We start from the raw sequence: 72,089 nt of genomic DNA on the forward strand, positions 1-72,089 counted from the left end.
AAGGGCTTCAGTGTGCATATTTAGGTGTGGTTTTGATCTTGGTGTACAGCAGATCATTATTTTAGCATTGCACTCTGCATTTTTCTGAGGATTTGATTAGCTTTCTGCAAGTGCTGGTCCGAATGGAAATAACAAAAAATTGGAAAGCAGCAGATCATTTAAATGTTGAAAAGTGGCATGATACACTGCGGCACATTACTATGGCAGAAAAATTGATGCACCAGCTCCAACTTGTTACAGGGCAAGCAGTGAACTAGAGATGGACTTCTATGCTATCTGGTATAATGGTACATACACAAAACAGCGTGGCGTAATTCCAAATGCCATTTCTCTGGATTTTGACAGAAGAACGGATGGTCTCACACAAATACATGATTTAAATACAGGTGCGTTCATGGACTTTGCCACAGGAACATTCTTCTTTTGTCATCCTGGACTTACCTGCAAAATGGATGGCAAAGTATAATTAGCTACCACACTATCCAAAAGTTTATGATTGGTGTGCAGGGATACACTCTGAGCTTTTTGGGGGTGAGGGGGTGTCCCTGTTATTAGTGTCATGTCGAAGATAAATCACAAACAAATAATCCGTTTTTTTTTAAAGCCGTGTTTTTCTAATGCTTTATGCCATAACCCATCTGAAGCTTTTTGGGGACAAAGTGGGACACAAATGCAAGTAAACCAACAATTTGTCATTGTCTGTGAGGGTTTCCAAGTTCTAGCAGAGGTCAGAGGGTCCTTTGCCTCCTCTGGGTTACAGGAAAACAATCTGAAGGGGGCATCTAAACTAGCTGCCATCACTTCCCAGAATTAGCTTAAGTGACAGTCGCTTTGTACGCACATGTTTACAATCAAGAGCAGATGGCGCGGCTATTGGATCGATTTCAACAGCACTCCAATGCATTCAGCCGAGCCAGGGATTGGAACAAGACATGACGACAGATAAACACCCTGTATTCTGCTGCTGATCTTCTGAGATATATGTTCACTCTCAGCAAACAGGTAGGATGGGTCTCATGCCAGCTGTCGCCGTCTGTAGCTGGCTTCCTGGGTTTTTAAAAGGAAAACACTTGGGGATTTGCTTATTTGGCAGACAAGGTGGGGAGGAACCCACAGATAATCATCGAGGACATTATTTATGTTGCCAAATTATTTATAAAGAACAGAAGGGGGAAGGAATCACATATACACACTCTACGCCCCAATCTGAGTTCTGATCAAAGCGACCCATGTACTTACCCAAACATGACATAATCTATGAGGATAACTGACAGCAAACATATCAAGTAGCATATATTTTATACATATACTGTATCAAGAAAAATTCATAATAGCTGGGCCAGGTTAGCAGGTTTAAGTGTGTGAAGAATCTGAACTGAGGGACTTCCGGGAAGGGTGACTTCGCTTGTGCCTGCTTTTGGGACGGGCTCCCGCCTCAAAAGAAGCTTATTCAGATATAAATCAGTCAGAACATTTTTTTTTTTTGACTGATGAAATTTCTCCCGGGCAGGGAGAAACGTAGAGATCAACCTCAAAAGCCTGTTTTTGTTGGGAGGACTGGATTTCATTAATTTATGAGATAAGGTCCAGCCAACAATGCCGGACGGACTTTCGAACAAGCTCTATCTGCTTAAGCGATACGTTTATCTTTTCTTTAAAGAGAGAACGGACTAACAGGCAAGCACCCTTCTTTCTATTTTTTTTTTACTTGGTTTAAATTGTTGCAGCAAAAGGAGATTTGTCAGATTGATCGGCTTTGGACAGCTTCTGGGTGAGCTATAACTCTTCTCTGTTATCCACGAAATTAACAGCTTATCTCTGTTTCTGTCGCAAAAAGCTGTCCTGGAAGTGCATTCTAAAGATATACACAGAAGAGGGATTTCTATTCCGAGGAATATTATATTGTCTGGGACTATTCTCTTTTTGGTCTATTTTATTTTGATGAATCTGCTTCTTCACGACGCCACTAACTGTTTTGATGCTGGGAACTAAATTTGTTTTGCATTCTTGAACATAGAGAGATAAGGCAGGTTGCTCTGTTTATACTGTGATGTCATCAAACCTGGAATATTAACCCAATTGTTGCTGAAATAAGAAGTGGTTTTTCTTTATTTTTGTTTTGCTTTGTTTTCGTGGTTTTAAAAATGGCAATCAAGAAAGTGGCTGAGAATCTGGAAGTAATTATGTTTCAGAAAATAATGGATGAGATTGAGATAACGAAACAAACCCTGCGACAGGGCAGTAAGGAGCTGAAAATTGAACTGAGCAAAATGACGCAGGAGTTTAAAGAAATAGGGGATCCTGTGAGAGAGGAGAATGAGATCAGAGATGAGAAAAGAAAAAATAAAGGGAAGATACAAGCCCTGGAGATTGGAACAAATGTGGAATTGGAAAAAGATCTGGAGTTTATGGATTTTAGAAATAAAATCTACTGTTTGGAATTTAACGTTATCTCTGAAGAAATTAATGAAGATATTAGAGATAAAGTTATCAATGGCTTGGATAATCTTCTGGACTGGAATGATGTGATGGAGCTTGATATAGAGAAAATCTATGGAATTAACTGCAGCCATGTGACAATGGAAAAACTCTTAAGAGATGAGCCAGTGTATTTTGTAAAAAAGAAGAACACAGATATGACTTTACAACAGTATTTCAGCAACTTATTCAGAATGGATGGCAAGAAAATATTTGGGATAGAGGAAATTCCCATCAGACTCTTATTATATGACTATGGCTACAACAGCAAGATTATTATGGAATACTGATAATGGAAGATTGGACACTGAAATTACTGGACTTAACAGGACTATTGAAGATGGAAGATGGAACTAATAGGGATAATGGAATAATGGCTATTGAAATTATTGGACCTAACAGATTCTGATGAGATGGATTAATCGAAATGTTTATTTGGACTATGGTTATGACAATAAGATTATTATAATTATTAATGAGATGGATTAATTGACATGTTTATTTGGAGAAAAATTGATAGATACATTTCTTAAAGAATTGAAACCTCTCTGACTTTTTGTGGAAAGAATAAAGTAATGTTTATGAGATCTGATGATTAATTAAGATAACTACTGGAGGAAAGTGATTTTATAATATGATTTAAGAGACAGGATTGTTATATATTGTAGACCTATAACTGATTTGATATGTGACAAATGGGAAGTCAACATTTTATTTTTTTTTGTTTAATCATTTTTGTTTTGTTTTGTTTTTTGTCTTTGAATGTTTTATGATTTTGTTTTCTATGTTTTATGAAAATTTGAATAAAAATTATTGTAAAAAAAAAAAAAAGAATCTGAACTGAGCTGCGAAGAAATGAAACCAGGCGGGCAGAGCTGTGTGTTGGGGAATCAAGACAGCTTGGACTAGACAAAGGGGGACTCTGTCACAACAAGGCTGCACATTTTGACTAATCTTGAAAGGCACAACAGATTTTGTACAGTTAATGTGTTTAAAAGGAAGGCAAAGCTGCTTTGGGGATGGATCCAAAAGTAGCAAATGAAGTCTTCCAGCTGGCAGCTTCTTTCCCCACAAGGGGCTTTTCTGTGGTCCAAGAAGCCCAGCCTAGCATAGCCAAGCAGCTCCATTAAAGGTCGGGTCTGTGTGCACTGTGCTTTAAACAAAACAAACAAACAAAAAAATCAAGATGTAGTGCCAATTCCATGCCAAGAAAAGCTAGATTCTGCAACCTTAAAAATTATGAAAATTCAGAAACTTGGGATAGATTTGTTCTTCTGCATAATTTATTTGACTTCTGGCACTGATGGACAGGGGCACAGAGGCACCTTAGAAGGCAGTGGAACTCTACTCTTGACCCTGGAGACCTTCATTAGCCCTCCTACCTGTCCTGCCACCATCTTCTGAAATTTCATTCTTAAGCACTGCCTGGAACAATTTCCAGACTATCTAAGGAACAGAAACGTGCCTTTGGGGGGGGGAAAAAAGAGGCTCTTAACGGTGCTGAAATTTCCACCTAGATCCTAGCAAGGTCCAGCAAAGCTGTGGTGGAAGGAAGAGGTTCCTCTTTTCCATATGGATGGCAGTGGTGCTGCTGGTAGCCTGATGGGCACAGCAAAGGCTCAGTCACTTTACCTGCTTGCTAATGTGGGTCACCAAAGGGCCATAGCTCTGCACTGGAATAGCACACACACTACATGCTACAGGGCCCAGGTTCAGCGCAGAAAATACAGAGCTAGATAGGCCAGTGGTCTGACTGGTATAGAGCAGCTTCTTGTGTTCCTATGATATCATCCGCTCATGTTGGTGGTGGCAGAGATGTCAGAGAATTCCGACGAAAACAAAAATGGGAGAGGAAATTGCCCGTGTTCACTTATTTGTCTCATGGGAAGGGCTGTAGCTCAGTGGTAGAGCATCTGCTTTGCATGCAGAAAGTCTCAAGTTCTATCCCTAGCATCTCCAGGTAGGGCTGGGATGGAGAGACTGCCTGAAACCCTGGAGGGCTGCTGCCAGTCAGTGTAGACAATACTGAGGTGAATGGACTAATGGTTTGACTTGGTATAAGGCAGCTTCCTATGTTCAGAATGGAAATCAATCCAGTGAATGCAATCTGTTGTTATTGTTTTCGATCTGCAAATGATATGTAATTGATTACCTCCCCCCTCAACCACATATGCATTGTGTTTTATTTATTTATTTATTTATTATTTAATTTATATCCCGCCCTTCCTCCCAGCAGGAGCCCAGGGCGGCAGACAAAGTGCTATGAGTAAAGATGATGGGCAGCGGCTGTCCCACTAACCCCTTGACATCTGCAAAGGGACGGTGACACGTGAGGGCATCTGCTCAAATATAGGCACTCTGGAATCAGGACCCCAGTTGCACAATTGTTCCCATTGCATGGAATGCCTTTTTACATGTGAGCAGCTTGGAGCTCTACTTTTGCAGATATTGAAGGAGAGCAGTGGGAGGCTCATTTATGGGGTGCAGGGAGTTATAGATTCTTTCATAAGTAGATAAAGATGGAAATAGAATCAGTGTAAAAAACCCAAAACAAGCAGGGCTAGAAACTTCATTGCAATATAATCATGTCCTCCCCCCCCCAAAAAAAAAGTTTAAAAGATAAGGGCCACTTTTCCCCTGTTTAAGGTTTACATCTGTTCTTCAGGCAGGGCTTTAAGTGCCTTTAAAAGTCTCATGAGTCATCATGACAGGTAAAAATCAAAAGATAGAGATGCAGTGATGGCAATGCCTGAACCTGTTGATTTCTCTCTCTCTGGCAGGTATTGGATCAATACCCCAAATTTATCAATGTACTGTTGCATCTTTTTAACTTCTTGGGATAGAACAAACAATTATTTCAAGGTACAACTAAAGGTATTCTCTAACCCTGCATTTATTTATTTATTTATTTTTGCAGGTGGAAGATTCTAATATCTGGAAATCCCACTTGAAAACCATTTGAGGCTATCTAGCCCTTTGACTGGCCCTTCTGCAACCACAGAGAAAGTTCTAGAATGTCACCTCCTCTCAGAGCGGTGGGACTAGGGCTGGTGGTGCTTCTCCCCTCACAAGATTCAGCACTTCAGATTGACTTCCAACCCCAAATGGAAAAAGGGGCGGATTTTCTCCCCAGAGAATGATCCTGAATAGAAAGTGAAGATAAATCTGTTGGTATCAGCATCAAGAAATTCCACCAGACCCCCTTCGTAATCCACGGCCACCCGAATTTTCTTGAGCTGTTGCCTCATAGCCAATGTTATTGGCTCAGGGCAGTTCAAAGCCATGAGTTCAAAAGGTGAAGAGTCACCAAACTGCTTCTTCAGAGCCCATATTCCCTCATTAGGATTAAGTCTGAATGGACCCTTCCTCCTGACAGAGTCTTTTGCAGCACCCACAGCCCACATAGCCTTCTCTACCATCTCAATCTCCACATCCCACCAATGTCTTCCTGAAGTGAATCCCTCACGGCCCAGCACAAAGGGCATACTGTCGAATCTCTCTGGGTTGTCAGGCAGGTCCTGCTTCTTTTCTGCCCTTCTCATGCTCTTCAGGTCTTCAGACAGAAAGAGTTTTGGGGATGCTGTGTCTGGATCCAGAGTCACACTCACTCTGCTCAGGGCTTGCTTCAGAGAATCTTTGTTCAGAGCTTGGTCCAGAGATTCTTGATAGTTCTCCAAAGCCTTTTCTAAAGTGGAGTTTTCAACAGATACAATTCTGAATATCTCTTCTTGTTGTATTGAAATGAAATTAAATGGGTGGAATAACATAATGACAACATAATTTACATAATTAATTGTGTAAATTACATAATTTCACTACAGCAGATAGCAAGACAAATAACATAGTTTTTGGCGGAAGGCAAGCTGCAGTGGAATGGAAGCAGTGCTGCATGCAACAAATATAGGGCAGAATAGAAAACAATGCCTTCTTTTATCTCTAATGGTGCATGTGGGGGGGGGGAGGCAGAATGTGTGAGATGTTGCACAGAGGGAGCTTCCCTGCAGAGGGGTCAGAAGCTGAGCAGTTCTTAGTGAAGACAAGATCAAGCAAGTTTCCAAGGGGGATCCAGTTCAAAGGCAGAAATCAAAGGAGACAGTTAGGAAGAGCAGGCAAAAGGGAGTTGGGTCAGGGAGATTACCAACATGAATATTAAAATTGCTAAGGTGCACAGTGAGATGTTGTCAGGGAAGTAGAAGGCAAGCCAACCACTATGGTCTAAGTTGAACATTGATGAGAACAAGAGACCAATACAGAACAGCAACACAGATGTGCAAAGGGAAATAGAATTACATATAGAATGAATTACAAAAGCTGAGAAGGAGTGGAAGGGGGATGAAAGGCTGGAACTGGCAGCAATTGAAAAGAAGACCAGCACAACTACTGATGTCATTCAGGGGAAGGGTGTAGGAGAAGGACGAGGAACATCCAAAGGAGAATGTGGCAATAGTGGCAATATTGGGGGGGTGAGCAATGTTTTGGTGAGGGCAAGTACATGGAGGAAGCAAGAGAGGAAAAGATCATGGGCACAGGGTGATGGCTTTCTGGGTGGGGTGGGGGGTAGATTTTCCAAAAATAGCAAGAGAAGAGAAAAGGAGGGGGAGGCAGTGAAAGTGGATGAGATTTGGAAAGAGAAGGCACATAGATGCTGGGTTGGAAGAAGAAACCACCAGTAGCCTGGGAAGCCCCAAGGAGTAAGAAGAGACTCCATGAAAGGAAAGGAACATAACTTAACAAAGTGGTGGGAGTCCTGGACTTCCCAGGAGGATTCCTCCGCCTGTGCTGCCTCTGAGACGGGCTCCCGTCTTGGATGAAACTTATCCAGTTTTAAATTCAGTCAGAAGGGTTTTTTCTGACTGGGGATGATTTCTTCCGGATAAGGAAGAAGCGTGAGATCTGCCACATAGTTTTGTTTTGATTGTTGGAGCCTGGAATTCGTCAGAATTGCCTGTCTTCCAGCAGTTCAGACAGAGCGAGGATTTTATGCTAGCTCAGCTGGATAAGTGACCCGTTTTTTTTTAACGGACTAGCAGGCAAACCTCCTGTCTACATTTATCATTTTCTTACCTATATAGCTAAAGAGATTTGTCAAAGTAACAGCAATTAAGATAACCTAGATGAGGTAAGACTTTCCTTCTTTATTTACGGAACTAAGGGGGAAGAAAATATAAATAGCTTATCTTTTTTTTTTTTATTGCAAAAAGCTGACATGGAAAATTGCATTTTAAAGATTACAACGGATGAGAGCTTTCTGATTGGGAGAGATAAGAAATCTTTTTGATTTACAAGACTTTTGTGTAATATATATAAGGGACTATTTTTTCTGATCTACTTTTTTGTTGTTGTTGTTGACGAATCTGCTCATTCTCTCTGCTACTAGTTATTTGAACGCTGTGAACTAAAAGCTGTTTTTGCACTTCTGGACATTTAAGAGATAAGGACTGTCTAGTGTGTGACGTTAGTTGGTTGGAAAGATTAACTCCTTTGTAACTGGATAAAGAAATAAACTGCTCTTTGCTTGGGACATTGAAAATTGAAGGAGTTTTGTTCTTTTGGTTTTAAGAATGGCAATTAAGAAGATCATGGATGTACAAGAAGGGACTTTATTTCTAGACATGCTTCAGAAAATAATGGATGGGATTAACTCAATAAAACAAGAACTGAGAAATAATAGACAAGCGTGGAGAACTGAATTTCATGAAATGAGACAGGAGCTGAAAGAAACTCAGGATTCTGTGAGAAAGGAGAATAAAGATAGATCTGGAAAACAAAAAAAGGATGAAAGAGAAATTAAAGGCAAGGTTCAATCTATGGAGATTGGCTTAAATATGGACATGAAAAAAGATTTGGATTTCCTGGTTGTGACGGATCCTGGAGATAAATATTACAGTTTGGAATACAGCGCTGTCTCTGAAGGAATTGAAGAGATTGGAGATAAAGATATTATCGGTTCAAAAAAATTCCTGGACTGGAAGGATTTGATGGAACTTGAAATGGAGAAAGTTAATAGAATTAATCCCTGTTTTGTGTCAATGGAAAAACCTTCAAGAAATGTACTAGTGTATCATGTGGAAAAGAGGAGCAGAGATGCAGCTTTGAAACAATACTTCAGTGTTACGTTTGGATTTGATGGTAAGAAAATATCTGTGATGGAGGAAATTCCTATCAGACTTTTATTATATGACTATGACAGCAAGATTTTTGGGTGCGTAAAGATGGAAGATGGACCCAATATGGATAATGACAGAAGAGCGATTTGAAACTACTGGACTCAGTAGATTTGATGAGTTGGATTAATTGACATGTTTATTTAGAAAAAAATATTGATTGACATATATCTCAAGGATTGGAAACTTCTCTTTGACTTTTTGTGGAAGATTAAAATGATATGATGTTAATGAGATTTGAAACCAACTAAGATAACTGCTGGAGGAAGGTGATTTTATAATCTATTAAGAGATAGGTCTGTTATATATTATAGATTTATAGTTGAATTATAGTGTTTTGAAATTACTGGATTTAGTAGATTTGATGAGCTGGATTAATTGGCATGTTTATTTAGAAAAAAAATTGATTGATATATATCTCAAGGATTGGAAACTTCTCTTTGACTTTTTGTGGAATATTAAAATGATATGATGTTAATGAGATTTGAAACCAACTAAGATAACCGCTGGAGGAAGGTGATTTTATAATCTATTAAGAGATAGGTTTGTTATATATTATAGATTTATAGCTGAACTATGACAAATCGGAAGTCAATATTTTTATATATATGTATTTTTTTTGTATTGTATTAGTTATTGATTTGTGTTGTTTTCTTTTTGTATTATTTTGGTTTTGAAAATTAGAATAAAAATTAATTGAAAAAAAAAAGTGGTGGGAGTCCTAAGGGGCAGTCTTCTTGTCAATCTGCAGATGGTAGATGGAAAGCTAACTCATTCATTGTGGCTATCAGCCTGGCTTGCTGCTGAGTTCTTCAAAGCATCACTCCTTCCCTCCCCCCTCCCTTCCCCTTTATTGCAATAAGGATAAACTCTTGGGTGTTTTTACTGCACACACTTGATTCTATAAGCTCGTGGGTTAAGTGTTATGTAGTTGGTCCCGGCTTTTAGGAATGTGGTATAGAGTTGTAAATACATTTATTTTCTCATTTCAGAGTGACTGAGAGCCAGGCCATTCCAGCCAAAGGAGGCAAAAGAGGAGGATATTACAGCTGCCTGTCACCCTCCTGGAGAATGATAGCCCTTGTCAATCATTCCCTATAATCATGGAAGAGCTGGGCGACTGGCAAAACTCATCTCAATCTAATTCCCTCTAATACTGCTTCTCGGACGAAAAGATTGGAGGGCCTGTTGTTGTGCTGCGTTAAGTGGAAAAACCAGGGCTCAGTCCCTTAAACAAATACGTGATGATGCACAGATAAAGCAGTACCAAACTCAGAACTAACCGATCTATACATTCACACAGCATTTAACATGGAAGGAAAGGGGCATGAGTTAAGGAAGCTGGGCTTTAGGCCAGAGAGGGTGCATGTTGCTGAAATGTTCCTTTGAGCCTCTCTCTCTCTCTCTCTCTCTCTCTCTCTCTATCTATCTTGCTGTCTGTGTCTCATGTGAATGCTGTTCATCTGGGAAAGAAAAAGAGCCGATTTGAAACTGAGTGTAGATCAGCAATTAAAGTTACAGAGTTAAAAAGTACAACATAAACTCTAGCAGCCGACTAAATGTAAATGTACTGCCTTGAAGTCAATTCTGATTTATGGCGACCCTATGAATAGGGTTTTCATGAGGCTGAGAGGCAGTGACTGGCCCAAGGTCACCCAGTGAGCTTCATGGATATGTGGGGATTCGAACCCTGGTCTCCCAGGCCATAGTCCAACACCTTAACCACTACACCACACTGGCTAATATCCCTAAAATGCACAGCCAAATACAGGCCTGAGCTTGGCACCAAAAGGTCAAAAATGTCAGCACCTGGTGTACTGTCAGAGGGAAAGTATTCCATAATCCAGATGCATCTCTGGATTCCAGCTCCCATCATCCCTGACTACTGGACATACTGACCAGGGCTGATGGGAGTTGGAGTCCAACAACATCTGGAGGGCAGCAGGTTGCCTTCCCACTTGACAATACCATCAGCCTTCTACTGCTAAGAAGGGAGCTCTGTTTTCTCCTTCTTCCATCAGCAAGATGGCAATAGAAGTCCTCCCTCACATAGGAAGAATAGGATAAGGTTATCAAGGTGAGGTTTTTGAAGAAGCATCCAACAAGGTAGCAAGAAACTGGTGAACAGGTGAGATCAGGAAAGTAACGCATAATGTATAGAGCCACTACAACTAGCCTTGGTACTTCTAGGATTAGAGGGAGCAGCTTCCAGGTCTCAGGGCAGAGGATTCCAGGCAGGCTGCAGGACCACAGCTTCTCATTTTCAGAAGCAGAGCATTGGAAGAGGACCGTAGTTCAGTGCTTGAACACATGCTTTGCATCCAGGTCCCAGGTTCAATCCCTGGCATCTCCAGTTCAAAGGATCAAGATGGAAGAGATCTCTGCTAGAGAACCACTGCCGGTCAGAGTAGACAATAATTGGCCAGATGGACAAATAGTCTGACCTTGGTAAAAGGCAGCATCCTGTGAATATTTGAACTGCCTTGTGCTGCAATCCTGTGCACTCTTACTTGCGACTGAAACCCATGGAACTTACTCTCTTGGGTAAACATGCCATGGGATTATGGCTGCTCATCCCCCATCCTGTTCTGGACATAGTAGATTCTGGCGTGCCAAAAGTCTTCTTCAGATGTTCCAAGCATGTGAGGAGGGGAGCAGGTTCATAGAATGCCCAACCTGTTTTCACTAGATTATGTGTACAGCTCCCATGTGTATAAGTGTTTTCACGTATGATATATAATGCACCATTGGAAACCCTGAAAAATCAGGGCTGTCATTTGCATGGATGAAGCTGTGTGCATACAGTTTGTAGTCGCAAAGGAACTGTACACACCATCTAGTAAGCATATGTTGGTCTAAAGCCATGAGCCACCCTCTCTCACCCACGCCCGCATGTGCTCGGAACATCTGAAGAACCCTAATAAAGAGGAACAAAGGCAGTTATGTATAGCCTGTGAAATAGCTATAACTTTGGACTGAAGGTTCTGATGCTGAAGGCTTGGGGGGGGGAAGACCACTGAACTCCTCCCCACCATCATCCATCGACTCCCAAGTCCCCCAAAGCCAACGCCAACATAATGTTATTTATTTGTGCTTAGAAATTCTAGATGGCTTTTCATCTAATGGATTGGATTAAAAATACAGTAAAATAAAAGCAACATAAGGATCTTCAAACAATCAGGCTGAGACTTCTTTGATAAGCCAAGGTACCCCCTTACACGCTACACACTTGTACACACACTTTGACCAGCTTGCTGGATAAGTCCATATTTGCATATGTCCTCGTTGCTCTCAAAGAGGGAACTAAAGCTAGCTACAATCTTCCAAAGGAATATGATATTATGCAAAACTGGAACAATCTCAAATGTGATTAGCAGCAAACACACCTCCTTGACTGCATTCCTACACGAATGAGTTCACACAGGCTTTGAGACCCACCATCTGCAGCTTCCATCCACCCAGGGAGTCAATTGTTCTTGGGGAATTTGGTTTGATAATTGAATTCCCCTTTTCTCTTGCCATTTAACAGATCAACTACTATACTTTGAGCTGCTATTTGTGGCATCTCCCAGATCCTTTTTTTTTCCTTGTGTATTTTTGAAGTCTCTGCTAATTTGATTTCTTTGCTTCATCCTGCACTTTGGCTGTCTTTCCAGTCTTTATTAAATGGCAGCAGGGGAAGTGAACGCTGACAGAGGGGCGTGTGTATTTGCATGTGCGCTTATAGCAATCATCTCCCCTGTATGAAATTGGATTCCTTCTGCATTCATGCTTATTAAATTACACCCGGTGGAAGAAAACACATTAGTCTGCAAAAAAGAAAAGAAAAAGATAATACTTGGAGGTTACTTTTAACACCTGCCTCTCGGGACACTTTTAGAAGTCTTCTGTGAAGGCCACATTATACTGACCCGCCCCACCCCCCAAAAAATTAATTCTTTTGGAGGAGTGACTTAGTTACACACTGCTCTTGACAGTGTTATTCCATTCATTTCATGGAAGGTAGAAGCTGCATTTCTTCCTGGTGAGCTCATGTTATGTCTGTACCATCACTAACTAACGCATTGTTTGCTATATCAAGGAAAATGTTTTCTATAAGAAGGAAAAGTGCACAATTGCTCATTCTTCTTGCTTTTTTATTAGGGCTACGTGACATTTCTCCACAGAGATAATCTTTGCATAAGGAAAACTGTACAAAAAACTGTGCATGTACACTGGCAGATGTGAAGAATGTGCACATTCTTATTTTGCCATAGTTACATAGGTTGGGAAGCCTCTGTGAGCAAAATCAAACATGCACATTCTATACAACATGATGGCATAGAACTAGCCCTCAATTTCTTTCCCCCTTCCAAGATCCTGTTGTTGTTTTAGGAAGATTTATATAATCATCATCACATATTTTCATCAGGAGAATAAAAAACTGAGAGACCAAGAAGGGACAAGTGGTCATGAAATAGCAGTGAGGAACTCTGAACTTCTTCAGCCAGGCTGACTACCAGTAAAGTGATGTTACATATAAATAAACGTTTCATATACCAAGCATCCAGATTCAAATGCTGTGCTTCCTTACAATTCTGAGATATAACAAGCTTTGCAGCAACCAACATAAAGATAATTAAGTCCTTCAGGTGAAGGTTCACAGCTTGATCAAGAAAAATAGACAAAAGGCAAAGACCAGGATCATAAGGAACATCAACAAGTAAAATAGCCCCCATTTCTCATAAGACCGACTCCCAGAAACTCTTCACAACAGGGCAAGACTGCCATAAATGGAAATAGGTACCTCTCCCCCTACAATCCGGAGGTTACTGATGCCTAGACTACTGTAGCTATCCCAATCCAGTAACAACCAAAGCAATCACGCCAACCAAATTTGGCAGAAGGCACTCCTAGCCACTGAAGCCACCAGGACCTCTAGTGACAAAGATGGATCTAGGAGCATCCCCAGATTATTCATCTGCTCCTTCATAGAGAGTGCAACCCCTCCAGGACAGGCAACTTACCTATTTCCGAGACCAGCCTTTCCCAACTAGTGGGCCACCAGATGTTGTTGGACCACAATTCCCATCTTTCCTGACCACTGGCAATGCTGGCTGAGGCTGATGGGAGTTGTGGTCCAACAACATCTGGTGGCCCACTAGTTGGGAAAGGCTGTCCTAGACCAACAGAATTTCTATCTTCCCAGGATTTAAGCTCAGTTTATTGGCCCTCGTCCAACCCACCATTGTGCTCAGGCACCAGTCTAGTTCCTGCATGGCCACACCAGATTCAGATATTTTAGAGAAACAGAGTTGGGTGTCATCAGTGTACTTAGGACATTATGCTCCAAATTCCCTAATAACCACTGTCAAAATAATAATAATAATAAAATTTAATTTATGTGTCGCCTATCTGGCAGTGGCCACTCTAGGCGACGTACATACAATAAATTACAACAAAATAGAATACAAAAATACAGTGTAACAGTATAAATTATGCTAACAAACAATATATGGTAGGCAGTATTTAAATCATAAGGACATTAAACCTCCCCAGAAGTCCCAAAAGCCTGTTGGAAAAGCCAGGTCTTTAAGGCCTTGCGGAACATATTCAGGGAAGAGACGTGCCGAAGATCTTGTGGAAGGGAGTTCCAGAGGGTGGGGGCCGCCACTGAGAAGGCCCTCTGTCTAGTTCCCGCCAATCTAGCTGCTTTGGTTGGAGGGATTGAGAGAAGGCCTTGAGTGGCCGATCTTGTCAGGCGCCATAATTAATTGGTGGCGTTGTAGGCGCTCCTTTAGATAAACTGGGCCGAGACCGTATAGGGTCTTCACATAGATGTTAACCAGTCCTGGAGAGGAGACTCAGGAACAACTGTGTCTACAGCCCTTTGCGTCTCGCCATTCCGCAGTGTGACAAGGGCTTTGACAGGATCACCAGCTCTGTCCACAAGAAAATCATCAGAATGATGCTTCTGAGAAAGACTTGCAGAACAACCCTAAGTAGGCTTACTCAGAATTCCCCATTGATTTCAGTGAGGTTTAGTTCCTGACTGGCATGTATAAGATTGCAACCTAGAAGTCTGTGGGAGGAAATACAACCTTTGAATTACATGGTTGAGATGCTTTGTCCCTTTACCGCAAGTGTGGGGAGCCTTTGGCCCTCTAGATGTTGCTGAACTACAGCTCCTATCATCCCTGGCCACTGCCATGTTTGTTGGGACTGATGGGACTTGTAGTTCAGCACCATCTAAAGGGCCAAATGTTCCCCACTCCTCTGTTACTGATTGATTCCTCCAGCATCAGCAGGGAATGGTAAGAGTTAACACAGCAGTTATGGCTGTGTTGCTATGCATTCTTTAAATTTCTGCTTGCTCCTTAACTTGATAGCTGCTTGGCACTGACTCTTACAATTTTGTGCCAAAATCAATCACTTTGCAATGGGGTCCGCTAGTGCTGCCTGCAGCACATCAAATGCCATTGGGAGCTCAGTGTCCTCTCTTTGTGAGCTAAAGTCACAACCACTTGTGTGACTCCTCTGCTTTTCTATTTTACCCAAAGCCACAAGGGAAGGAAGACTCCTTCTTGAAGCTGCCCTTGTGGCTGCCCTTGTGATACAGCTATCCCTTTATGTCCACCAGAGGTCACCATTGTGCTAAGAGTCATTTAGAGGTTTTAAGATTATTGGCACTCTTCCCAACATAATTTGTTGGAAAATTATATCGTGCACCTTATGGAAATTGTGTAATTGGGGAACATTTTGAATGACTCCAAGGCTCCGTGGGCTTCTCTGGCCAATTAGAAATGTTCTTTGAACATCTCTAATCTTTGAAATGTTTTGCAGCCAGGCACAGTATTCACACGGAATCATGGAGATGGCCCTCAGGAGGCTGAAGAGTGTTCACTTTGGGAAATATTGTGGATGGTGTGGATGCAATAGCGGCAGAGAAGAAAGACCCCTTTGTTGCCATCACCAGGTATCCTGCCCCTGTGAAGGCCAGTAGGAACAATAAGCACAGTCTTACTCAGGTAGTGATCCATCCATGACAACAGGAATAAAGCTGGAACACCTACCCACCTGTACTTGCTCAGAATAAAATATCAAATAGAGAGGGTGACTAGCAATATGAGTCAGGCCAGACACACAGTGTGGTTGCCACAAAACCCATGTACTTCTGAGCAGTATCTGTTAAGATGGTGTCAGTGAAGAAATTGAAGTACTCCCAGTATGAAAAGCTGGGAGACATCAGGCACATCCAGACCATCCCTGCCAGCGCAACCAGAGAGTCTGTTAAGCAGCAGGGTGGTCAGTACTCCAACAAAACCCCTGTGCTGGCTGAACCAGATCCACACCTAATATGAACCATATCTGGCATAGGAAGTGATGGGAAAAAATATTGGAATCCATTTTAGTTTTAGATTTGAACTAGAAGCCATTTCCCCAAGGCAGACAAGTCATGCAGACAGTGAGCAGCTGAAAACAGAATGACTGTGAGAAAGCCATATGGGGGAAAGTTGTAATGGTCAAAAGGATATATTTGTCTTCAATGTGGTCAGATAAAGGGAAAGGTTGAAACGGTCAACAAGATACATCTGTTTGGAAAGGAAATAATTGCTGAATTAGCATTGTTTGAAGCTGCTGAGTCTGCCTTGCCATATCCTGTCATGCTTACGTCAAACTTGTTTATTCAACCCTATAAATATAAGAATCCTGTCTGGGAGGAGCAGAGGGCTTCATTTTTGTTGTGCCTTGCACTCTGTAGATTCTCTCTTGTAGCAATAATAAACTCATCAACCACAGTTTTGAAGTGGTCTGTAAGTTTCCACAACAGAAATTGATGTCTCGAACAGGATCTCTTACACAGTTGGGAGTCTTGGGGATCCCTGGTGGGGCCTCAGCAACAAGCCAGACATGCGCCAATAGGAGTAGGATCCCAGTTCAAAATCCATTGCTGGATGACTTATTGAGGTGACTGCTGGCCCTGGGACTTCTGACTGCAGTGAGTAGAATCTTTAGATTTCATGGGGGTTGGTGACTTTTTTAAAAAAAGTGTTTGTTTGCTAGTACTAACTCTGTGTTTGTACCTGTTTCTGAGTTACAAAAGCATATGCATTCAACACCACAGTCAGTCTCAATAGGAGAGCAGTCTTGTCTCAGTGTTGTTGCACTCATGTTCTTTGCCATCTCCTAGGGAGGGGAGCTTGGGGGATCCATTGGGCACCCCAAAGACTAGCCTGCCTGCTCCAGCCAAAGGGACATTGTGTCCTAGGCTGTAAAGTCTCAGATTATAGGGATCTCTTGTCTTCTCTAAAACTATCTGTCCATGTGCCTCCAATCAGGGCCAGGTCTCCTTTGAGGATCACCACCCTAACTGGAGATGACCCCACCCTTGTATTAAACCCATTCCCTTAAGAAGACTTTCCTTGTTCTGCCCCCTTTGACTGTTCTCTGGATCAAGTTTAGACACTACAATAGATAGGAGACAGCCTGTGAGAGAGAATGACTTCTTGTGTGAATGAAGGCGTGCAGGTGCAGATTGCTAGGCCCCCCGGCTGTTGACCAACGGTATCTCAAGAGCAAGGGCACGTCATGTGATTGAGTCTTTCCTATTTGTTATCCATCTTGTTGGGAGTGGGGAGTAGTATCCCCAAGCTCCCTAAGGGCACGCCAGTTGCATTTATGTATGACCACTATGGAAAGCGGTCTTGTAAATGGCTCAAGAAATAGGAAGGGTATACCCGAGGGCCACCCAAAAATCATTTTCCCTTGGAAGGCACATTTGACATTGGTATTCTAACCGCACTGTGTAATGTCTTGGAGGACAAGCACCCTAACCAAATATCCAAATGGTACCTATGGGATGATGAGGCTAACAAAAGGAAGCTAAAATCTTTGGTAGCTAGTCACAAGGACACTCAGGCAATGTTGCAAAAACAGCTTGAGGAATCTAAAGAAAAATTAAAATTGGCAGCACAAAAGTCTGATCTGAGGCCGTCTGTTCCCCCGCCCTACATGAGCTTATATCCCTCATTAAAATCTAAGCCAGCAGAAGATCTCCTGGATCCCTGGTCTCCTATGGCACCCATTGCTCCAGTCCAGCCACAAGATGTTCCAGGAGCAGCGGCACCCCTGACTCTGCCACCTTTCGCTCCAAACCAACTAGAAGTCAGCCAGATTCAACAGTTGTCACACCTGAAGACCCTGATTGGATAAATAGGGATCCCTATCACACCAGCAATCAGACTGATGGAGATGAGTATGAACCCTGTGCTATTCAAATGTCTCCTATGGGAATTATGCCAGAATTAGGAGTCATACCAATGGCCAGTATTTTAAAATGTTTACTCCCGCTCCTGCTGGACAGCCTTTAACCCAGGCTCCTATGAGACAGTATCCAAGCTCAGACCCAAATAATCCTCAGCCTGTGTCTGTCCAGGTTCCTTGGATACCAGGAGACTTAGCCCAAATGAAAGAGGATTTTCCCAAACTAAGAAAGGACCCACTCAAGGTCCAACAGAAGCTAAAGACTATTTTTGATGTGTATCAGCCCACATGGGCTGACATAAATCAACTGACCCATCTTTTTAGAAAGGTACAAGTCCAGCAATTTTTTTTCGAAAGCTGCATGGCCAAGAGGAGCACCCCCAGCAGAAATTAATGCTCCCAGAAATGCTATAATAGAAACAATCACAGAAGTAATCCCAGGAAAAGTAGACAGGACTAAAATTAATTCATGTAAACAATTGGCAAATGAACACCCGGGTGATTGTATGGAATGCTTAGAAGACACATTTGAGATATACTCTGGCATTAGAAATCCCTCTGAAACATCACCAGGAGCTGTGGCAGCAGCCTTTGTAAATGGACTCTTGCCTAAACTTTCAGAAAATTTGAAAAATACTGTGATCGGCTGGGAGAGCCAAAATTTGGGAGTCCTTTTGAATGCTGCTGTTCACTTTTATAATAAAGAGGTGCAACAGAAAACAGCAGCCGAATGCAAACTCATGACCCTTCAGACAAAACATTTTGAAGGCAAAGAGTAAGAAATAACTAAGAAGAGAGATGAATGTATTTTTCACCCTGGTCCCAGGAATCCAACTGGCCCCAGTCTGTCCAAACCTAATTACTCAGAACCAGTGCCAATATTGCAAAGAATTCAGCCACTGGAAGGACCAATGTGCCCAGTGGCCCAAACCCAATGTTATCAGACCCCCAAATTCTAACCCTAGAGCTCCACATTCCCACTAGGACAGCCAAGGAGATACTGCTTCTGCTGTTTGTCCACTTATCCCTGTCAATCCTGAAGGCCCCTGTGTTCAGCTGGTGGTGGAGGGCACATCCCTTCCCTTCCTTGTGAACACTGGAGCCACCTGCTCTTCATTCTAATCTTCTACCATTTCTCTACCTCCTTCCTCTGAGACTGTCTCTGTTGTTGGCATTTCTGGACAACCTGAAGTCCATGTGTGCTCAAAGCCTGTTTCTGTTACTTTAGGGCCTCTCACAGAATCCCATGCTTTCCTCCTGAGTCCCACCTTGCTCTGTAACCTCCTTGGTTATGAACTCCTATGTAAGGTCATCTGTTTTATTTTCTGCACCCCTGATGGTGTCTACTTGGAAGTCCCTGAACCTAAACTTTCTGAAACTATCATACATCTGGCTCTCTCTTCCTCTGACCCTTCCCCTTCAGAGGACTCTAACTCTGATATTCTGAATTCTGTCCCTGAAAGCTTATGGGCCACTCATGTTAATGAGGTTGGCTGTCTTCTAAGTGCCTCTCCTGTCTCAATCAAGGTGAAACAAGGACCACCTCCAGGTGTACCCCAATACCCTGTCTCACAGGAAGCTATTGAAGGTATTCTGCCAGTTATCCAATCTCTTTTGGATCAAGGCATTTGAATTCCAACCAGGTCTCCTTGTAACACTCCAATTCTTCCTGTCAAGAAACCTGGCATGTTCACACCTGAAGGCAAACCTATCTTTCGCTTTGTGCAAGACCTCAGAATTATTAGCCGCTATGTTATACTCCTTACCCCTGTTGATCTTTGTTCTGCCTTCTTTTCCACTCTGCCTTCTTTTCCACTCCTGTCCATCCAGATTCTCAATACCTTTTCACATTCAGTTTCCAGGGCCATCAGCTGACTTGGAATCACTTGCCTCAGGGATTCAGAGACAATCCTACTCTTTTCACCCAGATCCTAAAACAGGATCTGGACTCTTTGTCCTTTCATTCTGCCTCTATCCTTATTCAGTATGTTGATGATCTCCTTTTGTGTTCTGACTCCTTTGAGACTTCTAAAACTGACTCTATCTGTTGACTGCCTTGGCTCACCAGGGCCGCAAAGCCTCAGCTCCAACTCTGTCACACTATTGTCACTTACTTGAGTCACATCCTGTCCCATAATTCACTACTTCTGTCTCCTGAATGTATAATAATAATAATAATAATAAATTTTATTTTTCAGCCGCCTATCTGTCCGGGTTAGGGACACTCTAGGCGACGAACAACAAGAATAAAAACAATACATAGAGATCAACATAATCAAATGTTAAGCTAAAAAACCATTCATTAATTCAGTTGTAACATAAATTAATCTGTCCCAATCTTGTAGGCCTGCCTGAACAGCCAGGTCTTCAAGGCTCGGCGATAGCTGGACAGGGAGGGAGCATGTCTGAGATCGAAAGGGAGAGAGTTCCAGAGGGTGGGGGCCACAACAGAGAATGCCCTCTCTCTGGTCCGTACCAGCCTAGCTGTTCTCACCGGTGGGACTGAGAGAAGGTCTTGCGAGGCTGATCTCGTCAGGCGGCACAATCGGTGATTCTGTAGGCGTTCCTTCAGATATACTGGTATATCTGATACACAGTATCTGTGCTGTCCAACTTATACCCTGGCCCCAAACTAAAAAAGCAACTTTGCTCTTTTCTGGGCGCTGCTGGTTATTGTTACTCTTAGATTCCTGGCTTTGCAGCCCTAACTAAGCCCCTTCTTGCTCTGACTCATGATGCTTCACCTGATCCTATTGCCCTTGCATGGACAGATAACTATGAAAATGCTTTTCTGGCTGTTAAAACTGCATCAGCTTCTGCTTCTGCTCTGGGTCTCCCTAATTATTCTGCTCCTTTTGTTCTCTACTGCCATGAGCAAGATAGAACAGCTTCCAGAGTCTTAACTCAAACTCATGGAGACAGGCAACAGCCAGTTGCCTACTATTCTGCCCAGTTAGATACCGTTGCTCAGGGTTTTCAGCCCTGCCTTTGGGTTGTGGCAGCTGTTGCTCTGCTTGTAGAAAAATCTGCAGATCTAGTTCTCGGCTCACCTTTGTCTGTCTCTGTCCTTCACATGGTCCACTCTCTCCTAATGCAAGGCAAAACCGAACACCTTTCTAATTCTAGACTAACTATGAGAAAGCTTTGATTGCTCCTGCTCACATTGCTATAACCTATTGTAATACTCTTAATCCTGTTTCATTGTTCCCTACTGAGGGGGACCTTAATAAGCATGACTGCGCTTCTCTTGTGGACTGTCTGTTAACCCCGCAACCTGATCTATCTGCTACTCCCTGGCGAAACCCTGACTTGCAGTTCTGTACTGATGGCTCTTGCAAACTGGACTCACAAGGGGTGCTGTGTGCAGGCTATGCTATTGCTGATAATCATGGTGTAATTGAAGCCTTTTCTCTCCCTTCTGTACATTCTGCTCAAGTGGCTGAACTTGTGGCTTTAATATGTGCTTGCACCCTTGTACTGGTCAGTCTGTCAATATCTATACGGATTCAAGCTATGCCTTCAGTGTCTGTCATGATATCAGCATGATCTGGAAGCATAGAGGATTCATTACTTCTTCATGCTCTGCCATTTCTCATGGTCCCTTTATTAATTCTCTTTTGGATGCTATTCTTCTTCCCCACTCTGTGTCTATTATGCATTGTGCTGCCCATATTGGGAAAACTGACCCTATCAGCCTGGAAAATGCCCGAGCTGATCATGCTGTTCAAACTGCTGCACTGTCTGGCCTCTCGGCAACACTGGACATCCTTAATTGCCCTATGCTCCCCCATAATCCTGATTCCTACCTTTTTCACTTGGTCCATCTTCAGGACAAGGCACCAGAATCTGAAAAACAATCATGGCTTTCTAAAGGCTGTTTCCTTCATCCTGATTCCCTTTTGAAACTCCCAAGTGGCCATTTGGTGGCCCCATGAGCTCTCCTCCCTACACTCATGAAACTACCCACTCGGATGCTCATGTGATCAAAGGAGGGATGCATCGTGTTATTTCTGCTACCTGGTTTGCTGCAGGATTCTCTGTAACTGCAGCAGAATGGTGCAAGAAATGCCATATCTGTAGAATGTTTAACAGCATCCGTACACTCCCCCAACCAATCAGAAATATTCCATAAGCTTCCCAACCTTGGGAATGTCTCTAAATCAACTTTATCAGTCTCCTGGCCACCTGTGGAACTTATTCTTACATGCTTGTCATATTAAATGTATTCTCTTCCTAGACTGAAGCCTTCCCCTGCAAACACGCAGATGCCATCACTGTAGAAAAGAAATTGCTAACTTAAATTTTTCCACACTATGGTATCCCCTATCAGAAACTGACAGAGGAACACACTTTTGCAATGAAATCATAGAGCAGCTCTGCAAAGTGCTCAAAATTCACCATCATCTCTACTGCACTTATAGGTCACAGGCCTCAGGCCTTGTGGAGAGGAGGACTGATGAACTAAAAGACAAAAGTGCTAAAATATCTGTTGAAAATGGCCTCAAGTGGCCAGGTGTGCTGCCACTTGCTCTTACCCACATGAGAGCTGCAGCCCAAAGGAAACATGGACTGTCCCTACATGAAATCCTGTTTGGCCATCCCATGACCATGTCTTTCACCCCAAGGGCTGTAACTGAAGGATGACAGACCTCTTCAATATTGCATAAAACTAACCCAAATTTTCAGAACTCTGCATTCTCAAGTTAAACAGGCGCAGCCCCAATCCTCAGAAGCCATGTGCCATGGCCTCGTACCAGGAGACTGGGTCTAGGTAAAAAGCTTCAAGAGAAAGAACTTCCTTTCACCTAGAAAGACCAGTCCATTCCAGGTAATAGTTACCACCCCCTCTGCTGTGAAAGTGGAAGGAAAACCTGCTTAGATTTACACACCACAATGCACCCGCACCACAATGCTGAGACAAGAGGTAGGAGAGTCAACTCACCATTTCCCACTAGACATCAAGGCAGAGCTTGCAGAATGACAACCTGAAGATGCAATGCAATGCTCAGAGTGGGAAGCCTTGCTGCAAGATCCTGACTGCTATCCAGACACCCTTCCTGTTCCTGAAGACTACTTTCCTGAGCCAGAGGATGAGGAGCACAATCAACTGCGTTACCCAGGATTCCTGGAGGACGAGGAGGAAGCCCCTTCGGACCCCGTCCTAGAGGCAGAGGGGCTCAACTACCATACAAACTGCCTCATTTCTTCAAGTCAGAAATGGTATAATCTTAGGGCTCTAAAGCCCCAAACAGCTCCTAACAGACCAGCACCAAGTACAGAGGTAAGGACTGGCGGACTAAAAGGAGGCAGGCCACAATAAGGCCTGATTTACAGACTGGTTGCAAGCCTAGCGCTGACCAGCAATTTATGACTGGAATTCTTTTCCTTGTAAATAAACCTATATCTTTCTATATCTATGTGCCTGTGTAACCCATTTGGGTTACCCAGGACACCAGAGGACCCAGACAACCCCACTGGCCCCATTGATTCCCTGATCCAACTCTTTGGGACAGACCTTGCCAATCCTTGGGACCCAGTCCCATCCTCCTCTTGGCCATATTTTTGGTTCTTACATTAGCAGCCTTCCTTTGGTTTTGGTGCTGGGAGAAGTTCTGACAACAAAACTGAAGAGTTGCCTGCAGAGGCAAGCCAAATAATACTGGAAGATGGGGAAAGGGGGGTACCTTTTAATATGCTTGTTGGTTTCCCTGACCTTAGGGACAGGGACTTGTACATCCAATGCATACATCCAGCTTACAGAGCAAACTGCAGTCATTTATAATGTTATTAGCTGTTGGCTATGCTCCCTACTCCCTGTTCATGCAGATGGAGGTGTCCCCCGAGTGCCAGTCCCTTTGACTGCTGCGAACCTCACCTATTCTACCCCCTCTCTTGGGTTAAACATAAATTATACTTGGAAAAGGCTTGAGTGGCCCAAAAGACTGGGGCATGGTATGTGCTGCCAAAATTGGGTGAATTTTGTTTCTTGAGAAACAAAACAGAAAGGGCAATTGGTACAATGGTTAGCTACAGTAAGTGTAAACATTATTTTACTTCACAAGGAGATTGGAGAAATAATCACACCGGTAACCCAACTTTTAGCCAAACTTACAATAACTTCTTTTCCCACAGGGATATTTCCATTGCTAATACAATCATTGTTTCACCTGGAAAAGTTTCAAGGGTGCATTATGGGACTGTAAGCACTTAGTCAGCTTGGGAGAATGCTTCCGAGATGGAACAAGGAATCCTAAAAGTCAGGATCCCATCATTGCCTGGCTTGAAGAATTGGCAGGCCCTTTACCAGAGGTTCCATAGACTCACCTTCAGCCCCGCTGTACCTTACAATGACCCATGGGAAGCTCTGGCTGGTCAGTATTGGGTTTGTGGAGACAAGGCTTATAAAGCATTGCCTGCCAATTGGATAGGTTCTTGCTACTTTGCATGGCTTGTCCCCACTGTCAGAGTGACTCAAGTACTCCCAAGCAGTAGAATTAGGAACATTAGAGATGTACCAACCCATTTTTCAGCACAATGGGATATAGAAAATTGTACACCTTTCACCATGGGTGCAATAGTAGGATGTTCCTTTTTTTCCCATAGGTGGCACCACTTGTATAGGGTCTGGAGTACTGAGACTTCAATCTGTGGTAGAAATTCTTGCAAGTGAAACAAAAGAGGCACTTCAGGCAACATCTGATGCACTAAAAACCCTTTATGCGAGTCAGAACCAGATGAAAATGGTCCTCCAGAATAGGATGGCTTTAGATTATCTCTTAGTAAAAGAAGGAGGTGCCTCTGCAGTTATTGGAAGTGAATAGCTCACAAGGTGAAATAGAGTCTCTTGCCAGTTCCATAATACAACATGGTAGTAAGATATCTGAGGTGGCATATGTTGATCCAAGCAGAGAATTTGATTGGTGGGGATGGTTGCTGAATCCCAGAGGATGGCTAGGACCTTAAGGTAAAGCATTGCTGAAATATCTTATCAATGGATTATGCTTGCTTGTGCTGATGTATGTAGTGATTCAGTTAGTGTTATACTGTGTTAAACAATGTATGACAAAAACCACTGAAGCAGTGGGAAACGCCCCTTCTGCCAACTAAACATCTTAGCATTCAAGTCACTGAATCTGGCACAGGTTTTGGATGCCTTGTTTTGAGGCATACCTCTGCAAACAAATGGTGACAAGAACACAAGGTACTGAACTGCTGCATTTACTGTTGTCTCCTGGAGAGTATTGTTCAGCTTTTGAATAGATATATTTATTGCATTTGTAATCCATCTCACAACTTTAATACACAATGTGCATGCATGATTTATCCCTCTCATATAAGATGAGATCTTGAAGTCTGAAGAAGATGGCGGCGGTGAAGATGGTAATTCCTGCAGCCTCTCTGCCTCTCCGCTTTTGCAATCCAGCGTTTTCTATGTTCTGAGCTGCTGGGTTGTTCTAGTCGGTCTCTTGCCTGCCCCGTGGAGTGGACTTGTTTTGGACTTTTTTGAGCAGGTGAATCATGTGCCCCTTGTGTGTCTGGCGGTGTGGCGGCAGCAGCACCTGCAGCTGCTTGGGCTTGGCGACGTCAGACTCTCTGGACATCTGTGGGCAAGGGAGCTCTGTCGACTTGGGTGCCTGTGTCGATCTCGGTGCCTACAATGGACAAGTTTCTGGCCGACCCTCTCTGCTTGGTGGGCGACGGGAATGGGCAGCCATGGCCGATGGCTTGGAACACGGTAGTGGCAGTGGGGCGGGGATGTGCAGTGGCGGGTTCTTGCAGGGCGGCGGCAGCGTTGGCCTGCTGCACGGTTCATGGACAAGTTGAATTTCACCGTGACTTACGAGCACCAGGCGGGGGGCCCCTCCACTGCCTGGCCTGTATCCCTTGTCATCATGCAGAAACCTCACATTGCCGACCACCACTAACACCATTACCGGGTCTACTCTGTCGTTGTCGGGCAAGAGTAAGGAGGCTTCGGACAAGAACAGAATTAGGTTCTATTTTATTGTTTAGATTTTCAGTACTTGATGTTATGATGTTTTTGTAGGTTTTTGCTTTGTACGTCACCCAGAGTGGCTGGACAACCAGCCAGATGGGCAACTAATAAATCCAATAAATAAATAAATAAATAAAATTATGACCAAAGAAGGTGCGTGAATGTTGTATATGGAGATGGAGGAAAGAAAGAAAGAGATGGAGGAAAGAAAGAAAGAAATGGGTCAGGTAGTCTATGAAGAAATGTATCAGGTGGTACATGAGACATCATTGATTGAGATATAAGCAGCAGCAATAAAACTGCTGAAGAGGGGAGCTGATGGAGAGAAATATTAGAATCCATTTTAGTTTTAGACTGAGCAAGAAGCCATTTCCCCAAGGCAGACAAGTCACGTAGACAGTGAGCAGCTGAAAATAGAATGACTGTAAGAAAGCCAGATGGAGGGAAAGCTGAAATGGTCAAATGATATATTTATCTGCAATGAAGTCAGATAAAGGGAAAGGTTGAAATGACCAACATGATACATCTGTCTGAAGTCAGATAAAGGAGGAGGTCGAAATGGGCAACAAGATACATCTGTTTGGAAGATGAAATGGTCAACAAGATATATCTGTTTGGAAAGGAAATAATTGCTGAATTAGTGTTTGAAGTTGCTGAGTCTGCCTTGCCATATCCTGTCATTCTTATGTCAGACTTGTTTATTCAACCCCTATAAATATAAGGATCTTGTCGGGAGGGACAGAGGGCTTCATTTTTTGTGTGTGCCTTACACTCTGTAGGTTCTCTCTTGCCGCAGCAATAATAAACTATCAACCCCCATTTTTAAGTGGTCTGTAATTTTCCACAACAGGAGGCTCGTATGGAAGACAGAATCATGATGGACTATACCAGCATTGTTTCTTCACCCACTTTCCCTATATTGTTTCTGAACAAGGTAGCTGCCTGGCAATAGTTGGGCCTATGTAGACCCCTCATTTGCCTCTTTAATACATACCTAAGTCAGCCTCCTAACCCAGACTTAAATCATCAATAACAGACATTTCTTGAGAACCAATCTGGCATTTTAAAGGACCAAGCTAAGACACAGTAGACATTTGCAATGGCTCTGCAGGGGATGAGGTCTAGTAGGTGGTCCAGAAGAAGGCAAAGCTCTCAAGGGTCTAAAAACCTCCTATCCCCGTAATGGCTTCCCACTTTCCTAATGCCTTATCTCTCCCTCCTAAAGAACCAAGTTTCCAGCATCCACATCAGAATTCCAATCACCAATAGCACCTATGTGGTTTTCCTTACCCTCAAAAAGATGTGAAAGCAACATCATAGAGCCACAATAAGTTAGATAGATAGATAGATAGATAGATAGATAGATAGATAGATAGATAGATAGATAGATAGATAGATAGATAGATAGATAGATAGATAGATAGATAGATAGATAGATAGATAGATAGATAGATAGATAGATAGATAGATAGATAGATAGATAGATAGATAGATAGATAGATAGATAGATAGATAGTACTGAACTCCAAGCTTTCAAATCAGTGCATCAGCTGAAGGGCACTTTGCATTGTAATTTCTTACAGGTTCTTAGTGCAAAATCAGAGTAGTCCTTGCCACACATAGTCTGCATGTTTACACAGTACCAATCAAATGCTGCCAGACTAATTAGCAGAATCAGCACAGCTACCATTGTACCAAATCAGTAAGAGTAGCTCTATATTCCACAGCAGGAACAGCTCCTCTTTTGATATTTGGTACTATTACACTATCAAGTTTTATGCCACCATCACTAGTGGGAATAGTGACTGAAAACACACTAGAAGAGTTATTTACTCTTATCCACTGTTCCTTGCAGCCACAGGAGTTCTGCAGTGGACATAATGCTCTTAGGGATTGGAGAGAAATTAGATTCACTTCACATGTAAAGGCAAACCTATCAAATTCACACTTTTAAAAAGAATATGAAAACTGAAACAGCCATCTGTCGAAATTTGCACTTATCCAGATTTTGTGATACAGTTCTCCAGCCAACCAATGTTGACAAAAATACATATATTAGGAGAAAGTGTGCATTAAAATGAATATATTAGTGACACGAAATGCAATATATTAGGGGGAATTGCGTACAAAAATGTGTACATTAGTCAAAATTGCATACAAAAATGTGTTTATTAGGAGAAATTTGAACTAAACTGCAAATTGCTACAGAAAAGTGGAGAACTGAATTTCAGATTGGAAAAATGAGAAACTGAGAACCAAAACTGACAGATCCTTCCAGCCCTACCGGCTGTGAATAGCTTCCCTCATTCCCTGCAATGGAATACCTTTTTATATGCCCTGGACCATTCACAAATTGCTACAAAAATTGGAGAACTGAATTTATGACATGCAAAATGAGAAACTGAGAGAAGTGAAACTGATAGATCTTTCCATCCCTGACACACACACACACACACACAGTCTGTTTTTTAAGATCTTAACTTGTCTATAGGCCAACTCATATTTATCCCATTTAGCTACTTTAACCCATTATCACTGTAACAAGTTATTTATATCATCATGTGCTCTTGGTGCTTGCCACCACCACAATATTTAAATTAAGTTTTAATAACCATTTAAATTTAATTTTTATTACACACCTAGTTTTAACTGCCCGTCCACTCTCAGACTGCTTCTGTACTGCAGCCATTTTCTTTGTAGCATCTGGTACTGCCTATTGCTGGAGACACAGTGCTGGACTTGGCAGCCTATTGGTTTGGCTGACTGTGGCAGCTTATTTGCTCATATGGATGAATTAACCATAAGTTAATCATCAGCATGAAAGCCAGACTCTTTTCTGTCCTATTGCATTATTATCTATTTATTATTTGATTTATATCCCGCCCTTCCTCCTGGCAGGAGCCCAGGGCAGCAATTAGGAATTATAACTCAGGGTTAGAAAGCATGTGCTTTGCATGCAGGGGGTCTCAAATTCAATCCCTGGTATGTTCAGCAAAAAAAAAAGGTACAGGCGACAAATGACCCCTGCCAGGGATCATGAGGAGCCATTGTTCATTGCAGTAGACAATGGGCTGTATCCAGTGCTAAAGCAGACCCACTGAAATGAATGGACATGACTAGCTGGTCCATTAATTTCAATGGGTCTACTCTGAGTAGAACTAGCATTGGAAACAACCCATCTCCAGGCTAGTGAGGTGTAAGACAGCTTCCAGTGTTTTCAAGAAGCAGTCATTTCAGATACAAAAGAGAGTCAGAGTCGAGTCAAAGCTGATGTAGTGCAGGGGCCAAGGGACTGAGATGGACTGTCTTCAAGTTGTTTCCGACTTATGGCGACCCTATTTTATTTATTTATTTATTTATTTAGCTAACTAGCTCTCTGGGTGGTTTATGATAAGTGTTTCATGGTAAGCGGTATTCAGAGGTGGTTTTACCATTGCCTTCCTCTGAGGCTGAGATGCAGTGACTGGCCTAAGGTCACCCAGTGAGCTTCATGGGTGTGTGGGGATTTGAACCCTGGTCTCCCAGGTCGTAGTCCAACACTCAAACCACTACACCACACTGGCTGTGAACCAAAGCTTTCTGGTTCAAATCTCACCTCTCTCATGAGCTCACTAGGCAAGTTGGCGTCTTTCAGCCTTCATCTCCTCATCTGCAATATGGGGATAACAAAACTAGCCAACTTTACAAGTTTATTTTCATGATTTTAGTAGAAGCACAGTGTCTGGCATGTCTACAGATTGAGTCATTTCTTCTTTTCTTTTCTTGTAGCCTTTTATTTCTACACATTGTTTGAATGCAGTACTTGGCATACACTGGGCCAAAACACTGACACAATGAACTTCAAATGAACACTGAGAATAAATGTGAGACATTTATTAATTTCCCAGTCCTGAGTTTTGAGGTTTTCCCCAAACCATAGTTACCTGCATATTTATCGTCCATACACTCATCAACTTTTTAAATTTTGATCTAGAGCTAGCATGGTGCAATGACTCTGAATTGGAACGTCTCCAGTTCGTAATTCATCTCTGCCACAAACTTGTCATCGATAAAACAAGACACCATCTCTCAGTCCTTAATCTTCAATTTGGGAATTATAATAATGATACTGACCTACCCTATAGGGTTGTTGCAAAGTGATATTATATTTAAATAATATAGATGCTCTCAAAAGCATTATATAAATGCAATGTATTGTCAAAAAGGAGTTAAAAGTGCAGAAGATAGGTCTCTCTTTTTTAAAATTATCTTTTAAAAAAAATTACTTTAGCTACTGAAACTAAGATGATGGCAAGAATGGCAATTAAGCCCACCAGCCTGCACGTCAGAGTTTAGAGAAGGTTACAACAAACTGCACAGTGCATTCCAAGTGAGAATGATTTGTTTCTCTTTGTTATGTGGGCAGGGCAGGTAGAAGATGCTGAAGGCCTACAGCTATTCATTTGCTAGCTTTTCAAGTGCTTGGAATTATGAGGAGGAATTGCAGCGTGGTCACCTAGCAACCTTATTTGGTTTTCAAAACAGGTGATCTAAGGGTGCTTGAAATGTAATATAATTGATGAGGGGCAGGGAAGAAACGGTAGCTGGAATAGTCTGTCAGGCATCACCCATTTTCAGCTTAAAGTAAGTAAAGAGTGACTGCTTCAAATGCCACCACTCTCTCATTGCTGGAAAAGATGGAGATAATCCCTCTAGTGGCGAGACCAGACCACAACACAAATGGGAGAAAGAGGAACAGGATCCCACTGCAGGTCCAGCACAAGCTAAGATCAAAGCGAGTGCACATCCCCTGAGGGACAGCCCAGAAAAGACACTCCACTTATGGAGGCTGTGGAATGAGGTGATCCAGTGCTCTCTGACTAGACCCACACTCTTCTCCCACCCACCACCACCACCACCACCACCATTACTTTCAGGGCCCCAGAAGCAAAGATGGCGATAAATTTGCATGGTAAAGCACAGCCCCCGAGATCCAGCACCCAATAGGCAACTCAAGGCTTCCCATCTCTCAATCCTACTCAGGAAGAGGTGGTAAAAATAGTACCCGCTCTGGATTAGGGCCATGCAGATGGTTCAGGAAGGGGGTGGGCAGGGGTGCCAAGTATAAGACTGCCCAATTTCTGGTTGCAGCAGCTCCAATCCCAGTTTCTTTGTTGGATTCCTAGTATGGAAAGCAGCTTTGCTGGTTCAAGACTCCTGGCCTAGAACCGGATCTTAGCTTACCAGATGTTCAGTGTGTAAGCAATAGGAATGAACAAATCTGTCACTTTGGGGTTTTTCTCCATTTCTCCTTTCCCCAAACTTAAATTCAGCTCTACACATTTCCACAGCGATTTGTGATTTATTTTTTCTTAAATCCTCATGAAGATTCATCAGCATTTTAGTGCAAATTTCTCCTCATAAACACATTTTTGTGATCAGATTTGACTAATATACACCTTTTTGCAAGCAATTTCGCCTAGTAGAATGCATGTTGTATGTCATTTTTACCAATATATGCCTTTTGTATACAGACATTCCCCTAACATGTGCATTCCGACACACATTGTTTGGTTGGAGAACTGCATCACAAAGTTTGGAGAGGAGCAAATTTTGAAGGATGACTATGTTTCACTTCATGTATTATTTAAGAAGTTTGGACTAAGTTGTTTCTCATTAAAATGCAAACAAAATTGAATGTCTCCCCCACCCTAAGCTAACAATGTTCCACCTGAGACATTTTGAGGAGGCAACATGCCCCACCAAGTATCCCTGAAGTGGAAAGAGCTACCTCAGGCAAAGAAGGAGGAACTGGCATCATTTGCAGGCTACGGTTGTTGATGTGCTACTTTTGTTTGGCATCAGAATGGGAATCAAGGGTTTTGAATGTCAGGCAAACTGACTCACCGTGCCAATGCCAGTTACCTTCCTCCATTTGAAATACTGCAAGCCAGATACCACTTCTTTATACAATGTTACTTTCTTATAATGTGATCCTATACATGTCTACTCAAAAGTAATAGCTCTACTGAATTCAATCGGACTTACTTCCAGGTAAATCGGTTTACAGATTACAGTCTGTTTGGAGACAAATGACAATGAATTTGTTGTGAATTGTGTTATTTGACAATTGTCAATGGCTGCTAACCCTGATAGCTATGTTCTATTTCCACTATTGGAGTCAATAAGCTTCTGAATACCAATTGCTGCAGACTAGGGCTGTGCACTGGATTTGGCCAAGGCCTGAGCCCTGAGCCAAATTGGGCCAATTTGGAGGCATTTGGGCCTCGGCCAAGTAGGGTTGAGATAGCCCAGATCTCTACAGATCAGGTTAATTGGCCCAGAGTGATGTGGGGCTACTAGAGGGTGGGCAGAAAGGAGAGGCAGTCATGCACAGGAAGAAGGAGGTCAAACAGGAAAGGCACCTCTTTGGGGGAGAAGGTAGGTGCCTTTCTTGGTTGACCTCTTCTTCCCATCAGGTCTCCCCAAACCCTGTATGGTATCTAATTCCCCTGCGCAAGTGGCTTCCCTGCATGGAGCAGGACCGAGCAAGATGGAATCTTCCCACGGATCAGCTGGCACAGGAGGATTCATCCTGGTGCTGCTGCAAAGAAGCAGTGACCAGCACCGTTACCCATCTATTCTCAATGGGGGGGGTGAGGAAAAGAAGGCACCGCACCTTCTTCTTTCCCTGCCCCCCCTACCATATTTTTAAACCCTATTTTAAGTTAGGGTAAGAGTGGATTGATCCTCCTTGGGCCCACAGATTGGGAGGGCTGTGCACAGGAGGGCTGTGCACAGGAGGGGAGAGTGCTGTTGTGCTCAGGTCCTGCTTGCAGACTTCCCATAGGCATCTGGTGAGCCAGTGAGAATAGGATGCTGGGCTAGATGGGCCACTGGAAGGCCCTTTGTGTGTTCTTATGATGTGTACTCTGAATGTAGGTATGCATATTTGGGGTTTTTTATTCTTTGGTTCATATTAATGGGTCAGGACATAGTAACCCACGTTATACTGCACTCTGAGAAACAGCCCTCGCAATAACCCCAAACTTCAGGATCGCCAGAACTGGTTTCCTGACCAGTTATATACCAATTAGTTGGTGAACAATGAGGAAAATTCCAAAACTGAAGATTTACCTAAGGAATAATCCTTTTAACTGAACGATGCCCGCTAACCCAATGTATAGGTCAGGTTAATGTAACACACACAAGATAAGCAAGTTCTTCCGAGAAACAGGAATTTACAGTCATACATAGCACGGAGACAGCAGGTATAATCTTTAACTTCACCTAGCTAAATGCAAATAGTCCAAAGGAAATCCTTTCATGTCCCTACATCATTCACCTGTACCCCCTCCCAGTTTACATGCAACCCACTGAGACCCCAAAACACTTTTAAGGTAAAGGTTTTGCCCAGGGCAAACCAGCACTCGTGGCTCCAATGGTTTCTTCTAGGAACACCAACCCACCGTCCTGAACCTCAGACCAAAGAAGAATGAGATCTTTTGTGTATGGCTGCTGGTTATTTTGGAAGGGAGAGCTTAACATACAATCCAGTGTTATAGCAGGTGAATCAAGCGAGGTATCCAGAGCACAGCCTTGTCCCGATTTCTTAGATGAGTTTCAGTTGGTGCAGCTTGAGGACGTTGACAAGGTGCTTGGACAGGTTTGTGCAACCGCTTCTGTGCTGGATCCTTGCCCTTCTTGGCTAAGAAAAGCTAGCAGGGATGGAACAGCCGGCTGGGCCAGGGAAGTGATTAATGCCTCTCTGAGAGAGGGGGTGGTCCCTGGCTGCCTGAAAGAGGCAGTAGTGAGACCACTCCTGAAGAGACCCTCCCTGGACCCAGAATATCTTAATAATTATAGGCCGGTGGCAAATGTTCCATTCCTGGACAAGGTCCTTGAATGAGTGGTGGTGGGCCAGCTCCAGACACCCTTGGATGAGACTGATTATCTGGATCCATTTCAGTCGGGTTTCAGACCTGGTTTTGGCACGGAAACAGCCTTGGTCACCCTGTATGATGACCTCTGTTGGGAGAGAGACAGGGGGAGTGTGACTCTGTTGATTCTCCTTGATCTCTCAGCGGCTTTCAATACCATCGACCATGGTATCCTTCTAGGATGACTGGCTGAGTTGGGAGTGGGAGGGACTGCATGGCAGTGGTTCTGCTCCTACTTGGCGGGTCGGCTCCAGAAGGGGGTGCTTGGGGAACATTGCTCGGCACCCTGGACTCTCCAGTATGGGGTGCCGCAGAGGTCAGTTCTGCCCCCCATGCTGTTCAACATCTACATGAAACTGTTGGGTGCGGTCATCCGGAGCTTTGGAGTGCGCTGCCATCAGTATGCTGATGACACGCAGCTCTATTTCTCCTTTTCATCTTCTTCAGGTGAGGCTGTCAATGTGCTGAACCAGTGTCTGGCTGCAACAATGGACTCGATGAGGGCTAATAAACTGAGGCTCAATCCAGACAAGACTGAGATGCTGCTAGTGGGTGGTTCTTCTGACCGGATGGTGGATGCTCAGCCTGTCCTGGATGGGGTTGCACTCCCCCTGAAGGAGCAGGTTCATAGCTTAGGGGTTCTCCTAGAACCATCTCTGTCACTTGAGGCTCAGGTAGCCTCAGTGGCACGGAGTGCCTTCTACCAACTTTGGTTGGTGGCCCAGCTATGCCCCTATCTGGACAGGGATAACCTGGCTTCAGTTGTCCATGCTCTGGTAACCTCCAAGTTAGATTACTGCAATGCACTCTACATGGGGCTGCCTTTGAAGATGGTCAGAAACTGCAGCTTGTGCAAAATTCAGCGGCCAAATTGGTAACAGGGACCAGACGGTTCAAACATATAAAACCGATTCTGGCTCGCTTGCACTGGCTGCCTGTATGTTTCTGAGCTTGATTCAAGGTGCTGGTTTTAACCTATAAAGCCTTACATGGCTTGGGACCACAATACCTGATGGAACGCCTCTCCCAACATAAACCCACCCGTACACTACGCTCAACATCTAAGGCCCTCCTCCAGGTGCCTGCTTGGAGGGATGCTGGGAGTCTGGCAACAAGGGAGAGGGCCTTCTCAGTGGTGGCCCCCAAATTATGGAATGATCTGTCTGACAAGGTACGCCTGGCGCCAGCACTGTTATCTTTTCAGTGCCAGGTCAAGACTTTCCTCTTCTCCCAGGCATTTTAGCATGTGTTTTTAAATTGCTTTTTAAAAAATGTGTTTTTAGATTTGTATATTTGTTTTTAATGTTTTTAATTGTTGTAAACCGCCCAGAGAGCTTCAGCTGTGGGGCAGTATACAAATAAATAAATAAATAACTCTCATCAAGCATAAAAGCCTTGTTTCTGACCTTGTGTCTTGACAGCCTTCAGGAAACATATATTCTTCTACTATCCTCTTCTCTCTTTCTCTTGTTTCTTTGGTGTGCGTCTATACACTTACAATCTTGCGTGTGAATAGGGATAGGATATCTCTAAACTCTCATAGCTCTAGTGTGAGATTGTATTAGCTAGACACTTCCTATATGTTAACTGTAAAGTGAATGCTATACTTTCCTTTTCCTCTTTTAATAAATTTAATAAACCGTTCTTTATTATATCTTTGTGTGTGATTTCTTGTCGTTATTAAAGGTAAGATCACATACTTAGAGCAATTCTAGCAAAAGTTTTCACTACACTCTTGGAGGTATGTTTAAGTTTCATGGGGACTGGACACACATTGGGGTTCAGATGTACACATGTAACAACTCATTCCAAATGGCCAATTCCAAAAGGGTAACTGTTTGAGCCTGTTGCACCAAAAACTACACAGTCTTGTAACACCTTGAAGATTAAGAAATGAATAATGGCATAAGATTTCTTTCTAGGCAAAGAATAAATGGAAACACAATCATACATTTAGATATGGTAAAAAAAACACAGAGAAATCTGTGTTTTGTTTTTATTTTTTATTTAGAAAACATTATGAACCACTTAATGAAAAAAACAAACCTTTAAAAAGTGTACTTAAAACAATATTATCTGTAGGGGGGCACTTCAGTCTCCTGGGACATTCCTGCTGTAGACTTTAAATTTGCTACATACTCCAACAAAAGAGTGGATGGGAGACTTTTGAAGCCATCAAACTGAAATCCATTGAGAAATGTGACACTGTAGAATGTGGTCTCAACAAATTTGGAGAAATGTCTAGCTCACTACAGAAAATAATTGTCCCCCTCTTAAGTGCTTACATTGTTGATCTTCTTGCTAGGCCTGCTCTTCACCAGTGGCTGCTCATTAGGATTGGGTTACATCCTTGCTGATCATATTTGATTGGATCTTGCATTCATTTGTGCTCTGCTTAGAACAGTGCTTGAATTTCATGGAGTGAGGCTATTCCCTTGGCTATAAAAGACTTAAATTGTTTTTAGAAGGGGAAACATGATTTGGCAAAAATTGGGAGAGTCAGGGATTGGGATTTAGTGATTTCATAAAGGGATCCCCCATATCCCAAGGCGGAGTAGGTTTCTCCCAGCTCTGCCCACCAGGTTTTGTGGCACTCCAGCAGCCTAGATCCTGTCGGTGCGTGCGTATAGTGATCATACAAGTAAGTAATTCAAGTGTCGCATAGAACAGTAAATAAGCCAGGCCAGGCAAGTTCCTTGTAAGAGTCTTTACTGACAAAAACACAAAACACAGTTCTCTCTCCAAAACGACTTTTCCCCCACACCAGAGCCTCTGCAAGTTCCTCCTTATCTACTTGCCCACCAGCTGCTGACCTTGGCAAACCTGGCGCTCTGTTCTGCTCTGCATAACTCTTTTGCTTCAGGTTTCCTTCTCTCTACTAAAAACCCTGTCTGTGAGTCTCATAGCATGCTTTACTGAACAACAGCCCCCACCTGAGACTCACAGATTACAAAACTACATGATCATTTATACAATATTAACTTTTCATTTCAATACACATCAGTACATGGTTTTGTTTCCTTACAGTATCTATTTACATTCCATTTCAGTTTTTATTCTTTATTCACACAAGTTTTACAGAGTCATTTATATCACTTTTATTTGATAACACTCATTTATATTTCATTCTTCAATACAAAATTTCCACATGAGATCCATTGTTTCTTTGTCTATTGGCCCTTCTTTTTCCCATTCTACAAGATATTCATCTGTCTCATCATCTGTCTCATCATTCTTTTGTGTAACGTTAAATGTGAATCTATGAGGTGGTTTTCCTTTCGTTTTTCTTTCTGACCGTCTAACAGTATCTATTTCCATTTCTTCATCACTCTCTATTTTACTTGGTCCTGCACCTGTGTCTGCACTTGTTCCTGCACTAGTACCTGGCACCTCTTTATCTTGCATTGCTATGTCTTCACTCCTCAGTCTTTTCACAGTACGTTTGCCACTTTGAATTAAGTCAGTCAATGCGGTTCTTAATGGTATTTGATGCCCAAAAGGCACATCTGCTGCTTCCTGCTTGCTTGCACTATCAAGTATTACTGTTTGACTGTCTTTCCAAGGTTTATCTATCACCTTTATGCTTCTACTTAACACTACTTGTTGTTTCTCAGGCAACCAAATTCTATAATATGAATTCTGAAAACCCAAAATACGACCTGCCTGAGCTCTTGAGGCTAATTTACCATGCCTTTTCTGCTTTGCAACATGTACCCAGCATTTAGCTCCAAAACGCTCTATGTGTTTTACCCTGGGTTTTCTTCCAGTCAGTTTCTCATATGGAGACATGCCTATTACTCTGTGCACAAGGCGGTTCTGAATGTATGTAGTGTACAGAATACATTCACCCCAATAGGTGTTATTCATATCTGCATCTGCTAGCATGGCTCTCATTGAATCCTGCAGTGACCGGTTCCTCCTCTCTGCAGTTCCGTTGGAGGATGGGCTGAAGGGAGCAGTGAGACTTTGTATTATTCCCTTCTTTTCCAAATATGTTCTAAATGAATTACTGGTAAATTCCCCACCTTGATCTGATTTGATGTTTTTGATAACAACCCCATATTGTGTCTCTGTCCTCTGTATAAATGCCTTTATCTTCTGCTTCACTTTTCTTTTTCAATAAGAATACATGTGTAAATCTGGAAAAATCATCCACAATCACTAAATAAAACCTTGCCCCACCTTTTGAGCACTGGAAAGGTCCAGCCAAATCCACATGTATGAGCTGATAGGGTTTAGTGGTAGTACTTTCACAGCTCTTATTTACAGGAGTCACAGTCATTTTTGTTTTATAGCATACCTCACATTCATCCACATGCTCACAATGTGTTAGCTCCAAATCTTGACTATGCTTTGGAGTATTTTTCACTTTCTCAAAATGTGCGTGCCCCAATTTTCTGTGCCATTCATGTATACAGTTTTCGTGTTTGTTTTTATTTACTCCTATCCAGGCACACGTGGGTTTATCAAGCTTGCTCTCTACCATAAACATTTGGTTCTGTAATTTCCCTTGCATACAGATTTCACCATCTTTTCTCACAAAACATCTATCCCCTTCAAATGTAATTTTACAACCTATTTGAGCTAGTTTTCGTACCGATAGAATGTTATATTTTAAACCAGAAACTAATAACACATCTGTCAATATAGTTCCCAAATTACTTAACCTGAGCGTGCCTCTTGCAATTGCGTCCTGAGTCGATCCGTCAGCCAGATAAATCTTCTCCTGCACTGGCTTTGATGTGTAAAATAAACTAGAGTCTGTGATCAGGCAATTAGACGCTCCGCTGTCGAGAAGCCACTTAGAGTTAATTAGTTTATTGTCCTCCTTGGTAATAAAGTTCACGCTTGTTCTCTGATGTCCAAAGTCCCTGTTATTTCTCTTCTTACTTAAACAATGTCTCTGTATACGTCCTCGGGACCCACAAAAATAACATATTTTATTCTCTTGCCTGTTTCTTTGATATTGTTGTCATCGTACAGCCTCAGCCTCTTTTAATTCAGTCTTCTTACTCTCTTGTCTTCTATTCCATTCTTGTTGAAGTTTTTGTTCTACAAAGTCCAAATTTAAATTTCCGTCTGGTAAAGTTTCTAAGCTCGAGACCATTACATCCCAGTTTCGATCAAATGAAGATAACAGTATATAGACCATCTGAATGTCATTATGATGCACTCCTCTATCTTGAAGTTCAGCAAACAATCTACGAAATTCAGCCAGATGCTCTGTCATAGTCACTTCATCTGAAAAACGCATCTGATAAAGTTTCCGTGCTAAACACAGCCTGCTCCCTGCAGTTTGCTGCACATGAGCGGCCCTTAGCTTCTCCCACATTTGATTAGCTGTCGGCTCATTACTCACCAGCAACAGTTGAGAATCAGACAGCCCCAGAGTAATAAAAGCCTTCGCTTTCTCATCTTTCTTCGTCCACGCTGCTGAAGGAGCTGCCGGAGGGGGGTTTTCTACGACATCATTCAAATCTTCTTTAATCAGAACTGCTCTCATTCTCCATTTCCAGCTGGAGTAATTTACAGCATTCAGTCTCTCCATCGGCATCCCGGATGACAGGTTTACAGCCATGTTGTCCACTCTTACTTGCCTCTTTCTTGCACTTTCTTTTCTCTGCAGCAACGTCACGTCAACGACTCTCGAACCCCTTACTTTGTATGATAAGCTGGGCCCATAACCCCTGTCGGTGCGTGCGTATAGTGATCATACAAGTAAGTAATTCAAGTGTCGCATAGAACAGTAAATAAGCCAGGCCAGGCAAGTTCCTTGTAAGAGTCTTTACTGACAAAAACACAAAACACAGTTCTCTCTCCAAAACGACTTTTCCCCCACACCAGAGCCTCTGCAAGTTCCTCCTTATCTACTTGCCCACCAGCTGCTGACCTTGGCAACCCTGGCGCTCTGTTCTGCTCTGCTTAACTCTTTTGCTTCAGGTTTCCTTCTCTCTACTAAAAACCCTGTCTGTGAGTCTCATAGCATGCTTTACTGAACAACAGATCCAGGGGACGGGGAGGTGGGGTTGCAATTGTCTGCAGGGAATCTATCTCCCCTGTCAGGTACCCTGTCCCTAACACCTCCAGCTTTGAGTGTGTGCGCCTGGCACTGGGTCAGGGAGACAGAGTGGGGATTATTTTGGTGTAGCGTCCACCCCACTGCCCAACAGTCTCCCTCCCTGAACTGGTGGAGCTGGTCTTGGCGTTGGTGTTGCAGTTCCCCAGGTTGATGGTCCTGGGTGACTTCAACATACATGCTGATGTTAGACTCACAGGTCCAGCTCAGGACTTCATGGCTGCCATGACAACCATGGGGCTGTCTCTAATATCATCTGGACCAAAGCATGTGGCAGGACCCACACTTGATCTTGTGTTCTGTTCGAGACAGGAATAAGGCGATCTGAGGGTGGGGGGTTCTTAGTGAGTCCGTTGTCATGGACAGATCACTACCTGACAAGGTTTAGACTTTGTGCCCCTGGTAAACTTCGCAGGGGTGAAAGGCTGATTAAGATGGTCCGCCCCCAGAGACTCATGGATCCAGAAGGCTTCCTGAATGCTCTGGGGGATATTCCCAGCATGGCTGACGATACTGCCGAAGCCCTGGTCAATCTCTGGAATACGGAGGTGACCTGGGCGGTGGACACTATTGCTCCAAAGAGCCCTCTCCCACCAGGGAAGGCCCATAATACACCTTGGTTTACTCAAACCTTGGGCCTGATGAAATGGCAGGGACGATGGCTAAAGCGACAATGGAGAAAAACTCAGTCGGCTTCCGATCGAACACAGGCTAGAGCCCATTTTCGAGCCTATCATGTGGCAGTGATGGCAGCAAAGAAAGGCACTTCTCTGCCACCATTGCGTCTGCTCAGTGTCGTCCGGCGATGCTTTTCCAGGTGGTCCGGGGTCTTTTGGGCTCTGGCCCTACAGTAGACTGTGAGCCCTCAGTCGCTCGCTGTGACATGTTTGCAAGGCACTTTGCAAATAAAATTGCTCGCATTCGGACTGATTTGAACTCCTCATTAACTATAGTTGTGCCAGATGTCCCCAAAGCTTCCTCTTGTCATTTTTCTATGGATACTTTTCAGCTTGTAAAGCCTGAGGATGTGGACAAGATTTTGGGAGAATTGAGGGCCACTATTTGTTCCCTTGACCCTTGCCCATCTTGGTTAATCAAATCTGCCAGAGGAGGAGTGGCTGACTGGTTGCCATATTTAATTAACACCTCCCTAAGGGAAGGTTCTATGCCAACATTGTTGAAGGAGGCAGTAAGATCTTTGTTAAAAAGCCTTCGTTAGACCCTGCGGATCCTAACAACTTCTGCCGTCTCTAATCTCCCCTTTCTGGGCAAGGTGATTGAGAGGGTAGCGGCTGCTCAGCTCCAAGTTTTCCTGGCTAAATCAGATTATCTAGATGCTTTCCAATCAGGCTTCAGGCCTGGTCATGGGACAGAGACTGCCTTGGTTGCCCTGCTTGATGACCTACGCCGGGCATCAGACAGGGAGTGCATCCCTGTTGGTGCTGCAGGACCTTTCGGTGGCCTTCGATATGATCGACCATGGTATCCTTCTGGGCCGTCTAGCTGGGATGGGATTGGGAGGCACTGTTTTACAGTGGCTCTGGTCCTACCTGACAGACAGGACCCAGAAAGTGGTCCTGGCAGACTACTGCTCGACCCCCTGGCCGTTGGTCTGTGGGGTACTGCAAGGTTCCATTTTGTCTCCCATGCTCTTTAACATTTATATGAAACCGCTGGGAGAGGTCATCAGGAGATTTGGAGTGCAATGTCAGCAATATGCTGATGATACTCAGCTCTATCTCTCCCTACTACCTGATGGCAGGGAGGGAGTGCTCATCCTAAACCGGTGCCTGGAGTCTCTGAAGGGCTGGATGTGGGCTAACAAACTGAAACTTAATCCAGACAAGACGGAAGTGCTGCTGGTCAAGAGAAAAACTGCACCAGGGACGGGGTTGCAACCTGTTCTGGATGGGGTTGCACTCCCCTTGAAGGAGCAGGTTTGCAGTTTGGGAGTCCTCCTGGATCCTGCCCTGCTGCTTGATTATCAGGTGGCTGCGGTAGCCAGGAGTGCTTTTGGCCAACTCAAACTGGTCTACCAGCTGCATCCGTTCCTGGAGGCAGTTGACCTGGCCACAGTGACACATGCATTAATGACATCAAGGCTTGATTACTGTAGCGCACTCTATGTGGGGCTGCCTTTGAAAATGGTTTGAAAATTACAGTTGGTTCAAAATGCAGCAGCCAGAATGTTAACTGGAGCACGGCGCAGGGAGCATATCATCCCTGTGCTTTATCGACTCCACTGGCTCCCAATTTGCTTCCGGGCCCAATTCAAAGTACTGGTTCTGACCTTTAAACCCTAAACGGCCTTGGACCAATATACCTGAGGGACCGCTTACCCCCATATGTACCTGCCCGGGATTTAAGATCATCTGCCTCTGGTCTCCTCTGCATGCCTGGAGTGAAAGATGTTAGATTGACAGGCACGTGGGAGAGAGCTTTTTCAGCTGTGGCCCCAAGCTTTGGAGTGCTCTACCCCAAGAAGTTCGCTCTGCGCCCTCCCTGTTGGTTTTCCAGAGACTTCTGAAAATGATCTTGTTCCAGAGAGCCTTTGGGGGGGATTGAAGGTAGAGCCTGACGCTGATTTTATGCTTTCTGAATTAAATTTTACCTTTGTAGTCCCTTTAGTATATATGTGTGTGTGTGTGTATATATATAGTATTTTATGTATTTTAATTGTATTTTATGTATTTTAAATTTATTTTAATGTTTTTGTGATTTTACTGTTTACAATTTTATTATGTATATGTTTGATTTTATTTTTATAAGCCGCCCTGAGTGCCCTATTATAGGGTGGAAGGGCAGGATAGAAATATTTTAAATAAATAAATAAATAAAATATATTTCCCCCATAATTTGAGCACTTAGTTCTTTGTCACACCTAAGCTATTGTTTACATTGCTTGACTTTTGATCATAATGCACACATTATTCTCCTGATATACTTACCCATTTTTGTGACCACTCCACATGCTGGACAAAATGGGCCTATGAAACCTTATGTCACAACCAATGTGCTAATCTTTAAGGTGACACAAGTCTCTCCCCCCCCCATATGTCCTTTTTATTGTGCATTCATGATTATTTGTGCTCATGAAAGTATCAGGGCAGTTATTTGTGATCCTACTTTTAATACTGTTTGTGCCATTTGGGTGGACATAACTGTTTCATCTCCAATGAGTGTGTGTCCCATAGCTTCCTGCTAAAGTTCTATAACTGTTTATACCACAAATGTCCCGTGTTTTGTTTTTGTCCTGCTTTTGTTGCCCTGTAGTGAAGAGTGTCCCTCCAGATGGCAATAACGTGGTAACATTAGGGAAGCAGCACAGAACTAATAAAAAAGAATGATGTGTGGACAGTCCATTATAAATCCACTACTAATGCACTATTATTGTGTCAATGACATGTTGTAGAATACACTTGCCAAAAAAAAAAAAACCTCAGTCTGGAGGGGCACTTTATTTTTAAATGGGCAGATTTCCTCACAATAAAAATGGAATTTCAAACCTTTTTCAGATCACTTCAATTTATATTGTGGAGAAACCACTCGTTTCAATGTGCATTTGCCATTTACAATTGATCTTGCTGCATGCATATTTTGCTATTTAAACTCCTAAGTTCAAACTGCAAAGTGTGTATTGGGTCTCAATTTATGGTAAAAATGGGTGATTTAAATGCAGACATTCAAGTCCATCAGACTGTGCTCCCTCTCATTCAGGTTCCCTCCTCCTATATGTTTTCAGAACCTTCTTTTAGAGCAGCAGTGGCCTGATCTCTCTCCCCTCACCCACCCACCCATCCACCCAGCATATTTTTCTGGGACGCAAATACTCCACCTATTTTGGCAGAGGTGGCAAAACAACAACAACAACCTCTCTTCCCAGCCCAGCTGCTTGAGTTGATGCAAATTGGTGCTTCCTCATTTGATGAGCAAGCAGGGGTCATAACCTCCATCCTCAGCTGATCTGCATAGCTTAGCTGAGAAGGGTGTATGTGTGTACATACGCCACAGCCAGTTCTGGCCACACCCATCAGAGAGCTTGCCTCAGTCCAGAAAAGATTTCCACCACTACCACACCACTAGTTAGAGTGTAGTATTCTCCCCTCTCCAGTAGTGAGAGAAACCTGAGAATGAAATCTTGTATGCAGCAAAAGAAAATACCACTATCAGACCTATCAGTGGCTATATATTATACCCTGCTGTCCAGTTGTATAGTTGAACATTTAGAAATGCAGGGTCCCTTCCTGATAGTCACAGACCCTCCCCCTCCCTTTTTGCTGCTAGGTTGAGAATGACACCTTTGTTTATGCCTTCTCCCACAACAACAGACATCCCTAGAAGCCAATCAGCATGAAAAGGGAGTGTGTTAGCTACTGAGAAGAGTCTTGTCAGTGGCTGACTCATCTCCTTTCACTCTGATTGGCTCCAATCAGCAGGAAAGGACAAGGAAGCATGTTAGAAGACCCTTCTCAGTGGCTAACACACTCCCCTTTCATGCTGATTGGCTCGTAGGATGCTGGAGACATAGGTACCCTGCTGGGACCTCGTTCCCCAAAAAGTAAGAGGACTAAGACTTCCCCCCCCCAAACCCCGGATGACTACTCACCTGCTGCTGTCTAACAATTAAACGAGTGTTTGGAACCCATTTAGGTATGGGTGGCAAACCATAAGCTTCATGCTCTATATACTGCTGATCTCAGCCTTGCATGTAAGGAAGTGCTTACTTAAAAGTCTGGGAAATTCCCATTTAATTATGGCAAAAATAATGAATGCCTGTCATTCACACACAGACATATACCAATACAGGCTTCTCAGGTGAGGGACACTCATGCAGTACAGTCAACCTGTACTAACGTGAAAGTTTTCAGTATGTGCCCATCTGGACATCAGATAAGACCAACAGTAGGACCAGCATAATCCAGGACTGATGATATCTAATGTTGCTGTGGGCACTAAATTTCATTGCTTTACAAGAAGACAGGTTAATAGCTATGAGAGCTTAAAATGGAACCTTCATGTTCATAGGCAGTGCTGCTCTGATTACCCGATGATAAAGACAAATGACATGGGATGGCTAACTCTACCATGTTTGATTGCTTCCTGGGGGTATTTGGTATCATTGGAGATACCACTGCTGGAGTAGACAGACCCTTGAGTGGACCCAGCAAGGCAATTCTTACTATATCTTTGAAGTAGAACTGCCCTGCTTCTTAATGTTGGTGGACAGACTTCTCCTGAATATCACCTAACACCAAAGTGCTAATCCAGAATTGAAGGAAGTCTCCAGAGAGCTCTTTCTCTATAGGTGTCATGAAACCAAAGACAAACTGTGCAGGTGGAAAAATTATGCTTTCTGGCAGCTCTTAATTAACATAATTCTATTACCATCCTGCCCAGCACTGTGTTCCTTGATTTCTCTTGTTGTTTTTGCTTTTTTGATCATTCCCCCTGCCACTTGGAAATGGAGATAAATCAAGATGGCCCCAGGGTCTCCTTTGAAATGCAACAGCGACGCCACTTGCAATAAGCCATGCTCCTAACACACTGAGACTCTTCAATCAAACTGGTTTGAGGCTTTAAGACAACTTCTTTTCATGGTATGTTTATTTACAAATAATTTTTGAAAGTCTATTGTTGGTAACATCACAAAAGAAACACACTTAAAATGAGATTTTTCTCCTCCCCGCCCCCCTTCCCATTGGGTCTAAATTTACTCTTTTATTTCCTGTGTCCTACCATTTGTTTTGACTGTGAGGAGAGAAAAAAAATCAGACTGCACAAACACAGCAGTTTGCTTTCCATAGAGGAAGCATCAGCCTGTTGGGCAGCTTGTATGGGTGGAGATGGAAGGCAGCAGCATGTGAAACAGAAGCATCCCATTGCGTAGTTTAACTCTTCAACAGAAGGAGGACCATCACCTTGAACTGAAGCAAAATTCAGTTAGACAGAAGAAAGGGAATACTGTAAACAGAAAGAGTTGACACTGAATTGAATTTTAACGGGGTAGTCAAAGTTCCTTCATAACACACAGCCTGACCCTAACTGTGGGCAGAGACACACTTGTGGTTGTGCTGGCTTCAGTGCAGCTCCAACTCTGTTTTCTGTAGCTGGAGACACATGACGCTAGTCAAGCTCCGCCCCTTTTTACTCCAAAACCTGGGAAATGCAGCTCCAGTGCATTTCTCTGTGAAATCGGCCTCACACAAACTGTTTGGTACATCAACTTGTTTCCGCTCCAAGGTGAGTCCAATCAAAACGCTTTGCTGCAGGTTGAGCCGAGATAGTGATTGACCCAACGCTTTGCCGTGGGCTGTCCTAAAAGGTCTGAGATCAGCAGTGGAGAAGGGAGATGTGTCCAGCCATGGGCAAACACAGTTTAAACACATTTTAAACCAAAGCCAGAGAAAACAGTCTGGCTGCTTTTGAAGCAACTAGTATGTCTGCAGCTAGAGTTTACTCAGAATAAACTTCTACCAATTGCAGTGGGATTTCCTTCCATCTACATGCACTTAGAGCTGCTGCCAGTGCCAGCTATATCACAAACAGAAAAAATCTCAGGCTGTTGACAGTCTTCACTCAAGTCATTAATAATGTTGAAGTGGAGTGTTGACATACTCAAACTAACTTGACAGTGTTAGGCAGAAACATGAAAACATCAGAAAACAAACTTGGAATCAATTCATATGTCATTCAAATGTACAGCCGATTCACAATCTAACCAATTAGAACCCATCCAGATTCAAAGACTGTATGCCACGACTGCTGGAAAGCTGTAGTGGGAGAGGGTTAACACCTCCAAACCGTGCTTGTATGCATCCCTGAGACATCTGGGTGAGCACAGTGATAAGCAAAGTGCCAGACTGGATGGACCTTTGGTCTGGCTCGGCAAGGCTCTCCTCATGTTTTGTGTTCATATGTTTAATCATGCACAAGTAAAAGATCTATCCAACATGAGACATAAACAATGGAGGAGGGGACTTGTGTGACATCAAAATCTGTCTCCTATGGGCAGGAAAGATGCAGGATGCTCTTTTTCTAATAAAAGAGCTGTTCTTCATGTGAGTCCTCTCCAATCATTATGTATGAGAAGATTAGACCACTCGCTCACCTTTTACAGGGAAACATTTTATTAAGTGTTTTTTTTTAATTGGCCAAACAATTAAATCCCATTTGAAAAGAAACTGGGCATAATTCAACCAAAGTGAAACACTTTTATAACCTGCTGGTTTCAATGGAAGAGTTAAACATGTGGTTTAGGTCTCTCCTATTGAAATCAATGAGACTTTGAAATGCTTGACTTTGGCTGGGACATCCCCTCTCTGTTTCCTGTAAATTAATATTAAAATCACCCAGCACAATAGCTCCTGGACTTATTTATCCAAGACATGGCAGGTTTCTTACCTTGGGGCATCTCTCTCGTTCCTCCCAGTTTTCAAACTGATTGCCAAAAACCAAACTGGAGAAACAAGAATGATTTCTATTCTTCTACCCTAAAAAAGTCTGCCGTTGCAGGATAACCATGACACCTGTCTTTCTGAACATTTTTAAGCTTCATTCCCCCCAAAAGTGGAAACCAGGCTTGCAATTTGCATCCAATTCTGGAAGAAAATAAACAAGTTAAGGGATTTTTTATTTTTTTTAAATATAAAGGTTCCCCAAACAAAAAAAGACTCTGAATGAATCTGCCTGAAACCACTCTGGAAGGACTCCTTTACCTACAAATTTCATTCACTTATGTGAACAAAAGTTAAAGCTGTTTTTAACTTCCCTATTATAATCAATGGGGGTGAAACAGAGCTTCAATATTTAACAGATCAGTTTTGAATCAAATCAGAATGACACAGAGCAAAGCCAAAACACAATGGGCTGCTTCCAACTACAGATACAAATCTACACTACAGATACAAATCTTGTGGTTGCTACACACCCTTAATATAAGTATATATTAGGGTTGCCAGGTTCTTGGCCTGAGACTGATCCTGTATCTTTAGGAGAAGAGAAAGTCAGCCAAGTGCAGGTGTTCTTGCAACCCTGTAATGAGAAAAACCACAAGGTGGAATTCTCCCTTCTCCCTGCACAACTTTTAAAGATACAGAAGACCTCTTGGTTGCCAGGCCCGGCCTCCAAGAGGGCTTCTGTGTCTTTAAAAGTTGTGGAGGAGGGAGAGAGAATTCCACCTTGTGGTTTTTCCCATTACAGAGTTGCAAGAACACCTGCACTTGGCTGACTTTCTCTTCTCCTAAAGATACAGGATCAGTCTCGGGCCATGGACCTGGCAACCCTACCAGCCAATGTAGCTTTGAGAGAGATGAGATAGAAAGCAAGGCCTCAAATGTTAAGTGCAATGGGCGGATAGGATTCTATGTCATTAATTAACTTTTAGCCATCTATGATCAAATCAGTTGATGTGGATGTAAGAGACCACCAGAGACAGTATTTATTTGATCTGTTATTTCTACAGATGCAGCTGAGATTTTGGTGTTCCCTGGGCTTGAGTTCCCTCCTACCTTTTACAGAAAATCAGATTGTGCTATTTAAGCAACCACCATCACACTTTCCCAATTTCTTTGTCATGGGAAACTTGAATGAGACAGAAAGTGGGTAGACAAAAGGAATTAAGTGTGGCAATGCCGAGTATCAGGCTTGATAACAATAACCTGCCTGGAACACAAACTGTGAGATAAGATCTGGCAAATATCAGGGCAGCATTGCCTAGAAACAATTAGATTGGTGACAGAATGCTATGTATGAACCATTCTCGGAAATGAAATTGGAAACTAGAAGAAAAATCGCGAAGGTCACAGGAACGTATAAGCAAAAAACAGGGGCAAAAGGGCCTGAATGCAATAGCACTCTCCCCTCCTGCAGTTTCTAGCAACTGGTATTCAGGCATATTGCCTCCAGCAGTGAAGGTAAAACAAAGCCATTCAACATCCTACAATTGATTGCAAGATTTGTCCTGCTATAATAAGTTAAATATTCAATTATGTATTGGGGAGGGGGGATGTAAATGACCCTGAGCAACAGCTAGACGTCTTAGCATGGAGTGGCGTGTAGAACTTGCTGCATCAGGAAGACGGGCAGTGCAAGCAGTGGAGGTGCAGTAGCCTCCAAACCCAGGCCCTGACACTGAGCTTATGTCTGTCAACCATGAGCCCTTTGCACCAAAGACTCCTCAACTGGCAGTCACCAGAAGCAGTGCCCCAGAGCCAGATCCCCCTAAGGCAAGAGTGGGAAACCTTTGCCTCTCCAGATGTTGCAGAACAACAACTTCCAACATCCCTGGCCATTGGCTATGCTTGCTGAAGCTGATGGGACTTGTAGGTCAACAACATCGGAAGGGCCAAAGGAACCATCCAGCCATTTTTACACTTGAGGCCTCACACTCCTCAGTGCTACCTACCAGTACAGACAATGCAGAAGGCATTGAAATGCTAGGCTCCAGATCAGAGGACTGCCCGTTTAAGGCTCTTCACTTTTCAGGAAAAAGTCTGGGTTGATATGCAAGGCCTCTACTAAGCACAGGGCCGGCACCAGGCTTGCCTGGGCCCTTGGGCACCAGCCTGCCCTGGGTCCGCAGCCCTGCAAATAGGTGGTGTGTGCATGCATGCTTATTGAAGCCCACACTGACTCTACTGGAGGGGAGGTGCCTAGGAGTTCCCTCTCCGTGATCTGTGGCAGGGTCAGGAGCTGTGGATCACAGAATGGGAGTACTACCCTCCCACCCTAAGGAGGGGCCCTTCAGGGGCCTCTCTGGGCTGCAAGGGCCCTTGGCCAGGGCCCAACTTGGCCACTCCCTGGCACCAGCCCTGACTGAGACCTAGACCTTGTTAGAGTGAGCTGTCAACTTGGAACTATTTAATTAAAGAGACTGCAAGGTCAGCCTGACTCAGCCATTCTTAGGGGTCTGCTGTACCCTGTGGGCCCTTGCTCTCTCCAGAATATGGCAGTATGTATGTATTTATTTAAAATGTTTATTTCCTGCCCTTCTACCACACAATGGGGCATTCCAGGCAGCTCACAATGCAATCATGCACTGCAAATAAAAGCACAATATTAAAATAGATAAAAATACATAAAATACAGTAGCTGAAGGCCAGGATCTGTGGTTCTTTTTATACGAATATTAGGCTAGACGTCCTACTTATTTATTTCTTTATTTTTAAATAGCTTTCTATGAAACATTTTAAAGTGATTAAACAGTTTTTTAAAATCCCTTTTTCTGGTAGAGGAGTAGGCACACACACTTCCCCTCTACCACATATATAACTTACTATGCAAGCAGGGCCAGTGCCAGGCATGACTGAACCCTTGGGCACCAGCCTGCCTTGGGCCTGCAGTGCTGTAGCCCAGTACCCCCTCCTGATAAGGCTGCATGGGACTAATAAGCCTGCCCGTGCACTCCATCTACCTTTTGCGTTTTGTGAATGACATGCACGCATAGCATACCTACCATCAACCCAGATAGTGGTTGGGGCATCAAGGGAAGCCACTGCCATCTTAGGTGATGGCAGGCAGGCATGCACAGTGCACATGGCATTCACACTGACAGGAAAGGCAGGTGGGGCGTGTGAGTGGGCTTTTTGAAGCCTACACTGCCTCTCGGGGGAGGGTGTCTGGGAGTTCCCTCTCCGCAATCCACTGCAGCATTGGACCTGACACTGTTGGAGACTGAAAGCATCACTCTCCCACCCTAAGGAGGGGCCCTTAAGGGGGCCCTCTGAGCTTCAGAGGCCCTTCACCAGGGCCCAGTTTGGCCACCCTTTGGTGCTGGGCCTGGATGCATGACAGCCTCTCCATATAGAGATTAGGGATTTAGCTTGTGTGATTCTCCAAAAAGAAGAAAAACCTTTCAAAAAAAGGAGGGGATATGACACAGATCAGGTGTGTGTGTGCTCCACTTAGAGACCCTGCATCACATGTTACATTGTGTGGTGTCATTGGAGGAAAGGTTGAGCGACTGCTGTTCCACCAGTAAAGAGACTTGCTGGCCAAGTAGGTGGATGAACCGGGCCTTTATTTTTAAACAGTTGATAATTAGATGAGCTGTGCAACAGAGCCTTTAGTAGTCATCATAGTCCTATTAATTAATAGGTTGGCATTATGTGTTTCATCTGCTTGTAACAGAAGCAAGATCTATTTATCCAAAATAGAAATTGGTGGCAGAAGAATGACTACCACACTTTAATAACTGCATTATTTGCATAGAAATAAGAATGAAAAAGACGGAGCCAATTTACTTTGCTGAGCTCCCCCTGTTGTGGGGGATACAATCTGATCAGTAGACTTACTGAGCCTTATGCTTATTCTGATTTATTTTCCTTTGCTAAAGGGTTTTAGCAAATCCTGTGGTCAGTGTTAGTTTCCTGGAAGTCATACTATAGTCTCTCTTTATGGATCAAATCATAAATCAATGAAAGACTGACAAAGGCTATGTAAAGAAGTTTCTTTTGGCATGCTGAATATTTATAATCACTTGTGACAAATCGTTGACTTGGAATCACAAGACATTTTGACAGGCCAAGGGTAAGGTTTGAAGTCATATGAAAGCATTTGCGGGAAGGGCCATAGCAGAGAGGCAGAGCATCAGCTTTGCATGCAGAAGATCCCAAGTTCAATCCCTGATATCTCTAGATAGGACTGGGAGAAAACCCTACCTGAAATCCTGGAGAGCCGCTGCCTGTCAGTGTAGATAATACTGAGCTGGATGGTCTGACTTGGTATAAGGCAAGTTCCTTTGTTCCTATGAGGCCACCACCCTGCTGAAACTAATTAGGTCTCAGCCTGGTCAGTGCATGCACGGGTGGCCAGCTCCATACCACATATATGCCACCTCAGATTTCATGGTAGAAGAAAGGTGGGATATAAATGTAATTTATAAATAAATAATATCCCCCACCTCCAAATCAAGAGAGCAAAGAGACTTTCTTCCCTTACAGTAAGGCTCCTCCCTGTGCACAGATGTTTCCATCATCTAGAGGAAGTTCTCCCCGGCCCTAAAAATGCTGTCATCAATATACAGCCAAACTTGTGTGTCTGCTATATAATTATGAGGCTTAGTACAACAGCTCTTACTTTGTAACATGAATGTTTAAAAACAAAAGTTCACACTGATCACAAGTCTCATTTGCATTACAAATGCCTCCTTTCTGCTTTCTCTTCGGCATTAACCCTGATCGGGCATTCATGCAAGTAGTATGGGAGAGGCTCAAAGGCAATTTTAAGGCTGATATGAAAAATGTGGGTTAACAAGCTTGTGAAAGCAAGATCTGCAGTCAAAAGGAACACCAGTCTCATAATGCAGAGGCCCCTGACAGGGCCTGTGCCAGGCATGCTGGGGCCTTTGGGCACCAGCTGGCACCAGGCCCCGGCACATGCATGCATGCACACATGCCCCACCTACCTACCTTTCCCTTGATGAATGCTGTCCACGCTGTGTGCGCATGCCTGCCATCAACCAAGATGGCGGCCAAGGCTTCCCTAAGGGGCTGATGCCTCCACTGCCATCTTGGTTGATGGCAGGCAGACGTGCTATGCATGCTCATCCCTGCCATCAACCAAGATGGTGGCAGGGGCATCAGCCCCTTAGAGAAACCTTAGCCGCCATCTTGGTTGATGGCAGGCTCGCAACCACAGCGCAACCACCATTTATGTCAAGGGAGATGTAGGTGGGGCATATAGGTGGGTGTTGCGGGTCTGCACAGCAGTGGAGGGTGCCTGGGAGGTCCCTCTCATGATCTGCAGAAGGGTTGGGAGTGACGCTGCCGCAGATCGCGGAAGGTAGCACTACCCATCCACCCTAAGGAGGGGCCCTTTAGGATCCAGGGGCCCTCAGCCAGGGCCCAACCTGGCCGCCCTCTGGTGCTGGCCCTGGCCCCTGATTCAGTTCCAAATGTGTTAGGGTAGTTGCCATTTCCAAACTGCAGCAGTTACCAAAATGGCCATACAAGATTGTGTGTGGGGAGAGAATTGTAGCTTTTTTACAGTCTCTGTATTTGGAAAATATTAAGTCATTGATTTAAACTGCTTGCAGATTTTGTGTTGGATGCAGCATAAGATGTAGCCTAAAGTCATCTGGCAGTCAAGGACTTCAAAGCCTTCCTGGCTATCAGAGGAAAGCCCAGGAATAAATCCATCCTTCTGAACCCAGACTTCAGGAGCCTCCATTTCAAATGTTAACTCTTCATCATTAGACTGGTAGTAATACTTTTTTCAGCTCATAAATAACGCTGACTTTGGAACCTTGGGGCAGCTCTGCAGGCTGACCTTCAACTCCCTTCAGATGTTCTCTGTCATCCCGTCTCTAAGGAATGTAAAATGCCAGCTGCAGTGTGGAAATGGCTTCCCTTTGGCTTCTTTCCACACCTGTCCGGTAAGTTATGGATGAAGGAACCATGGCATGATTAGTTCTCCCACTGAAAACAGGTGTCCCAGACCCTTTCAGCTAAACAATGATCTACATGCAAGTTCCTTAGAAGAACAGGGCTGTAAGCCAGTACCTTTCATGAACAAATTCAGCACGGGGGCTGATCAGGCAGCCACTGTGACATGGGTAATTGTGGCTGTCATGACTCAGCAACAGCCAGGACTCTGACATGGAGGGAGAGGAGCCAATCAGAGCCAGAGCCAAGTTTGAGTGGAACCTCAGTGTAGTGCCACTGTTGCCCCTGTTCTGTCCAGTGGTCCCAGATGCGGGCCAGCATACCAGTCCAGGTGGGGGTAGGTGCTAGGCCCAAGATCCAAGGGCTATCTCTTTAAGGCTCTTCTCTCTTCAGAAATGAGGTGGAACTTGGGTTATGTAATGAGACCCAGAGGTGGGGGGTATGTAGGCTTAGTGGGAGCTTCCCAATGAACTGTCCATGGTCCTGACAGATCAGCCTTGTCTTCCATGATCTTGACCTTGGATACGGCTGCCTGTGTATATTCTCACCCTCTGGGGTTGCCATTGTGACTTGGCCTCTGTCCACCTAGGTGATTCCTGCTGTTTACAGGTTCTTGTTCCTACATCTGTTGGCTCTGTTTTCTCAGGACCGGACAGTGGCATCCTCAGAAATAGGTGTGGTGACAGTGCAAATGATGGTGATCACTGAAAAAAGCACCACATACGGTGGTTCTGGTTCTCAAATGGCACCTCCCAAATTAAGTTCTGCTAGTCAATGATGCTAGAGGTGTCTCTCTGTGCTTGATTAGATTTAAGCTGGGTGCCTTTATCTTTGGCTGAAGAGGTATTCATGCCTACCTGGGATTTGCTTATTCCACCATGGAGGAAAGCAGTCTTAGGTGCTTAAACATCTTTGAATAAACATTCAGATAGACCTAAAATGGATGAAGAGGCAATACCTTTTGAAAGAGGGAGGGTATAAATAATGAAAGGAATCTATAAGTAATTACTTTGTTATTAATTAGGAATGATGAATAGAGAACACGTAACAACTACACAAGAGTCGTTCGAGTCTTAAATGTCCTTGTTCTTACCATGTTAAAATTGATTTGCTAGAAGCCAGCGAGAAAAATATATGGCCACCAAGGAGAAAAATCAACAGCAGTATAGGGTTGCTGGGTTTTTCTGCAGGAGAAAAGAAAACAAAGCTGTACCATATTTCAGCCTTACTGTGATATTACTCGAAGCCTCCAAAAAAACAACAGTGAATAGTTCTGACCAACTGGACATGGGGGGATAGCTTTGCTGTGGAGCGGGGGCAGGGAGATAGCCTTGAGCCACATAAGCTGCCCTGCACAGTACAGCTTGGAAATGGTCAGTGCCTGTAAAATAAAAATGAAATTGACATTTTTTTACCATTCAGGAAAACAAAACCACAGGTATTGAGGAGAGAGAGAGAGAGGGTTGTGATGTTCATTGTTAGAAATGTCACAGGCAACACTTGATAGGGGTACCCCATGACACTCGCACAACCCTATTCAGCTCAACATTCACAATACCAACGGTCGTAAAAGCTGAGGAAAGAACTGCATTTTCCCATAACTGATATATTGTCATTTCTAGGAAAATGTGATCTCCCCTCAACTGAAGTACTACCTTGAGGGATGAAAAATAATTCCAGTGCAGCACAGGAGAAACCAGTACACTTTAATTGCACAAAACCACAAAAAGACTGTCTCAAAAGGAAGCAGATGAGCTCTCGGGTCTAATGTTGCCTGGCCATGGTGCAGAATGGAGATACACACACACACTCACACACACACGCTGAAGAACAATCACATTTGGTCTTACAAAGTTGAAAGAAAGCTAACTGCCTCCTTTCCTTTTGTAAGCTCCTACTGGGAGAAAGCACAGGATATAAATCTAATATAAATAAATAAATGGCACCTTTGATTTTCAGCAAATGTTACATTGCATCTACAACTATGGGGTTGCAAAAGGCAGGCATTTTGCAAAAAATGCAGCATGTTACTGAACCCCCTTTTGAGTCAGGGGACTTCTGGTCATTATTTGCAACCTCTCCGACATTCTTGTAATGATTGTGCATCTCAAATTACATCATGCTTGGCCGTTCATTGCAATAACTGGGACTTCTTATGAAGGCCCTTCTGTGTGTTTAAGTCACAGTTCATTAAGACTCTGTCTTATTAGCACCTTTTTCTGCTCAGCCTGGCACAATGCAAAACAAAACAAAAAGCATTGTGTGACTGAGATCAGCAAAATGTCAGGTGGGCATCTCCCTGGTTAACTGCAAGATGAAGCCCAAATGACTAGCTCCAAAAGATATTATTTTGAGTTGCCCCTTCTCAGGAGGGGCATTCTTTCCAGCTATCACACTGTGCATTCCTGACCCACCATTTTCTTAGCCTTATACCTCCAATGCAATTTTCCATTGCTTTTTTCATCATATCATGCATTCAAACTTATTAATGTATAAAATTAATGTGTAACATTAGTCAACTTTCATTAATATATAAAATTATGCATTGTATGAAGAAAGTGGGTAGACAGAAGTTTTCCTCCCTCTCTTGTAATATCAGAAGCAGAGATCATCGCTGTTGTTGTTCTGTGCCTTCAAGTCAATCACAACTTATGGTGACCCTATGGATTAGCAACCTCCAGTAGCAGCTGTCGTGAACCACCCTGTTCAGATCTTGTAAGTTCATCCATCTCTTGTTTGGCCTTCATCTTTTTCTACTCCCTTCTGTTTTCCCCAGCATTATTGTCGTTTCTAGTGAATCCTGTCTTCTCATTATGTGTCCAAAGTATGATAGCCTCAGTTTCATCATTTTAGCTTCTAGTGATAGTTCTGGTATAATTTGTTCTAACACTCAATTATTTGTCTTTTTTGCAGGCCATGGTATCTGCAAAGCTCTCCTCCAATGAAGCTGAATTAGTGGAAGATTTAGGACAGATAAAAATGGGTACTTTTGCACATTGTGGATTGTTAAATTTTGTAATTCACTGTTATAAGATTAAGTTATGGTCTCCAATTTGGACCGCTTTAATGGGGGATTAGAACAATGCATGGAGGATAAGGCTTGGCTACTCATCCAGCAAGAGAGGATACCAATTGCAGGGAGTAATGTGGGGAGAGTGCTGCTGTGCTCATCTCCTGCTTGTGGGCTTCCCATGGGTATCCGGTTGTCACTACAACAACAAGATGCTAGTGTAGATAGAACTTGTCTGATTTAGCAGGGCTCTTCTTATGTTCTTATTTCTTGGAGGCTGGCATGGCACATTCCTTGTCATTCCCTTCTTTCCAACATTGTTACTTGAACAATGGATTTTGCAAAAGTTGTGCATCCCAAAGGTAAAATCAGCATGATCTTGCTTTGATCTCAGCAAGCAGCAGATCTAGATATTCAAGATAAATCCCCCCATCTTGATCCTGCTTTTCACTCCATCACCCTCAAAGCATTGCAGCACAATTTAGAGCTACTCTATTTGAAAGTCAATGATGCCTACAGATCTTCCTTTGTGAAGTGGGACTTTTGTGATATTACCTTGGAGACTAATTAAGCTAAATATGAGTGCCAGAACACCTTGACACCAAGAAGGTTAATGGGCCGAGCCTATCTTCCTTTCAGAGATGTGAAGCTCGCATGGAAGTCAACTTGGCGACATTAATTGTCATATCGAGCTGAGCAGATTGAATGCTTCTGAAGTCATTCTTTGCCATTACATTAATGGCATTGCCGTGTCTATGTTCTTTAAGTAATGGCAGTCTTTTTCTCACAGGTCTTGTCCTCCATTTGCTTTCACAGAAGATTAGACACTATTGTGTACACTATCTTCTCAGTGCACAAGTTGCATATATAGAAAACCAGAATATGTTGACAGGACAAAATGAAGACTGGAGTGGGGTAAAGGGTTGCGGGGGAGGGAGGGAGAGCAGTGAAAATGTGCCAGGTTTTCTCTCTTCACTCCTTGTGTGTAATGTCTCTGTGGCAAGGCAAAGCTTAAAGCATGACGATTTCCATTATCTCTGGAGTATGATCTGCATTTTATTTTTCATACAAAAAATTAATTGAAGGTATGTGGATTGCAGCTGCTTTTGTTTGTAAAAAGCCAGATCTAAATGTTTTTGGTACACAAGATCAATGAAGGTCAATGGCTTATTCAGAGATTGCTTTGCAGCAAGGCATTAGTATTCTGATTCAGCACACATTCAGGGCTGATCTCTGGGTTTTTACCACATGTGCAAAAGACTGATAAATTATCAGGATCTTGACTAGTGCCCTGCTTTTCTTTGCCTGGGCTGGTCCATATCAACATCTCAGCTTGGTAAGCATTACAAGCAGTATATTTCCCCACTGATCAAAGTGTTAAAGTGACAAAATGCAGAGCCTGCAGGATAAGGCAGAATGATGAGGCTGTATGATCTGTCTATTTGATAATCTCCCATTATTAGGTCTCCTCAATTGGTTCATCTAGCATTGATCTGTATTTGATTGGCACTTAACATTTATTGATATTCCTATGTTCTTAGGTCAGTTGTGTACCTTGTTTTGTTTTTCAGAGAGTTGAGGGTGATTTGAAATAGAGATCACCAACTGATGCTGTGCATATTATGATAAATAGGTTTCGTGGATTTTCACAAAACTTGCAATACCTGTTTTATTAGAGATGATAAATTGGAGGAAAGCCACGTGTGTGCACTATAGAAAGCAAAGACTTTCTTTCAACTCTCCTAAAAACTACTGCAAATCTCCATGTATTTCAGTGGCCAAGTGACTCATTTGGGACAATTGATTTCTCACTGGAACAAGAATAAGGAACTTGCAGCCCTCCAGAGGTTCTTAGATTCCAACTCTCATCAATCCCAGCCAGTGTGGCCAATGATCAGGGATGATGGGAGCTGTGGTCCAGCAAAAAACAGATTCCCCATCCCTGCATTAGCCCTTCCAGAGTTTATCTCTCCAAAGTCCATTGGTTATTAAAACCAAAAGAGTTTTTGGAAGGGGCATTCAAGAGAATCATTATGACTTTACAGTTTCCTCCCGAAAGTCATATTTCAGGTGGGGGCTGGGGAAATGGGGGAAAGTATCCTTGTGACAAGGAAGTAGAATGATGGACAGAGTAGAGAATTTAGTTCCTGCATCCAGACATCAGGAATGGCATAGCAGAGGACAGAAACTAGAGTTGGATGCAGACAGAAAGAAGACAGATAATAACAAATGATGAGTTTCTTTTGAAAGAAAAACTAGAAGCAGTATAAACTGAGGAGGCAGAGATTCAACACCAATTCTCACATGCATTTCAGGTGAGATATAGCCACATTCGAATCTGGTGAATATGACTTCTCAATGAGCTCCCACATGCAACAAGAGGAATCTTGGGTTTGGAAATCCCAGACTCCCATTGATGCTATTGTATGTGTGGTTTACAGGCATGGATGATGCACAGCAGCACTCTTTCTGATATAAGAGATCTGGAACTGGTCATATGGGAAGGGAGGAGGGGTGGAAAGAATCTATGTTTATCAGTAACAGATACCAAGGTATGTATCGATTTGAGATCATCAGCTATTTGCAGGTGCTAAATGATGCAACCTGGAAGGGAAAAGAAGAAAACCTGTAAGCACGAAAGCACATTTTTAATTCTTCCCTGATCAGCAAATTGCCTCTTGGTTTGTCGGCTTGGTTTTGCTGGTATGTAAAATGACGGGCTCTTAGCACAATCCCAGCCCTCGTTTAAAATGGAAATAAAGTAGCACAAAAAAGGGCAACAATCTGGCATTTGTTGAGGGGGAAAAAAGAAGATGAATCAATTGGATTTGGCAGCTGTGATATCCAAGGCCAGAAGGATCATATCTATCTATGATGTGAAATGTAGAATTAAGTGGAAGGATTTAGGAACAGTTTACTTTTGGCTCCTAGCCCTTTTTAGGCATAAGAGCTCGGTTCAGTGGCTGTTTCTGAGCTATGCAACACTGTGTTTTGCTTCAGTTGATTGGTTTCAGCATACAATTGAAATGGGTGGCCAACCCAAAATTCTAGTGCTGCATCACTCATTTTTGTAAGGATAGGACAAGTCAGTTCAGATTAAACCATTCTTTGGGCATTTATACAAGACACACTGGCCATCTGAACATTGTTTTTAACTCAGTTTTTTGTTGTGTGCATATGCAGGAGATTTTTTTTCCAGTGCTTGATGAACGTATACTACATCAGCATCAATCTGTTTCTAAAACTGAAGAAACAGCTGCTTTGTAGATTTTAATTACACCATAGGCATGGACAACTTGTGACACATACAGCTCAAGTTGGATGCAGCCCACCAGCCATCTATTGTGGTGTGTCAATTGCTTGGCAACCTTTCTGTCTTTTGCAATCCTGGTTAGGCAAATACAGCAAGTTTATCAAGCCCCTGATGGACCATAGTCCACATTAAGCTTGGTGTGTCACAAGTTGAGCAAGCCTGCTATATCATCACAGACAAATTTTGTGTTGAAATGAGGAGCAATTAGAATGCTCAAGTCTGTCACCAGCCAAGATCATTCATCTCTACTGGAAATGTAGCTTCATGAATATCACCCAAGATGCCAGGAATAGATTTGTATTGAATGAGTAGGATGCATGCGGTAGCCATTTCAAAAGACTGGCGAAGCCACAGCTTGGTGATAGAGCATCTGCTTTGTATGTATAAGGGTCCCAGATTCAATTACTAGCACCTTCCAGTAGGACTGGGAGAGACCACTGTCTGAAACCCTGGAGAGCCACTGAGTGTTGATAGTACCGAGCTAAATAGACCAATGGTCTGACTTGTTAGAAGGCAGCTCCCTGTGTTCCTATGACATAACTATCAAAAACATACATAGGTGTCGCCATGTAGAAATCAATGTGCTACCCACTTATCCTGGATGTGTATAACTTTCTGCATGTACACGTAGTGACATAGGCATCAAAGATCATCAGACTATGGCAATATGTAGAGATGGGTGAGCTCACCTCAGATGAATTCAGAAATTATCCAAGTTCTCAGGTTAAAAAAAATCAGAAAGAAGTCAGATCCAAGACTCAGAAAATGATCCTGCCGCCTCCCTGCCAGCTCTACCTTTAACCAAAACTTCCCCTCCCATCTCCCACATCCTGAACAGCAACCAGAACAGCAAGTAAGGGTAGAAACACACTCACTGTTCTACTGGTTCCAGTGTGTCTCTACCTCTCTCTTCTGAAAACCGGGGCGTACAACGCTACTCAAACGCCACCCATTTTTACTGTAGAACCTGGTGGGAGCAGCTGGAGTGCATTTTTTTAAAAAAATCAGCTTCAAATAGATTTTGCAACGGGAAAGGCAAATCATCCTGTTTCCCCCTCCTCTAGAAACTAGTGGGTTTACAGCCTAAGTGGAGGGGAAAGGGAGCATGTTTGAGGGCTGGAGGCCTGGCAGGGAGGGTGTGGGTAAATGTGTGGGGGGAGTAAACTGGTAATTCTTCTATGGCTTGGACTGTAGCAACAACAAACAACACCCCAAGTTCTTCTAATGCCTGGGCTGGACGAGCTTCACAAGTATCTCTAGCAAAATGTATTTTTTATTTATTTATTTATTAGATTTATATCCCGCCCTTCCTTCCAGCAGCAGTATGCAGTATTGTATGCAATTCTGTCTAGCTATCGAGGGTTGATGTTGTAGGATAGCCCTCTGCCTCCTAGTAATGGATGGACATAGAAGCTGCTGAGGAGAATGTGAAGCAGGACTGGAAAGGGAGGGCTGGGGAAGGAGTGTCGTGTGGAGAGAGTCCCGAAGGCCACCTGGAGAGGCTTGGAGGAGCACATTTGTTCTCCAGGCCTAAGGTTTCCCGCCCCTCATGGAGAGAGATGATGTGCTGCCACCATATACAAAGGCATACAAAAACACACACATTTAGTTGAACTAAAATAGCTTCACCTCCAACAGTGCAAATGACAGTGGGAAAGAGTAATTTCCTAGTCATCATGGGAAAATGCCGGATTTACTGCCATCTTATCCAGATCCCCTAAGGACTGGACCCAAATAAGCAAGGCAAGGCAATAGATGTTCCCGAGGCATTATTTTGGGTCGACTACGGTTACTGACGAGCACCCTGTAGGTGTTTTTTTTAAAAGAATCTGTTCACAATTTCAAGATTTGCTTCTAGTTTCCAAAATGTTCCTTACTCCCACCTTCTGGCTGCATTAATATGATAATGATGAGTCATTTAACACTAAATTCCAAGGGTGAAGCCAATTACCTGTGTGCATATTGGTTAATGATGGAGATGGTAATGAGACCTTTTGCTGCTTGCATGAACTGAAATTGACTTATCAGAAGGTGTGATTCTAGCTCACCTAAATTGCAGCTTGACTGAAATGATCAGAGAGGTATTAATATCCCAGTGGCAAGGGACAAAAGAACTAGTGCAGCTGCACTGATGTCCCAGATCTCATTCGGGGTCTTTTCTGATATTATATTTAGGGCTTGGGAACTGTTGCAGTCTATGGTCCTCTTGCCCTGCTTGATGATCTCTAGGCTATTTGGATGCAGCTCACACTGCACCTTCTCCCCATGCTGGCATTGCTCCTGTTTGTGAGTGGGGTGATGCTGAGATAGGTGTGTGCCTCCCAGTGGCCTGAGTCATCTGGTGTTACTGCCATGGTATAGAAGGAGCAGACACTCCCATGCTCTAAAGGAAAATATTGGAAAGGACATTCAAGCTTGAACGTTCAGGCTACTGATCCTCAGGAACCTTTTGGATTATATAGAGAGTTTAATTTCATTAGGTTGCTATCAAGGGAGCACTCTGCATTTTCACTGTGGTAGGCTCATGCATTTCTAATGAAGACACCAGATGAATTGTAGAAAACCTCTGGTTATTGCAGCATCTACAGTCCTTGTGCTTTTCCCATGTGGCCTAAGGTTATACCCCCAAAACCGCTATTGAGATGGCTCCTTTCAGATTACCTTTGGCTGTTCTGGGAGCCAAGAATCCATAAAGGTAAACCTCTGGTACAAAGACTCCCAAGTCCCCATCGCTTGAATTCTGGAAAATTCCAGTGGAAAAGCAGAAAGGCTCTGTCCCCTCTAATTTGAGAATTCTTTCTAGAAGGCATATATCATGTATGTTGGAAAAGAAAAAGATGTTAATTCTCCTCCTCCAACTACTTGGACTCTACAAGGACTACAGATTTCTTTCATTTGCACAAGTCTGAGTCAAAAACAGGAAATTACCAGGACACAAGTCAGATTTAACTCAGGGGTTGGTGGGGTGGGGAGGAATTGATTGATTTTTGCAATGTAGCATTGCATAGTGAGAAGTGGAACAACAATGTTTGACTGTAATTGGAGAGCAAAGGATAGAGAAGAATCCAAGATGAAGCCAAGGCTGCACACCTGATCCTAAGAATGAATAGTAACATTGTTGATGGTTGTGGAGAAGGACTGAGGAGAGTATAAATAGCTGGATCCTGGACATACTGATTTTGAGATGGCAACAAGACATCCAAGTAGATATATACCAGGAAAGCAAGCAGAGAGGCAAGGTGGAGGGGGAAAGGTCTGGGATAGATACCAAGGTGTCATCATCAGATTAATCCAGCCTTTGCCAACCTGGTGCATTCCAGATGTTTTGGACTACAACTCCCATCAGCCCCAGCCAGCACCAGGTTACCCATTTGTGGTTAAACTATAGTCCCTGCATAATAGCAACTAGGCTTCATCTACTTATGGTCTGTTCAAACCATAGCTGGATGTGCTAGGGAAAAAAATAGTAAGCAAGCATTGTTGTATCTCTGGACAGTGCTTGCTGTAAAACTACAAAATATCATAGAGATATTAAGGCTGCCCCAAATAGTCTCTACAGCCATTTCTGTAGGGTGCATTTCTCCTTAAAAATGCCAAGGTGACATGAAATTCCTGGTTTCTCAGTGCTATTCTGCGCCATTGTTTCTCCTGGCTGTTCCTGCTTCTGTAGAGGAAAAAGAGGGTTTACTGAAAAACCATAAATGTGATACACCAAAAATTATGAACGTTATTGTATTTTCTTTTTATTTATTTCTTCATAAAAAACTTTCTTCTTCATAAAACAGCCCAACGCGTTTCGGCTTTTGTTAATAGCCTTCGTCAGGGGACTTCACTTCTCCTATTCACGTCTCTTTCTTAATGTTATTCACAGAGCAAGGTGAATAACAGTAAGAAAGAGACGTGAATAGGAGAAGTGAAGTCCCCTGACAAAGGCTATTAACAAAAGCCGAAACGCGTTGGGCTGTTTTATGAAGAAGAAAGTTTTTTATGAAGAAAGAAATAAAAAGAAAATACAATAACGTTCATAATTTTTGGTGTATCACATTTATGGCTTTTCAGTAAACCCTCTTTTTCCTCTACTATCAACTGTTCTTTGACCACCAACTGTACTTTTTTGTTGCTGCTTCTGTGACATTTTCCCCTGGGCTGCTACTGCTTCCCTCTCCAGTCCCATGGATGGTCCTACCCAATCAGGGATAATGCAGTGAATGGAATTAAGTTACAGTGCTATGTACCCAATTAGAATGGCCACATAAAGATGTTATTGGGGGCAATTATGAATGAGGAGATGTCAGGGCAACTTCAGTGAATGCAAGATTTGCTGACAATTTGTTTAAGGCTGCAGTCATATATAGACTTACCTGCAAATAGGAATGGGTAAATTTGTCAATTTTGGCTTCTCTCAGTTTCTCATTTTTCTACTCTTAGGTTCAGTTCTCCATGTTCCTTTTGAAAAGTTCACCAGAATTTTAGTGTGAATTTGTCCCAATATACATATTGTTGTATGTAATTTTTCTTAATATACACAGTTTTCCAGAGCAATTTCCCCTAATATAAAGTGTTTTGTATGTTATTTTCAATAATATATACATTCATATGAACACATTACCTTAGTATATTCATTTTTGTACACATTACCTGGCTGAAGAAATGAATTTCAACATTCAGAAAAGTGCATGTTTTGAACGATGGCTGTATTTTGGTTCATGTATTGTTTCAGAAACTGCAAATTTGGTAAGTTCACCTTTAAATGCAAACTGAATTGAATTTCTCCACCATCCCTACCTGGGAGTAAATCATACTGAACTCAGTGGGGCTTATTTTGAGTAGACATGTAAAGGATTGCACTAGTTTTTGTCTGCACTTATGAAAGTATTCGCAAGAGAACAATTTCTGTTCCCCTTTAACAAAGCGTTTCCAATAATCAAAACTGTAGGCATGTACATAATTTGATGAGCAATTTGTGGCAAAAGAAGGCTAGAGATGTGACCAAAGTCATTCAGGAGGTCAGTACGACAAATGGGAACATAACCCCTTAACCATTAGACCATATTGCCTCTGGTAACCTCTGTTTCTTCCATTGCCTTTGATTTTATTCCAGTCTGCATCTTTTGTTGTCTTTAATAAACAATCAGGGGAAGGGAGATAGGGTGAGCAGGAAAACACTGTTATGGTCTGTGATCTCTGCAGATGCAAATTCTGTCAAAGGATTCCTTGCAGAGAGAATAAGCACATCATCAGGGGTTTTAGAGATACCAAGAGGTAAATGAAAAAAGCTCAAGGGATAAATGTACTGTGTGCTGTAGCTGTTTGCCCTTGAAAGAATGAAATTATAGGTTTCATTAGAGAGCGGCATTGCACAGCCACAATGCATAAATAGAGCATATTTATCCCATTACTTCCTCACCCTGCTGGGCTGCTGACACTTTGCTAATGGGAAACTTGTGGAGTGTTAGTATTTACCTGGTGTATTGGGCAACCCAGCAGGTTTACTCTGTGTGGTGTGGATAGAACCAGTACATTCACATTCACAGTCTGTCACTGGGAAGATAGCAGGTATGTCAAGCCTGAAATCCCCAGCTGATCTGTCCTGTGTGAATCAATCCCTAGCACAATAGCCCTAGATCTTTGTGCTGCTATGAATTCAGAAACACCAAACAGGTAATGCAATTATGTGATTTCTTTTACTGAATTGCCCTCTATTTGTGCAGCAATATGCAGGCTTTTGAATTACACAGAACTCTTCATCAGGTGACATGGAAAATTATCCAGATCTCTACATGTAAACAATGGTGACAATTAATGGATCTCTCTTAGTGACCTACCAGGGAAGGGGCCAAGCTCAATAGAAGAGCACATTTTTAACATGTGGAAGGATCTAGGCTCAATCCACAGCATCTCTATTCAAAATATTCTCAGGTAGCTTTGCCTGGCCCCCCAAGATTGCTGCTGCCAGTCAGAGGAGGAAAACATGGGCTCTATAGACTAATGACTTGATTCAGGTGGGGGGAGGGGAACCTGTGGCCTACCCATCAACCCCAACCAGCATGGCCAGGGATTATGGGAGTTGTAAATCCAGCAACATCTGGAGGGCCACCACTTCCCCACCTAGGTATGGAAGGGTATGTCAGTTTCAGTTTCTCATTTTCCCAATCTAAAGTTCACTTCTTCACATTTCCACATGAACTGGTAATTTAAAAAAAAGTCATTTTGAAAATTCATCAACATTTTAGTGTGAATTTCTCCTAATATACACATTTTTGTATGCAATTTTGCCCCATTTGCATGTTATTTTCAACAATATATGCATTTTCACCAATATATGCATTTATATGCACACACTATCCTAGTATATGCATTTTGCACATATTACTTGGCTGGAGAACCGTGTTGCAAAATTCAGATAAGTGCGAACTTTGACGGGTGTGTGTGTTTTGGTTTGCATATTGTTTCAGAAAGTGCAGATTAGGCGAGTTCAAATTTCTTCTCCATCCCCGCCCCTGACTTAATGTATCATGAATGTTCACAAAGCATCATAGCACAAGGTATGAACCAGAAAAGGACTTCAGAACTGTAATGGCCCAAGAACCTAAGGTAGCTTATTTTATTTTTATCTTGTAAAAGCCCTTCAGGAAGGGCCGTAGCTCAGTGATAGAGCACTGGCCTTGCATGTAGAAGGTACCAGGTTCAACCCCTGGTATTTCCTGGTAGCACTGGGAGACACTCCCTTCCTGTGAAATCCTGAAGAGGTGCTGCCAGTCAGTGTATATAATACTGACCTAGAAGGACCAGTCTGTCTGATTCAGTATAAGGCAGCTTCCTATGTTCCTAACGATGCTGCACTCGGAGCCAGCCTTGCCATGCAGCAGGGTGAAGCAACCTGCTAGAGGTGGCATCATTGGATTTTTTGGTGGGGTGGAGAGACTGAGGCAGGAATGAGTGTATGAAGAGTGAAGCTGGGTAGAGAATGATTGTGGCATGATACCGTTCTGGTTCTTCATGGGTTAAAGAGGGAATAGGAAGGCAAGATGGAGTTCAGTCAAGGAGAAGCTATCTCCGTTGAGAGAGGCACTTCAGTTTTCTACTTTAAATGGCTGTTGGTCTTCCTTCCGTAGACACTCTACAGTTACCATGTTCTTTCACTTTCCCATATCATAAATGGAAAGATATCAGCTATTGCCTTCACCAGTACCAAGTGACTTCTCTTCTCATCAGCTATGGTACATTTCTAGTCGACATCTCAGAGAAAATCCTCTCCAACACCATCATCAAACAGAACAAAACTTGGAAGACAGTGACAAGTCCTTGCTGGTGTCATTCCATTTATGATAGGATGGGCAGAACTAGATCTTTGTTATTTGGTTCTTCCCTAGATATTTTTTAATCCATCTTGTCCACTGGGACCCCAAACAGGTGCTCACTACAAGTTATGCAAAAGTTTGTTAAATCCCTGAACACTACACTCATGGCTAGTTCATACACCATCTCAGTGTGGATGTGGCATAGGGGTGGGTAAATGGACGAATTGCATGGATGCCAGGTTAGCTATTGCATGAAAGTAAGGAGGCTCCATGTTTTTCAGGGTGATAGTAATAACACTGAAGGAGACAGACAGACACACTCATGGTAATGTGTGGTTTTCCTGATGTGATTAATCAGATGTGTTTGTGTAGGCCCAGCCATGTTGGAAGTAGGGTTGCCAGATTCTTGGCCTGAAACTGATCCTGTATCTTTAGGAGAAGAGAAAGTCAGCCAAGTGCAGGTGTTCTTGCAACACTGTAATGGGAAAAACCACAAGGTGGAATTCTCCCTTCCCCCTGCACAACTTTTAAAGATACAGAAGACCTCTTGGAGGCCGGGCCCTCCTTGCAAGCTCCAGCCTGCATGGCCACACAGATGTGGCTTCCCAGCAACTGTTAGGCTAGTAACAGGCTGGAGAACATGGGGACTAGGTCTCAGAAAAGGTGCATACAGCTCTGCCTCATTCTCTGCGTAGCTTTATGCAGGGCTGCCCTTTGAAGATTTAGAGGTCCTGATATCACTCTTTCTAATGGCCCAGCTTTTCTAAAGGACTCTGGGAGAGTAGTTATACTTGTCCTCTGTTGTTTCTCAGAGGCTCTGGTGGGTAAAAGACAGGGCTATAAATTAAGAAGTCCCTGGCTCAAAATCACGGAATCATAGAACAGCAGAGATGGAAGGGGCCTATAAGGCCACAGAGTCCAACCCCCTGCTCTTAAATCACTTAGTGGTCTTTGGTGAGCCCCTCTCTCTTTCTTAGCCTCAGCCTATGCAATATGGGGATAATAATATCCATGTGCCCTCTAAACCTGTTCTGGGTTTCCCCCCAATCCTTGGGAGCAGATTTGGGGAGGGTGCAGGGCACATGGGGAAAGTGCACAGGGAGTGAAGAAGGAGAGAGTTCTGTTAACACAAGCAAAAATCCTTGTGCTGGAGGAACGAGCTAATTGGATACTGCTCCTTAAGGTATACAGGGCTCGTGTAAGGCTTATAGCTGGATAATGCATGTGAAGTGCTTTGACATGTAAAAGTACTGAACTCTTAATATTTGTCCGGCAGTAGCACTCATATAAATAAGTAGCCCAGAGGTCCAACGCTTGGGTTGCAGCAGCAGACTGTGTGATCAGGCTCCGCCATTCACCTGAATCCCCTCCAGTTGTGTCGCTGCTGCATACCAGGACAGAGAAGGAGGGGGGTGAGGCAGTGGCAAGGTCAGTGCAGTGCAATTGTGCTGGCAGGAGTGCTGGATTGACTCTGACTTGCCGCTGACTTGCACCTCCCCATCCCAGTATGCAGCAGCAGCAACACAACTGGAGGGAGGTCAGGTGAGCAGCACAACCCCACCTTGCCATCTACTCATGTTGTAGAGAGTAGACATGAGAAGATTACAGTCACCACCACCTTATAGCAGTAAGTGATGCAACTGGTGAGAGATCTGCCCTTTAGTTTCCTGTGCCCATGCTTAATTTTGCAGTAAAGCTTTACTGAGGGTGAAGCCAATACTGAAGTTACTGAGACCACACCACTGCTTAGCACTCTCTCAGTGAGCCTTGCAGGTAATTAAAGTCAGATTAAATATGCAAGTGGAGGTGATCTTTCATCCTCTCACGGTAAGTAGAGGCAAGGAGGTGTGAGCTGGTGCCTAGTGGGAATGGCAAGAAAGGGCTCTCATTTGACTTTAAAGATAAATGCCTTAGTGTAACTGGGAATCTCTTAAACATTCACTCTTGAAACCACAGCATTGATGGCATTCTGTGTCACTCCAGTTGGATCAACCAACTTAGGATCTTGGCCAGAGTCAGAGAGTTGGAAAGGTCTGAATCATTGTGGAAAGACCATGGGATTGGAGGTCACAATACCACTGGCATGTCAAGTCCAAGTCAGCAAATACACCCCAAAACTGAATAAAAACCCAACATGTCTTAGAGCTCTGGTGCCCAACATGGTGCCTATAGACAACACAGTGTCTTCAGATACACCCTGCCCAGGCCTCCTGCCCCTTTCATTTTTTAAATTTTAAATTGATTTTTTTATGGAGGGGTGTTCTTATTGTTTAGTTGTGAGGGAATTTGCCTGCTTTTTGTATGTTTTATTTGTTTTTTGCCTGTTAAGGTTCTCAGCATTTTCTTCTGTAAAATTAGTATTTTATGGTGCCTACAACAGTACCTTAGATTTGTGTCCCGAGCCCAAAAACGTTAGGAAACCCTGCCTCCAAAAATGGATGCTCTTATTTCTCCAACTTGATCTGTGTGGTCAATGAATATTTATTGATTAATTTTTCTTTTATTGTTTGTTATGTTATTTTGTTTGTTTGTTTGTTTACTAGATGTACTACCCGCCATTTACCATAAGATCCTGTTTACCATGTTTGTTGCAACAATAAAATATACAATTAAAAAACAAAATAGTGACAACCATAAAGCAAGACAAGTATAAAAACAATTCCATATACAAAAACAATACAAACATTGAAAAATAATTATATATTCGAAAATAGTGGAAAATAGTTCCAATACAGATGCAGACTGGAATATCCACTTTAAAAGGCTGATTGAAAGAGAGAGGTCTTCAAAAGGTGTTGAAAAGACAACAGGGATGGTGCTTCTCTAATATTTGAGGGGAGGGAATTCCAAAGAGTCGGTGCCACAACTGTAAAGGTCTGCTTCCTATGTCGTGTGGAAGGGATCTCCTGGTAAGATGGTATCTGCAGGAGGCCCTCTTCTGCAGAGCGCAGTGATCAACTGGATATATAAGGGATGAGATTATCTTTTAGGTATCCTGGTTCCAAGCTTGTACACTATTACCAGCAACAGGACAACAGTGGTCAGGCTATCCCAGTCCAGAAATTGAAGCTGCTAAAAGGCACTCATAGCCACTGACGTCACCTGGATCCAGGCCTCCCCCCCCCGACTATGAACCCACTCCTTTGGGGAGTACAACTGCATCCAAAGCAGGCAATGGACCAGTTATCCAGATGGATCATTTATACACCATCCTTCCAAGCGTGTAACCTGTCAGAAAAAACCTACTAGACTGGCCAACATCATCCCTTCAAATTCAGGCCCCAATCTGGAAATGAACATGGATATTATCTGATGAAATGAAGAGCTTGGGAAAGGGTGGTCCTGTACCTTAGGCCATTTTGGAAATGGGTTCTGTGGGATTCTGTTCTCAGTTCCTCCTCACATTTTCCATTCAAGAGCTGCTGGGCGTAGGCCGAGATCTGGCATAATATCAGAAGGTGCTAAAGGCAATCAAGGAGATTTTTTCTTTAGATTTTAAAGTCCTGGGAATGGACTACAGTCTAGAAATCCTGACCCTACACAAAATCCCAAAGGGAAAAGATTGGGAGGAGACCCAATAAATGGGATTTTGCTCTGCAGAATTTTGAAGGATACTTTAAGGAGCTGTCCCCATTAATTACTTATTTGTTTATTATTTGTAATTTGTATTTGCACCTGTTACCTAAAGGCAGTTTATAACATATTTAAATTACAATAAAATAGACAAGAGTTACTATAAGATGGGAAAGGTGAATACAAGTTACTTTCAGACACACACACACACACACTGGATTTCTAATTGTCTCTGGGCAACAGCACATCTCAGAAGAAATACTGCTGAAGCAGCCAGATGGTAGTCCGGTAAAGGATGGAAGCTTCCTCATCCAGGCGATTGATACCTCTTGCAATTTCTGGCTCCTGGTGCAGATGCAAAGGCACTGGGAAGCAAAGGTGTTTACAAGCTGCCCTCGCCTCCTCTGCCCAATCCTCAGATGTTCCAGCTGCCACTCTGCTTCTGAATCTCTAGGCCAACTAGTCTTTCTTTCTGCTATTAATTACTACTATTTAGAATCTATTTAGCAGCCCCAATCGTTTGCACAATCCTGCAGAGAAGACTGGGGGGAAATCATTTTCTGTCCTAGCAGTTTAAAATATACACAAGATGATTTATGATTAATGTTTGCTTTGTGAAAGCTATTTTTAATCATCTTGTCAATGCTGCAAGTCCATATTTTTATTATTTTACTGTTAATGCATCTCATCATTAATCATTAATTAGTTCATGCAAATATTATATATATATCACATTGCTTTAAGATATGTTTTAAGTTACTTTTGCTGTAATTTGCTGTAATTCCAACATTATTTTTATCATTTATCAGTAAATTATCTCATAATATCATTAAGTTTGTGCATCAATAAACCAGGATATTTGGTTCAGTTATAAATTTTGCATTTGTGGTTTTGAGTCATGAATTATGTTTTCCTCCCTGCTCCACTGGGTTGCTGCTGAACAAAAAGAACCCAGATTGAAGGATCCAGTGAAGGCTGGTGCATCAGCCAGAATTTGCCATGTTATGCATGAGCCCTGATTAAATCCACTGATTAACAATTCATAGCTTATTAACAAGAGGCAGGGGAGAAGCAAAAGGGCAGGATTGGTCAATGAGTGTGGTGAGGGTTAGGCCAAAGGGACATCCAATAGCAGCGAGGGGCTAAGCATTATGAGTCTACGGCAGTATGGGCAAGGCTTTACTTAGGGCACGGGTGAGGAGACCTTTGGCCTGAAAGATGTGGCTGCACTAAATTCCCCTTATCCTTGACCAATGGCCATGCTGGCTGGGGCTGATAGAGTCCAACAGTATCTGGAGAGTTCCCTGGTCATATCCACACCATGTATTTAAAAGCACATGGCTTCCCCCAAAGAATCCTGGAAGCTGTAGTTTGTTAAGGGTGCTGGGAACTGTAGCTCTATGAGGGGTACACTACAGTTCCCAGGATTCCTTGGGGAAGCCATGTGCTTTAACTGTATGGTGTAGGCAAGGATGTGCACATGTAGCATGCATGCGTGCCGTCAGCCAAGATGGCGGTAGAGGCTTCAGCTGCTTAGGGAAACCTCAGCCACTATCTTGGTTAAGGGTAGCACCGCGCGCTCAGCCACACATCACAGCCGAGAAAGATAGGTTGAGTGAGGGAATAGCGGGGGC

At 43.1% G+C, this 72,089-nt stretch overlaps 1 protein-coding gene across 1 annotated transcript; it reads right to left on the minus strand.

The window, feature by feature from the left end:
* Nucleotides 1–5,128: 5,128 nt before the first annotated feature.
* On the minus strand, nucleotides 5,129–21,746 carry LOC133378734 (butyrophilin subfamily 2 member A2-like). The gene is made up of 2 exons (XM_061613360.1): nucleotides 21,692–21,746; nucleotides 5,129–6,205 (listed from the first exon to the last, which is right to left on the minus strand). Exons 1-2 carry the CDS (start codon nucleotides 21,744–21,746, stop codon nucleotides 5,553–5,555), a joined length of 708 nt encoding a protein of 235 aa, XP_061469344.1. The 3' UTR covers nucleotides 5,129–5,552.
* Nucleotides 21,747–72,089: the final 50,343 nt, after the last annotated feature.

Source organism: Rhineura floridana, chromosome 3, assembly GCF_030035675.1.
Source record: "Rhineura floridana isolate rRhiFlo1 chromosome 3, rRhiFlo1.hap2, whole genome shotgun sequence".
Classification (NCBI taxonomy): domain Eukaryota; kingdom Metazoa; phylum Chordata; class Lepidosauria; order Squamata; family Rhineuridae; genus Rhineura; species Rhineura floridana.

Bases quoted from the DNA above. Each gene is read 5' to 3' on its own strand.
- LOC133378734 (XM_061613360.1), bottom strand. From the start codon at position 21,746: ATGATTGTTTTTCAGATTCTGGTGCCTTGTCCTGAAGATGGACCAAGT. The intron at 6,206-21,691 runs GTAGGAATCAGG...CAATACAACAAG, and splicing joins AGATGGACCAAGTGAAAAAG to AAGAGATATTCAGAATTGTA.